Raw genomic sequence first — 72089 nt, 5'->3', positions numbered from 1 at the left:
TTAGCCATTATGAATAAAGCTGCCATAAACATTTGTGTACAGGCTTCTGTGTGGACATAAATATTCCCTATTTGATTTTAATGACTTTTCTTGTTGAAGTATAGTTGATTTACAATATTATATTAGTTTCAGGTGTACAACATAGTGATTCAATATTTTTACAATATATATTATACTCCATTTAAACTTATAGTAAAATATTTGCTATATCCCCTGGGCTGCACAATAATATCCTTATAGCTTATTTAATTTTGCCAAATGCTTTTTCTCCATCTATTGAGATGATCATGTGATTTTTATCCTTCTTTTTGTCAATGTGGTGTATCACATTAATTGATTTGCAGATATTGAACCATCCTTGAATCCCTAGAATAAATCTCACTTGAGTATGGTGTATGATCGTTTTTGTATAATGTTGAATTCAATTTGCTAATACTTTGTTGAGGATTTTTGCATCTATATTCATCAGAGACACTGGCCTGTAATTTTCCTTTTATGTGATGTCTTTGTCTGGTTTTGGTATCAGGGTAATGGTGGCCTCATAGAATGAATTTGAGAGTGTTCCCTTCTCTTCAATTTTTTGGAATAGTTTGAGAAGGATAGGTATTATCATTTCTCTTTATATGTTTGGTAGAATTCCCCTGTGAAGCACTCCAGTCCTGGACTTTCATTTGCTGGGAGCTTTTTTTTTTTTTTTTTTTACAAATTCAATTTCACTTCTAGTGATTGGTCTGTTTATCTTGTCTGTTTCTTCCTGATTAAGGCTTGGAAGATTTATGTTTCTAGGAATTTATCCATCTTCTAGGTTGTCCAATTTGTTGGCGTATAACTGTTTGTAGTATTCTCTTCTGTTTCTTGTATCTCTGTGATATATTGGTTATTATTTCTCCCTTTCATTTCTTATTTTATTTATTTGGGTCCTTTCTATCTTTTCCTTGATGAGACTTAGCCAAAGGCTTATCAATTTTGTTAATTTAAAAAAAAAAAAACAGCTCTTGATTTCATTGATCTTTTCTGGTTTTTTGGGGTTTTTTTTGGTCTCTATTTTATTTATTTCCTCCCTGATCTTTAGTACTTCCTTCTTTCTGCTGACTTTGGTTTTTGTTTGTTCTTCTTTTTCTAATTTCTTTACTTGGTAGGTTAGTTTGCTTATCTGAGATTTTTTTTGTTTCCTGAGGTAGGCCTGTTTTGTTATAAACTTCCCTCTCACAACTGCTTTTGCTGTGTTCCATAAATTTTGGAAAGTTGTGTTTTTATTTTCTTTTGTCTCAAGGTATTTTCTGATTTCCTCTTTGATTTCTTCATTGACCCATTGGTTTTATAAATATTTATTAATTTATTTATTTATTTTTGGCTGTGTCTGGTCTTAGTTGTGGCATGGGGGCTTCTCTCTAGTTGTGGCATGCGGGCTCCAGAGAGCGTGAGCTCAGTAGTTGCGGTTTCTTCCTGTTCTTATTGATGCCTCCTCTAGTTGTGACTCTCTATTTTCTCATTCCCCATTAGTTTATTGTCTGTGCTTGTTATAAACCACCACAAGCCCATTTGGGAATATGAGAGAGGACAGGTGAGAAGATGGAAAGATAAACAAAAACAGGCAAGCAGAAATGACCAGCTCCTGCAAGATCTGTATAGAACACAACACCAGTACCTTACATGGAGCCTGGAATATTGTTAATGCCTAATATTATACTTTTTTAATATTTTGAAGTGAAAAGGTATTCCCAGATAATATTTGCCCCATCAAGATATTCAGGAAGATATGTTTCTCACTGAAAGATATGTCAATGATGCTGAGCATGGGTTAGGCTGCCAGCTCCAACCACTGCTTGGGGATGGGCTGAGAACTAACCCTGGAGTGGCAGTGAGGACACACCAAGAATAAGCCAGAGAACCTGGTAGGTAACATCCAAGGGAGACTCCCCTATGGATCTGCAGAGGGCTTAGAGTTAGTTCATCTCTTCTGCTGAAAACAGGTTGATCTGCCAATAAGAGAAAGTTAGGATAAGGCATGACTTACAGAAGAGTAGACACATACACACACACACAAACATGCAGTGTGTTTGGGTGAGGGGGCATGAATTTAGAGGAGAAACCCCGTATTGTCTATTCAGAATGTATTTTGTAATAAGGAGAAATTGTAGGACAAGCATTTGTGTTCCAAAGGGCTCAAAAACAAGTCAATGTATAGTTGATCAGTCACATCATAGAAACCACATTCGGATATGGCTCCTGAATAGCAATGCCAACTTTATTATCCAATAATAAGCTGAACCAATGGTATTTTAATGTTAAAACTTGGGGTTTAAAAGCCCCCTTTCTCACTCCTGAGAGACTAGTGGGCAAAGAGTAAGAATACCAGAATCTATAGAGTTGGGGAAGCTGTGACAGGAGCATGGATTCTGATTATGGTTTTCCAAAGGCACAATTATGGCCTGGTCTGAAGGGCTGCCTATTTGTGGTACCGTCAGGGGAACCATTCTGAGGAAATTATTGGAGGGAGCAGCACTACTGCTTGTATAGTTTTCCCAGGGGAAACTACACTGATGTATTCATTACAACAAAAACAGAGAGATTTCCACGTCCTGCCACTGCAACTGGGGGTATAAAAAGTCAAATAAAAACATGGACCTTGCCCTAAAGGGTTTAGTTAAGCGTCCCAAAGTTGAGTTTTTTCTTATAAGTTGACCTTTAGTCTCTTTCAAAATCCTTGTCCTTTTGAGGCAGGGAGAAGCTGATGTATGCAGCTGAAAGGAGTGTTATGCTCCTAATGAGTGCACTTGCTTTGGGTTCTTTATTTTTCTCGAGTTTGCTCTGAAACCTGAACTGAAGAACCCTGGCAGCACATCATGCCTTCTTGATATACAGGTTGTATACCACTGTCGATAATTCTGTGCTATTTGGAATTAATCAGAGACTGGAGGTAAGAACAGAAAGGAGAATACTTGCCTTTCTAAATAGGGGTTTTTCAAAGGAACTTCTGGTTCTCTAGGGCATTATGTCTCCTAACCTCTCATTTCCCTCTAATGTCATCCCTATTTCTCTCCTCCCATTTAGAACCAAATTTCATTAAGGTTGTTCTATCGTCATCATCTTTGTCTCTTTATCTCCCATCCAGTCCTCTGCTCATTGCCCTCATCACTCCACCAAAACCACATCACTAACATCCAGAGCACCTCCATGTCAAAAAATCTGAAGGCCAATTTTCAGTCCTGTTACTTGAGCTCTCAATAACATTCAACACATTTGGCCATGTTCTCCTCTTAAAACCCTCTTGTTCCTTGACCTCTGTTAGACTAGGCTCTCCTGGGTTTGTGTGTGTGTGTGTTTTTTTCTCTTCTCTAGCCACTTCTAGAATGTTCTTCTCATTCTCTTCTCATGGAACCTCCTATCTTTACCTGACAATTATACATGGAATTTCCTCAGGAAAGTATTCCAAACACTCTTGTAACCTCACTCTCCATTCTCACACAGGGCCAGGAGTTGAATGGGAATGGCACTCACTAGAGATATGTATCCTGCGTGGATTTACATCGGGATGATTTCACCCACCCTCATAGTTTCAATTAGTACCTCTTTGCCAATAATTCCAACTTTGTATTTCCAGCTGAGAACTCCCTTTTTAATACAGATCCACATGCCTACAGCCTATGCAACATCTCCGTCTGTATATTTTACAGGTACCTCATTACTTAATATATTCAAAACTGAACTCGAGGCCTGCTATTCCTGCAGTGTGCTATCTCACAGACAGAAACCTAGGAGCTTTCTTTGATACCTTTGTCTCCACTGCTTCTCATATCCAATCACCAACTAAAGGCTGTCAAGTCTACCTTCTAAATACATCTTGAACAACATCCACTTCTCTTCACCCAAAAGCCACCACCAAAGGCCAAGTCTCCAAATGAACCCTCACCTGGACTAGGATGACATCTTCTAAATAATCTTCCTGAATCACTTCCCGTGTTCCACCAGTTCATTCTCCACATGACAGCCAGAGTACGTTTTGTGAGTGTGTAACAAGCATCAGTTCCTACAGTCAGAGACCTCAAGTGTGCAGAGATGTAACATCCTTTAGGTCTCTGAAAACCAGCTTGGTTCTAAAACCCCATATGCACTTAGAAGTAGAAAACTGAATCTTGAAAAAGCAAGATTAACTACATCATTGGGTTAAATACTCCAATTCAACCAATCAACCACTTCAAGATTCTCCTCAGGATTCTCCAAGCTGTGTTCCTTTCACTTGAGGATGATCTATGATCCTGTGATGATTACACATTATCCTGGCCTTGGGAGAGTGAGGTATAAGGTAACTTTTCCATAATTATCCTTTATCCTTAGTGACCTCTGTTGAGATTGACCTCATCTTGACTAACCCCCACCAATGATGTCCCCTGTTCTTCCACAGCTTCTGATAGCCAACCTACTGATAATAACAACAACAACTGGCTTTTATTCTAAGTCCTCTACATATATCAACTCATTTAATCCATAACCCTTTGGGTCTGTCTGTCATCTCTTAGCACTTTGTGCCCCCTTCTTCCTCTCAGGAAACTGAGGGCCTTTGCTGTTTTCCACATAGCATTGCATGTGCTTGCTGAACTCTCTCAGTGTGCCCTTAAACCTGTTCAATCCAGCATCTCGCTGAACCACTGCTCTTCTGTCACTCCAGTGCCATGTGGGATGAGGCTTCTCTCTGGCCATTGTAGTCTCCCCACGCTGCTCCCAGGAAAGCAAGATAGGGCTTCCTCTGCTCTCAGATTCACAGAATAGGTTGGACATTCCTATAATTCCCCCAACGCCAACCCCTTCAAGATCTAAAACTGGAAAGAGAGAAGGGTGCCTCAACACTTTCTTAGATATCCACACCAGCTGTTAACTCTCTTGCTCCCTAATCTCAATTCTGAAGCTCCACTCACCTGCCAAAAGTGTAAAAAACAAAAACAAACCAAAAAAAAAACACTTCTCTGTATGTCAGAGGAATCTGGAATCTGGCTTTGAATCTTCTCTCTTATTTATGAATAAATTCTATATACTCTTTCTTCAGGCTCTGACCATCGATGATAAAAATCCCACCTTGGGGAGATTCATAAAAACTTTTCTGGCTCAAGAATTAGGCTTTTCATTGAAAACTTAGGCTTTCAACTATACCTCAATCAAGCTGAAAAAAGAAAACTTAGGCTTTTAAGATTCTTATCACTGGTATGGGTTTCAAATAATCAATGGGCTTCTTTTTCTAGGCTGAATCTGTTCTTCCTCTTAGCTAACGGATGCCACTGCCGGAAATGATAAAGACTGCAGAACACTGAGGGAAAAAAATGTGAGAAAGGAAAAAAACCCTCAGTTTTAAAAAACGTCCTAATTTTATCCTGAGATAAATGCAAATATGATTGATTAAGCATCTATCCCAATACACACATGCCCTCTTGAGATTCTGTTTCTCTTTTTTCAATTGAGAGATAATTGACATACAACATTGTGTAAGTTTAAGATGTACAATGTGTTGATTTGATACCTTTATATATTGCATTATGATTACCATCATAGCATTAGCTAACACCTCCACCACACCACATAATTATTTCATTTTGCGGTGAGAGTATTTAAGATCTAGTCTCTTAGCAATTTTGGAAGTTTATAATACAGTATTGACTATAATCACTGTGCTGTGCATTAGATCTCCAGGACTTATTTATCTACTAGTTCCAAGTTTGTGCCCTTAGACAACATCTCCCCAATTCCCCCAGGCCCCAACCCCTTGTAACCACCATTCTACTCTGTTTTTACAAGTTCCGCTTTTTAAGGAAACTTTTAATTATTGTATAACTTATATACAGAAGAGCAGACAAATCATGAACGTACAGCTTGATGAATTTTCACCAAGAAAACATATACGCTTGAGACAGCCACGGATGAGGAAGTAAAACACAACCAGTATCCCACCTATACCCTCAAAAGAAACTACCACCTTGACTTCCACCACTATCTATTAACTTTTCTAGTTTTTGAACTTTATATTAATGGAATCACACACTGCGTTTGTGTTTGGCTTCCTTCCCTCAAAATTATGTACATGAGATTCATTCTACAGTGTTGCACATGGCAGTAGCTTATTCATTGTCATTGCCTTGTAGGTTTCCATTGCATGACTACATCACAATTTATTTGTCCACTCTACTGTTGATGAACATTTTGGTTGTGCCCAGTTTATAAGGTTATTGTGAACAAGCTGCTAAGAACATTCATATACATGCCTTTTGGTGCACATAATATATGCATTTCTGTTGCTATACACCTAGCAACAGTATTACTAATTCATAGGCTTATGTGTTTAGCTATATAATTGATATTGCCCAGTCTTTGAAATAGTTGTACAAATTTAATTCTCATTAGTAACATCTGAGAATTCCAACTGCTCCACATCACCTACACTTAGAATTAGTGGTCTTTTTCATTATAGCTATTATCATGAGTGTATGGTGGTATCTTATTGTGTTAAAATTTGCCTCTCCCTGAGGACTTAGGCAACTTTTCATGTGACTGCTTTCCATTTGTTTTGTCCACCCAGGTAACTGAAAATTCTAGTAAAATCTCATAGAGTAGAAAAGCGGCAGTTAAAAAAAGAGGAAAAACGGAAGCTAGGCAGACAAAAGAATTTTAAATTGGTCATTGCATATGATCCCCATTTCTCTTGGAATATGGCATAAATACAAACTGTTTAGTCCTGCATGACCTAGCTCCTCCCTACTTTGTCATGTGTGTCACGTACTTCTCTCCCCTCTTGTGTTCTAGATGTTGACATCTCAACTCAAATGCATCAAGTTCTCCCCAGATCCGGGGCCTCTGCTCTTGCTGGACTGCTGTACCCTCTGTCGTACTTTTGTCTCGATTTCTAACCACCTCCCCTCACTTAGTTATCTCTTCATTAGGTCTTAGCTAAAATATGACTTCCTCAGGGAAGCCTTTTCCAAACTAGCTGTAGTCACTATCTTTTGAACTCCAAGAATACGTTCTTTTCATTTATTGATATATCATTCATAACAATAATGTCAATTCTATTTAATTTACAAATTCTCTACATTCTAAGCTCTATGAAGAAAGACTATGTCTGTCATGTTCATGGCAGGATTATTAGCCACAGTACAGTACCTGGTCCATGCGAAGCCCTTAGTAATCCTGTTTTATTTTGTTTGGCTCAATAACCACTCAGTCTAACATTTCTTCCTTGCCTTTAGCAGGTGTTTCTCCCTCAAATGCTGGTGTCAGCAGAGTCTCTACCTTAACTTGGTGTTTCTCTCTGCCTACCCTCTATCCAAAGGCAAACCCATCTATTCACATGGATTTAACTACCTATAAGCTATGACTTAAAATATATATTTCTTCCACCCTGATCACATGCTTCATATTTTTATATCTAATTGCCTACTAAGTATCTCCAACTAGATGTTACACAGACACTTCAAACTCAACATGTTCCAACAGAGCTCATCTTTTTTCCCACTCCCCGACTCCCACCCCAACCTGTTCCTCCTTCTCTTACATTTACAATTTCAATTAATGGTGCCATCATCTACCTAGTTTTCTAAACCATAAATCTTGTAGTCATTCTAAACTCCTTTCTGTAGTCATTCTAAACTCCTTTCTGTCTCCCCACATCTTTTCATTCACTAACTAATTATTCCTCCCACATGATTCTATAATCCTTCTTCCCATCCCTACTACTACTGCCTAATCAGGTTTCCATTCTTTCTTACCTTGACTACTGAAATAGCCTCCTAATAACTCTTTTTATCTCAATTTTGCCCACCTTTGAAGCCTTCCCCACATAGCAGCCAGAATGACATACCTAAAATTCAATTTGACTTTGGAGTTTCCATGCTTAAACCCCTTTCAAGGCTTTCCATAGCCTTGTTATTCAGTTAACAGACTAGGCCCTCTATAACTTGACTCTTTACTTTTTCACATCTACCTTCCATTTTACCTTCGAATAATCACCAACTGCTTTCAATTCCTATTAAACAATGATGTTGCCTTCATCTTTAGCTTCCCTTATGGTGTCCCCAAGCCTGAAATGTCACCCAGCTCTTACCTATCCTTCAAGATTAGATTCTGGGAACATCTCTTCCGGGAAGCCCAAACCTCTGGCTTGGACTGAGTTCACTCTGCTCTCCCACACACCTCCAGCAAACCTCTCATTATTACCACATAACTTGAGAGGAGCTATTTATAGTCTGTCTCCTCCGCTAAACAATCAAATCCTTGAGAACTGGCCCAATATAATATTTGTTTTTGTGCCCCGGGATGTAGTGGACAGCCTAGCACATGTTAGGTATCTAAAAATAGCTACAGCACTGAAATTTCTCTGATGACTTTGAATCTCTGCAACAGAACCCTTTATCTATTTTATCCTTTCTTTCTTGTATTCTGTTGAATTCCAATTTTATTCCTGGTGACAATGTGCCCAGCTCAGTGCTGACATTTCCCAAACTCCCTTGCCATGACAGAAGACCAATGCAGTGTAAGAACTCATTGCTGGCTTTCTGGAAACTGCTTTAAAAGAGGCTGACTCAATTGGGAAAAATATGCTTTTGTCATTTATTCCTCCCCCCCTTTTGCCTGAAACATGTTCACAATGTCTAGAGTTCCAGGAGACATCATGTGACCTTGAAGACGCAAATCCATGCTGTAAAGATGGGAGTCTGGTACCCTAACGACCATGGAGCTTTCATACACGCCTAGGACAGTATTCTTTTAGACTTCTGTTACATAAGAGACTATGACCCATACTTTGTTTAGCCTATCTGTGTCTTTGTTACCAGAAGCTGAATGCAATAATTCTGAATAAAGTTTCTTCTTAAATGATGCAATTGAAAATTAAAATTGATCATAAAAAAATGCTTAATTGGGATTATCTAGGATGAACACACTTCTATTTCTAAATGTACTACCCTATTCAACTTCATCCAGAAACTGGCAGGCTGGGTGACTTTTAGATAGTGAGCTACTTTGTTTTTCCAACTGTTATTTAACTCTGTGACTTGTCACTTCAGTAAAGTTGGAGTTTCTGAGGTAATTACATGAGTAACTTTTATAGTACTCTTATTCACAGCTAGTAACTATTATGGGGGCTTCGTATTGCCTAATTAAGAAATAAGGACAGAGTAGTTAAGAGTTCTTTCAAGGATTTATAACCAAGAAAGTGTTAATAAACCATTATGTATTTACATGGATCTATGTGTATGCACAGATATAAATATTTATGCAGATAGCAAAAATAAATTATTATTCTTTCACTTAGTCGCTCCATTTTATCAAGTATAAAATAAAACAGTTAAAATAAAACACACAGGTTTCAAACATACATTGGATTCTGGGTCTCCAACTTAACAGGTATCATACCTTGTGTTTCTAACGACTTACTCATCTGTTGATTTTGTTCCCCCCCAGGGCAACCACAGGCCATTTTCACACCATATTGACTCAGTTTAAACTCTATTCAGTTGCTACGTAGACACTGGCAGCATGTGGCCTCTCCTCCCGGCATTTAAGGCTAACTTTTCAACAATCATCAGTGCCCACTTTCTGAGTGGCTCTGAACTGCTTAGAGTCTGTACCACCAGCTGTTTCTATGTCACTCTTTAGAGCTCCTCCCTCCCAGGGGATAGTCATTCACTGTGTGCAATGATTTCTACACATACTCATTCCCTTCTGAGCCATTTAAAGTCCATGTAAGACAAAGCCTTGATCCAGCCTTGTTTTGTTTTGTTTTTAAGTATAAATGACAGGATTTGAGATCAGATATTTTCAGACTGTAAATGGCATATCTTGACTCTGATGTTTTACACTTAATAGGTACATGCTTTTAATAACAAGCAGGTTGTCCAAGGTTCATTCATTGACTTACTAGTATTAAGTGTCTGCTATGTGCTTAGCACTGTGCTAGGTCACACATACTACACTGAGCAAAAACAGGTATGGTGTCTAATTCCATGTTGTGGGGAATACAGGTATTATGCAAATTATCACAGAAATGAGTTTACAATTGAAAACTGAGATTAGTGCTAGAAGGAAAGGAATATGGTTCTATGAGTCTGCTAATCACAGATTAGCACCCTAGCAAGTAAACTAGAAAAACGAAATTTTAAAAAATCCGTGTTAATATGTCATAAAGCTACTAAGGATATGAGGACTCATGGGGCTCAAATCCAAGAGAGGAGGGAAGTGCAGGGAGGTGAACCTGACAGTAAGAGTGCCTTTTCCTCTTATGGCCTTTGCTAATTCTCAGTGGAGAATCAAAAGATGAGCAGAGCTTCCTATAGTCTTGTGGGGCTGGGAAACAAAAGTTGAAGTTTAGGGCCCACAAAGAAAGGGAGGCCTTGATAAACTCCATGGCTTTCCTTTAAGAAAGGACAGCACTCATGAACTCCCTTCTGCATGACTCATTCATGGAGCACCTTCAACCAGTACTCCAGACACTCATGGCTCTTCACCTAGTGGATGGCTCGAAATTTCAGTCCTGATGTATCTGAGCCATTGATACTTCTGCTTATAAAGCGTTTGCTTCATTCAGTCTTTTATTAAACTGTACTAGTGGACATGGCAGTACTAAAAGGAAATTCTACTTTCATTCTATCCATGAAGATTACTTTCATTCTATCTATGCTGCTCTCTGGACACACTGTGTAGTGAAACCTTTGACATGATTAATCAATTACTTCCTTTTTGCCCATTTACCCAGCGGCATGAGTAAACTTAAATGGCCAAGAGGCAGTCTAAGCTTCAGGTTTAATGGAATGATTGCTATATCCCAAGTGGAAACAGCCCACTATTAAATACTAAAATATTCAAACTAAATCCAGAAGAATGGGGATGGGAGGTAAAACATTTTCAAGTAGATTATTAGGTACAATTAGGAGAAGTTCCACTCTCACTTCCATTCTATGGTCTCCAAACCCATATATTCAATCTATGGGAGAAATAATACTGTATATTAATCATTGGCTAAAAAAGATATTACAAGATGGTCGGCTATTCACAAGGTGTTGTATCTCAGCTATACTGTATTCAAGACTCCAGTTAGACCACAGATGTTTCTGGGCCCTGATGTACCTTAGACCACTTAACTACCATTTGCCCCACTTCTTTCACTGTAAAATAAACTTCCTTGGTCAGAGGGCAGTTGGCTAGAATACCATAATAGTTCATAAAATAGTTAGTCCATGAGTAGTGATACTAAAAGAAAAAAAAAACTGGGAGGAAAGGCAAATTAAAATTTAAAGTGTCACACACCCCCCCATGATGGAAGGCATCTAGCTGCCCTCCCCAGGGTATGGTACTACACTGCAAGCTCAAAGTTGATAGCTGTTGCTGGAAAGTACAGCCAAGTCAGATTTTTGAGGAGTCCATGTTTTAATACCTGTCACCATATCCACTTTTACCAATACTAAGGAGGCTTGAGAAAGAGGCAGGGCAGCATAAATGGAGTGAGTCATCTTGTCCACACGATCATTAAAAGCCTATCCTTTTGGTGGTCATTCACATAGGATACATTTAGTCACACTTTGGAACCTCACTGAAAGAGGTTCAGTCATATATGTCTCCTCACAAACTCTTTACGATCAGTCTTACAATTCTGTTTCTTTTAGGTCCCTGACAATCTGATTATATCATTAGCCACTGCTCATCAATCAGTATAGATACTTACCTCAGGCTTTCTATTAACAAAGTGAACAAAAAGATAAATGGTTTGAATTTATGTCCACTGGGAGAATTTTCTATGTCCACTGTCCTGCAGGGCCATTCCTAAGGGAGGGAATGAAGTTGCAGCAATCTACTTCTTGTTGGTACAAATGTGTAGAGACCCATTTTTAACCAAACTCAAATGCTTTCCTCTTTAGTCAACGATCTGAAGTAATTCTCCCATGAGAGTGGAGTGCAATAGAGCAGGAGGAGGCAAGGTGAGAGTTAATGAAACTACTCATGAAACTTATTTCTTCCTTTACACCTGGATTGGACCCAGTCCTGGATATATCATTTCCATTTGCTGATGGAGGACTTCAGGCCATGTTTAACATCAATGTTTGTTTCTTATCCTTCACTCCTTACTGTATCATCTTCTGTTCTTCATCTTATTGGTAAAGAAATAATCCAAACTGGCTCAACTTTATACTTCTGATCTCCTACTATTATCACCTTGGCTCACTCCACTCTAGTTACTCTCTTCCTCCATCAAGCCAGTCCTGTTCATGACCTGTGCCCTTCTTGTTCTTTCTGCCTAGAATATTCTTGCCCTGGAAATGCACAAGCTACTTCAACACCTCCTTCAGGCCATGGCTCAAATAATACATTCTCAGTGACACATTCCCTGCAACACTTTTTTAAAGTTAAACCCTTCCCCACCCTGGTAATCTTAATTTATCCTGATTTATTTTTCTCCTTACACAGATCACCTTCTAACATACTATATTTTTCAATTTATTTGTTTATCATCTGTTTTCTTCTACTAGACTACCAATTACATGAGGGAATTTTCATCTGCCTAGTTTATTGCTGTGTCTCCAGTGCCGAGAAAACTGTGTGAACATACTGGATATTCAATAAATATCTTAGTGAACGAACAAGTGAATGAATCTTACCCCTCAAAGTCCTAACAAATTTTAAATTTTGTTTGAGGGTATTCGAATGGATCAAAAACAAACAGTATTGTTAAATGAACATGTCTGGCCTTATTCACTTATATTTATTTATATGTAAGAAACTCAACCCCCTCCCTTTTTCCCCCCTACAGTCTTCCAAACTACATATATTATAAAAATTTTGAGTGAGAAGAAATCAGTTCAGTTTGTTCTTCTTTCCCAACATCCGCTAGTTTGTAGAATAATAATGCCACTGGTTGTTTCTGATTCAAACACAGTGTGAGGCTTTGTTTCTCACAAGTCAACCGAGCAAGCAAACAAGTAGAATTACTCCCAGCTTGAAGAGGCACATTGAATCCAGAATCTCAATGAACGTCCCCATCATGCTAAAATCAGCATGATCTAAAATCATCAGTTCTCCTTTGGCCTTACTCCCTCAGAATACACACACACACACACACACACACACACACACACACACACACACACACACACAAAATTCTGATATAAATTAACAAAGTTTTGCAATTTTTTTGTGGGAATTCTTTCATCTCAGAATTTTGCTTTTAAATTGGTTCCCAGAGTACACTGGGATCTGACAACAGTTAAAGCTTTGGAACAAAGAAAGGCATAAGGGTGGGACAGAAGAAGAACTGGCTTCCTCAGCCAGGTAAATCCCTTAGATGGGCCTATTAAAGTATTTGTTAAGGGTCTTTAAGCAAAGAGGAAAGTGTATCATCAGAGAAGAAAGGAGGGCTGCTTTGCTGGGAGCCTCACAGGCCATTTTAAAGACTTAGAATTTTGCTCTGAATGAGGTGGAAAGCCATTTGAGGGTTTTGAAAAGTTCATCCATGATGCTCTGTTGAGAATAGACTGAAGGGGAACCAAAGCTGGAGCAGGGAGATCAGTTAGGAGGCTATTACTGTTAGGGGAACCGCCGTCCTGGCCAGGCACCATAGTAACCACTTGCATGCGTTATCTTAAACAGGAGGTCCTGGTAAGGAATGGGGAACAAGCTACCACCAACCAGAAGAATTTGGGAAAGGTCAAAAGGAGAGAGGAGACTCCAGTCCAGATGTCCTACCAACTTCCCAGAATCCTTCTCACTGGAATCCATCTTGGCTGAGTGACGCTCACGCCACCAGGAAGTACCTTGGGTCAGAGTGATTGGCCAGAGACAACCCGGAAACGAACCCAATTACCATAAAACCCGAGACTGCAAGCCACGTGGCAGAGCAGTTCTCCTGGGTTCCCTTACCCTGCTGCTCTCCACCCGGGCGCCCCTTCCCAATAAAGTCTCTTGCTTTGTCAGCACGTGTGTCTCCTTGGACAATTCATTTCCGAGTGTTAGACAAGAGCCCACTCTTGGGCCCTGGAAGGGGTCCTCCTTCCTGTAACATTACAATAATGCAGTACAGAAGTGACAGTGATTTGAACTGGGACTGTAGCAGAGGCGCTACTATACAGAAGAAGTGGGGAGAGTATTTTGAAAGTAGAGCCAACAAGATTTGCTGACCAATCAGATGTGGGTTGGGATAGAGAGGAGTCAAGAGTGACTCTTGAGTTTTTGTCCTCAGCAGTTGGAAGAATGGAATCATCACTAACTGAGAAAAAGACAAGAGGAAATGCAAGCTTGAGGTTAGCAGCATGAGGCGAAGGAGAAAATCAGGAGTTCAGTGATAGATGTATTAATGGACAATGAATGGGTCATATGAATCTGGCATTCAGGGGCAAGCTCTACACTGCAGATGTAAATCTCCAAGTTTTCAGTACATAGATGATATTTAAAATCACGGACTGGATGAGATCAATGGAATGAGCACCGATAGAAAAGACTTCCAAGCTGCTTTGGAAAGCAGTCTGGCAATTCCTCAAAGGTTAAACCTAGAGTTATCCTATAATCTAGCAAATCCACTGTTAGGTATATACCCAAGAGAAATGAAAACATGTCCATACAAAATATTGAACAACATGAGGCTTAAGGGCACTGACCCTTCTGCAGTTGAAAATTAGAGTATAACTTTATAATCAGCCTTCCATATCCATGGTTCTACATCCTCAGATTCAACCAAACATGGATTATGTATTACTGTAGTACCCATTTATTGAAAAAAATCCACATATAAGTGAACATGTGCAGTTCAAACCTGTGTTGTTCAAGGGTCAGCTGTGTATCAATGATCACAGCAAGAGTATTCATAAGTCAAAAAGTGGACACAACCCAACTATCAACTGATGAATGGTTAAAGTGTGGTATACTCATACAATGGAATGTAATTTGGAAATCAAAAGGAATGAAATACATACTACAACGTGTATGAACCTTGAAAACATTATGCTAAGAGAAAGAAGCCAGTCACAAAGGACCACATATTGTATGATTCCATTTATATGAAATGTCCAGAATAAGCAAATCTATAGAGGCAGTGGTTGCCTAGGGCTGGGAATGGTGGGAAGGAAAGCTAAGTAGGGGGTAAAAACTAAGGGGAAGGGGGTTTCTTTTGACAGTGATGACAATGTTCTAAAATTGATTATGGTAAACATTGCACAACTCTAAATATACTAAAAACCATTGAATTGTACACTTCAAATGGTTGAATTGTATGCTATGTGAATTATATCTCAATAATACTATCTGAAAAAAATAAAAATAAAGAAGGAAAGGAAAGAAAAAAATAAAGAAGAGTTCCAAGGTTCGAGTCCTGAGGCCATCAGACATTTGGGGATTTATGATGCTTATTAGACATCCAAGAGGAGGTTTTGAGTAGGGGGTTGGGTATGTGAATTTGGAGATGAGGAGAAAGGTCTGGGCTTGAAAAGTAAATCTGAAAGCCCTTAGTATATAGGTAGTATTTAAAACCATTGTATTAAGTGAGATCACCTAGACAGTGAGTGTAGAAAACGTAGAGATCTGAGGCTGAGTCTGGGGCACACCAATGTTAGAGATTGGGAATATACAGAGGGACCAGAGCACAGGGCATGGAGCAAATGATCCTGAAAAGGAGGAACCAGTAAAGTAAGAACAGAACCAAGAGTACAGTATCCTAAAAGTCAAGTGAAGAAAATATTTAAGGGAAGAGTGATCATCTGTCAAATACTGACAACAGCTCAAGTAAGATGAAAACTGAGAGCAAGCACTGGTTTTAGCTACCTGAAAGTCAATGGCAATTTTATAAGAGCTATTTTGTAGGAGTCATGAGAACGAATGCCTGATTAGAAAACAGGAGATGAGCAAACCGCAGATAACAAGGAGATAGAACCATTGAGAAGGTTTGCTTTTCACAGAAGCAGAAAAATGACCCAGTAAATAAAGTGAAATAGACTCTAGAAATTTTTTTCTCCCTAAGATAGGAGAAATAGTAGCATTTTATAAGCTCGTGAAAATGAGCAGGCAGCAGAGAAAACATGATTTTACAGAAGAGAAAAGCCAACTGCTGATGTGCGGTCCTTAAACGTGTGACAGGGGATGGAAATTGGTGAGCCAGTGGAAGGGACTGGCCTTAGCCAAGAGTGTGGCAAGTTCACCTGTAGTAATGAAAGATAGAATATATGGTCACAGAGCATTTGGGTGGGTAGACATGCTGGTAGGGGCATACTATAACTGTTCTGGTGGCTTCTATCATGCCAGTAAAATAGGAAACAAGATCTCAGCAAAGAGTGAGGATGGAGGAGGAAACACTGAGAAGAGAGAAGAAAGAAGAAAACAGTCTTTGGGCAATGGCAAGTGGAGAACTAGAGAAATGCAGTATTGTTGCCAGACAGTTATTAAGTGACCACTTGTGGTTAATACTAATGAGTTAAGAATGAGACCAGGGCTTCGCTGGTGGCGCAGTGGTTGAGAATCTGCCTGCCAATGCAGGGGACACGGGTTCGAGCCCTGGTCTGGGAGGATCCCACGTGCCGCGGAGCAGCTGGGCCCGTGAGCCACAATTACTGAGCCTGCGCGTCTGGAGCCTGTGCTCCGCAACAAGAGAGGCCGCGATAGTGAGAGACCCGCGCACCGCGATGAAGAGTGGCCCCCGCTTGCCACAACTAGAGAAAGCCCTCGCACAGAAACGAAGACCCAACACAGCCATAAATAAATAAATACTTAAAAAAAAAAAAACACTACCCCAACCCTGGGTCTCCTCCTCCAGGACTCCCTCCATGACTAACTGCCATCAACCTCCACCCTTTTAAAAAAAAAAAAAAAAAGAAGAGATCAAAAGGAGATATTAAATATTAAACACTTAGTTTCCCCTTTTTTTGTCAAATATTCCTTCTCTGTTTCAGGTAGGTTTTTCATCATTGTAACATCCAAAAAGTTTCTATTGAGTGCTTATTAGCACAAGGCACCATGTCCTCCACTGCATAGAATGAGTCTGACGGGCATAAAATCATATTTAACAGTAAAATTTAATTTTTGAAGAAAACATTGAGAACCTGGAATGCATCCCTAACTACAAAATGGAACTGTTGATAACATCAAATATTCTGAAGGTTTCCTTCCTTCATCATTATTTTCCTGCAGTTATTAGATTTGAATGTTATACTGGAGGTGAAAATAGCAGAATAAAACTGAAATGTAAGTCTATTTGTGGCATTCTAGCCTAAGGTTATTTTTAGATATTTTTATGCATATTTAGTTATTTTTAGTTGCACAAATTATACACGATACATGTTTGTGTATATAAAATTCAAGTAAATACAGAAGCATATAGAGACAAAGAAAAGGCTTCTTTGTCTTCCCTCTCTCACCCCTGAGTAACCCCAATTCCATAGCCCTTTGCAGAGGAAAACACAGGTAACAGTATTCTTTCAATTGTTTTTCAAGGTTAGTTTTATTACTATTTTGTTATTAAGCCTTTTCTTTTTCATTTTTAAACTTACCTTTCTTTCTTTATGCAGATGACTTCCTGTCAGTATTCCTGGTAAGTTATATACCCCAGTGGCCTTGCATCCAGGTTCTATAAAGACATTTTTAATAATATCCCAATGATCTAATCTTTTAAGGCTCTAATATTTCACCCGTTTTTTTAAAAGCAGACATTTTATGGACTGGTGAAGAGCAGTCATTAGAAACATACATCTCTGAAGCCATAATAGTTTTATAATTTGTTCTGCCTCACAAATAACCACAGCCAGTCTTCCAAGAGCACAATCCTTTAAACCAAATCTCTAACATTACAGCGGCTTATGGCTATTTCAGATAATGGGAGCTGTCCAGTGTGTGATGTGTTCAGTCTCTTCCATTTAGGGAGGATCTGTTGTACTAATAATCAACTTGAAAATGAGCTCTGCACTAGAAATTCAGCAGTGAATAATGGAAATAAGTGAGGTTACAAAATTTATTGGAAATTTCTTTCTGAAGGTCAGAGAACATATCAAGCACAAAAGCAAATGTGCATTTTTAATAGTATATCATATTCTTATGAGACTCTGCTGTAAAGCTTATTGTACTTCCCTTTCAAAAAAACTGGTTAGGGACTTCCCTGGTGGTCCAGTGGGACCTGGGCTCCCAATACAGGGGGCCCAGGTTCGATCCCTGGTCAGGGAACTAGATCCCGCATGCTGCAACTAAAGATCCCACACGCGGCAACAAAGATCCGACATGCCGCAACTAAGACCTGGTTCAGCCAAGATAAATAAATTAATTAAAAAAAAAAAACTGGTTAAAGAGACTTTAATCAACACCTACTTTGTAGATTTGTCTAAATTTCTGGAATAATAAATTAGATGTAATAAAAGAAAAAAAATCTCTGGATTTTTTCCCTAAAAAAAGAAAAATCTCCCAAAATATGTCCTTTGTGGACCTTGTCATGAGTCATATGTGTATAGAAACACACTTTATCATTTAAAAGCTATGTCATCTTGAACAGGAATGAGAATTTGTCTGATTCTCGGTTTCCCCATTTTTAAACTGGAAATAATAATGTCTATTTCGCAAGTATTATATAATGTATGCATAGCAGAGGCTTTGCCATGTGTCTGGTCCATCACTGATTCCAACTGGTGGTAGATAATTCCCATGCTGATGGCAAAACTCTACCCCAAGTGTCTGTCTTATTTCTCAACTTTTCTGCCTCAGGACTTGTTCTGAAGATGTAAAATTTTTCATCCTTCTGAGAACATTCCAGAAACATGGAGCAGTTAACAACCAGAGTGGCAACCCTCAACGAATGAGGAATGGGAGTCAGTGGATAAATGCCTCAGTTCCATTTTTTTGAAGGGACACTTCTGAAGCCCATTCTATACAGTTGTTTGGAGGGTCCGCAGTAGAATTGAACACCAGTTGCCCATAGCAAAACTGGCTCAATAATGTACCCTTAATTAGCTTCTTGGAGTCATCTCTCTAATAGATTACCTTCTCCCAAATGCTTATCTCAGACTCCGCTTTGAGGAAAAAAAAAAAAAAATGAACTAGAGGGCTTTTAACAGTGCAATACATAATATGTGGTTGGTACATGATGGTTCCCTTCCCTGCATCTCTTCTTAAATGCCATTCACTCTACTGATGAATCAGTTTTCCAGTCCTTATCAAGGACTTACTCTTGGCAAAATAATGCTCTAGACACAACTATCCAATATGGTAACCACTAGTGACACATGGCTATGGAGGACTTAAAACGTGGGTAGTCCAAATTAAGAGGTGCTGACAGTGTAAGCTATATAACAGATTTTGAAAACTTAGAATAAAAAAAGAATGTAAACTATCTTATTAATAATTGTATGTTGATTAGTTGAAATCATAGTATTTTATACACACTGAGTTAAATAAACTGTATTATTAACATTAATTTCACGTTTGTTTTTACTTTTTATAATGTAGCCACCTTACTAAAATTTTTTAATTACATTAGTAATTCAGCCTGGCTGAATTAGAAAAAATGCATAGAGGCATGAAACCTATCAAAGTAATAAGCACTCCCACTGTTTCCTTAGTTTCTTGTTGGTCACAGTTCTTATCTTTAAGAATCTTTCAGTCTGAGTGAAATCTTTCACCCATTTCCCAGTGTCCGGAACATAGTAAGTATTCAGTGTTTTCTTCTGTACAAATAAATTAGAGATTTCATTACATGAAGAAATAGGAGGTGAATTTTATAAAATAGGTTGGTGTTGGACTATACAGGATGTCAATGTAATTTATTTCAGAGGCAATATAACATCCTTGAAGGTTTTGGTACTATTTATTAGAAAGATTCATGTGGAATCAGTATGTAGGATGCAAAAGACAGAGTGAGACTAAAGCCTAGCTGGAAGGCTACTGCAAAATGCTGGGGAGGCCACTAGAAGGGAGTAGCCATGGCAATGGAAGAGAATCAGATCATAAGATAAAATTAAGAAAATGCTAGAACCTGATTGGTTCTTGGTGGAGAAAGAAGGGAGGAAGGAATGTTTTCATGTCTTCATTGCAGTATGAAATCCATTAAAAATCCATGCTCTATAATTACTATTGTAAAAAAAAAAAAGTTGCCCCAAGAACTTTCCCTCCCTCTATTCATTCTAAGGCATTTTCTAACTCAGGAAAAGAAAAATTACTGCAGAACAGCAGAAAAGGATGTCATATTCTTTACTTTTAGCTTCAAAAGCAGTGTTCCAGGACAACAAAGACATTGCAAAAGTACTTGCAGAAAGAGACTACATCATTCCTCTCCACTGAAGCTTCCATGCCCAGAAGATAAGAGCCTTCTGATTAGGAAGTCATGAGGGAGAAGCAAAGGGGTTAAACGCACACATGAGGAGCACTGGAACAGGATCTTCTTTCCCAGGTGTGTAGCTTAGGGAGACAGAAGGTTGGAGAAAAGTGTGGTGTTCTAGATCTACCACTTCAATTTGGTACCCCAGGACAGAAGTGATGGTGTGGGTCTCTCTACACCATAATGACATCGAGCCAACAATTACACACGGCTGGGTATGACATAAGGGAACAATGAGGCTCTGATTCTACCTTAAACTCGCCACCGAGAAGTGGACAAATAAACTTTCCCCACTTCCCCAAGAAGGGCTCAGATGTTTGTTGAAGGAGACAGCTGGGGGCCAAAGGAGCTGAAATTTGTAACCTAAATGCCAGTGTGAATCATGGAACTGAGGTTTTTCCAAGCGCAGAGATTTCAGAAGGTGACCTTAGGAAGAGTGACAAATACTATGACCAACAAAGAGCAGATACTCTCTCTCCCTGACTTCCCACCTCAACTTCAATCCTGTCATTATCATAAATATGCCTTGGAACAGGAGTGCCACCCTAAAGAGAAGGAGAGGAAGGTAAAATCCAGAACTGACACAATTTTAAGCTTGACTGAAAAAGTACGACAAAGACTGAGTTCACCTGGAAATGACTAGATATAGTTTTATAGCATCAGGAGAAATCAGGCATATAATAGAAACTAATGTAAAATGGGAAAATAAAATGTTACCTGTTTTGCATATGATTTCAGGGCCCACGAAAATTATACTTACAGCAGGGTATAAAGGAATTAGTGCATTCTTAAGAGGATTAAGAACTCTCTTTGGGGAACTATAACATATTTTATGTTATTTTAACTATAACATATTTTATTTATTGAAATTAACAAAGTGAACTGCTATTTTCCTCATGCCTGGTCTTCCCTCTGAGGCATGGTCTGATTCTAATTTAGTGCTAAGTTTGAATAACTAAGGTGATAAGGGTCACTAACCAGTATTCTTAAGTACAGGGTATTCCAAAGATTTCCAGGCCATTCTTGGATCAAAGTCTAAAGGACTCCAAAAAAAAAAATGCATTAGGTATTGAAGGTAACCTGATAGTTAAGATAAACTCTAGAGAAGTGGTTCTTAATGGAGAAGATGGGGGAGAGGCAGCAGGTAGTTGGAGGGGGAGGGGGGAAGGAGGAAGGGGGTGGCACCCCATGGGACAGTTGGCAATGTCTAGAGATAGTTTTGGTTGTCATAACTGAGGGTGGTGCCACGGGCATCTAGTGGGTAGAGGCCAGAGATGCTGCTAAACATCCTACAATGCATAGACAGTCCCCACAACAATCAATAGTCAAAATGTCAATAATGTCAAGGTTGAGAGACCTGCTCTAGAGGTGAGTGAGAAGCCTAACCACGCTGAGGATCCTGGCAGCTTCATAAAGTTGACCTATCACTTTGAATTGTTAATATAAAAACTTTATTGTTCACCGGATCTTTTGTTCTGGGAAGAGCTTGAACAGAACTTCTAGAATTTTTACAAAAAATACTTTTTCTTTTAAAGGGCTCTTGATGACGATCATGATAAAATTCAGGTGAACTTAGTTCTAGTCATAGTTTAGAGCAAGAAAGACACAGATAACAATCTACTCATCTGTCTATTTTGGATTCTATATTCTGGGCACTTAAATACAGGTATCAGGGGAAGGACAGAAAAGAGGGAAGGAAGAAGTCTGTAAAAGAAAGAAGCTCAATATTATCATTCTATTATACTGGGGAATGAATAACTAGGTCATTAGTAATATTAGCTTTGAAAAATATAAACTTCAAAATTTTAAAACGGTCATTAGATTGTTTTAAGAAATATTTTAAATTCTAAATAAAAATAAAAATAGTCTTTAAATACTTTCCTCCTTTGATTGTAGAATTCAATTAATCAATAAATAAATACATCACCTCCCTCTTAATTTCAGCAATCTGTTCTTGAATAGTTCAGTAAAAAATACTTACTGTGAACCTAATTATCATGATTTTAATGGGAAAAATTATAATGTATATGTCAACCACAAACCCACAGCCAATTTCCTAAAACGCAGTAAAAGACCCCTAAAAAATTAACGAACTATCATGTTAGAACATTAAATGCTTAAAACATTACTTCCCAATAACCAATAAATCAATATAGCTAATAATTTAGCAATATACTGAACATCTTGTCTCTGAAGACTCAAGAGCTTTTGAAATATCAACATGTGGGTCTGATGTTGCGGCTGAAATAACTCAAAAACACTCCTATACATTGTTTCATTGGAAATATTTTGTTGATTTTTCATTTCACTGATAATTAACAGTGCTATGTACTTTTTCATGTACTTACAGGGTATTTGTATATCTTCCTTTGTTAAATTCTGTTCAAGTATTTTAGCTGTTTCTTTTATTTAATTGTATGTATTTTTACTATTGAGATATAAGAGTTGCATATATATTCAAGTCCTTTGTCAAATATATGTAATGTGAATATTTTTCCCCAGTTATAGTTTGCTTTTCATTTTTTAAGTATCTTTCAAAGAGCAGAAGCTTTTAATGAATCCAATTATTTAATTTTTACTTTTATGGTTAGTGGTTTCTATAAGAATTTTTACCCTACCTCTAGGTCACAAAGATATTCTCCTGTTTCTTTCTTCCAGAAGCTTTATACATACTTAGAATGGCTGAAAATAAAGGTTGACAACACCTAATATAGGCAAGGATGTGGAGCAACCAGATCTTTCATAAATTGCTGCTGAGAATGCAAAATGGAACAAGTACTTTGGAAAATTGCTTGGCAGGTTCTTAGGTTGTGAAACTGTTCAACGTATACCTACTCTATGACCCAGCATTCTAGGTATGTACTCAAGAGAAGTAGTGAAAACAAGTCCATCAAAAGTTTATACAAAAATACTTACAGCGACCATATTCATAATAGCTTAGAACTGGAAAGCCACACAATGTCCAACAAGAGGTAGCAGAAAACATATTGCAGTACTGTATATTCATACAATGATAAATGAACTACTGCTACAAACAATAATATAGATGAATCTCAAAATATGATGAGCAAAAGAAGCCAGACACAAAGAGTTCATACTTTATGGTTCCACTTATATGAATTTCAAAACAGGTAAAATTAATTGATATTGATAGAAATTAGAATAGTGATTGCCTTGGGGTAGGGGGAAAGATAGGGGATTGAACAGGAAGGGATACAAGGGAACTTTCTAAGGTAGTGAAAATGTTTTATATTTTGACAGTGGTGTGGATTGCCTGGGTGTATTGATTTATTATTGACTTGTGTACTTGAAATTTGTGTGTGCATTTCACCACATGTAAATTACACCTAAAAAATATAGAGCATATTATATTTTAGAAGCACAAGTATAAATTTTTCTTACAGCTGAGATACGTATACTTTATGACATATTAAAAGTCACAGGCATTCTACTAGAAAAATGTTAAACTAGGAGAAATCCTGTTGGGGTATGCCTGTATTTCCTACATGCCTGGGAAGATCTGTCTTTGTCTATGCCCTTTTAGATGTATTAAGTAGAGAGTCAGATTATGTGCTGAGGTTGTTTCACTCTGGATTACAACATTTTAACTCAGTGGGAATTCCAACAGTGGGGCTGTGTTCTCCCACTACGTTTGATCTGTACTACTGGGCAAGTGCCAAGAGTTAATTCAATCTCTATCGAAAGTTGTAATACAAAACATGGAATAACAGGGTTTTATTTATAAAATAACAAGGTTTGGAAAATATTTTTTGTTAGCTATAAATTACATGTAACCCACTCCAGCTTTTCAAGACCGAGGGTGAGTGTACACTTGATCAGTGACCAAGATCTGCTAACCTAACTCCAACTCAGTCTTAATAGTCCAGAAAGAGACTACATAACTGCAGGTAAAGCATTAACAAAACCTCTTGTCCTTTATGAACAAACTTGACCCTGGTTACTTACAGCACTGTTTCCTGGAAACCTGAAAAAGTTAGAATGGAAGTGGTGCTACTAGGCAATATTTCTTATGATAAAAAAATTATAAATTGCATCTGGCAGGAGAGAAACTATACATGAACTATAAAAACCTGGTGGGAAACCACAGTTTGGGGCTCCCTGCATGTGATGACTCTCATAACTATGCAGGCCCCTTGCAGGGACTCTAGAATTTATGATTGGGAAATTCACTGCTGTTAGACTCATTCTCATCTCTGTCCCACAGATAAGTCATTCTTCAATGCCACAACATAAAGTGGAGATAGCATCTGCTCCTGTACAACAGTAGGAATGTCATGAACATGAAATAATATATGAAATACTTTGACCTCCTCAGAAGAAAATCAAAACATGTTTTGGTACAGGCATAGCTGCTAGCCTTACGTCCCCGGACATTTTTGACAATATTCTATTTTTTGTTTTCCTCTCAGATATATACATAAGCAGTTCCTCTTTTTAAAATACGAAGTTTATGTGTATCAAAGATGAAAATTATAATCTCTCCCCTACATCTGGTTAACTGAACCTAACCATTAAATATCACAAACCAGAAGCAAACAAAGGGAAGAGCCAAATACCATTAGAGAAGTTAGTGACCAGAGAGTAGACAGAAACAAAGAATGAAAATCCCCAAACGATTCTAAAGCAGACAGAAAAAAGTTAAGGATATTTAGACTTAAAGGTACTTGATACAAACTTTAAATAAATAAACTAAGAGTAGCTCCTGAACAGTTTCCCATGAGCATATAAATTAATCTGTTAAGTCTATCAGAAATCAGTATAATACTCTAAGTCACTACCTTTTTTAGAGTTTTGCTATATAAACCTTTTTCCTACAGAAACTTTTAATGAGCCCAACATAAAAAGTAAGCCAATGAACCTAATATTATGATGCACTGTAGAGAGACTGAGACTCATCCTGAGAATACATGAATTTGTCATTTGAACTTTAATTATGAAAAAGAGCTGGATATAGTCTTCTCTTACTGAGTTCCAGATAGAAAGCCCACATTCTCATTTGTCAGCTAAGATTACCATTTGCACATATTGAATGACTTTGCAAAAAAAAAAGTTCAATGTATCAATGACTAGATAGCTACTTTGGGCGGATAAAGCTGCAGGGCTTTTTTTGTTTTGTTTTATTTTTGAAGACAAAAAAACACTACAGTTTTCCAGATGATTAAACTGAAATATTTAACAATCTGAAATTCTAATTTATTTTCTAGGCATACATGCAAATTTTACCAATAGCCTATAGCAAAGTACTTAAGCTGCCACAAATTGATCAACACATTCTAGCCAGAGTCAGTTCCATTCTCCTGGGTGTTTAAGAAGTATCTAGGGGTAGAGATGGAGGAGAAAGAGGAAAACTAACCCACCCAACTCCTTAACCCTATAATCTTCACCACCAATGAGTTTATGTCTGAGTGGATAAGAAATAAACAATATAGCCAAAATTGTCTACACTGGTGTCACTCCCTCTATGGCAATAGAAAAGAGCCTCTCTCAAATGGTGCCTTACAGTAGAATCCATGTGGGCCCATTGCAGAGATGACAGGATAGACTACCTCTATCCAACTAGGAGTGCCTAAAAGACTAACCAGTTCCACTAGTTATACTGAATTTGAATGCTAATAAGCACTTGCTCTGTGATAACAGTGTGCTAGATAGATGACTCTGTGATTATTCATTTGTACCCTTATTGTCAATTCCTCAAGGATATGCATGAACAGAATAGTGGTCAGTTAGTCTCAGCAGCTACTGAAGATACTGCTACTCTATCAATTAGGATGTTTTCAGCTACAATCAACAAGTAACAGAATAGCAGACCAAAAATAGATTAAATGAAGTAGACATTATTATCTTATTTTTAAAAAGGTGAATCCAAGGTTGCTGCAGTGATTCAATTATGTCACATGGGTCCAGGTCCTTTCTATCTCTCCACTCTTCTAACCTCAGTATGTTAGCAATGTCTGCCTTCATGGTCACAAGATGCCAGGTAAAGCTTCAACATCACATCAACACAAGAGTAAAGAATAGCCAAAGCAAAAAGAAGGGGGTGAGCAGAATTTTTTTTTTATTTCCAGAGGTTTTTCCATTCTACCACATTTTTGCTTACCTCTCACTTGCCAAGACCGAAACTTGTCCATTGTTAGACTAGATGAAGAAGAATGGAATTTCCATAACTGGCATAGAAGAGTTCTCTATGGCTAGAGAACAGAGAACAAAGATGGATCCTCCCTGCCCTATTCTACCAATGAACAAAATGAGGATTCTGTTTACATGGAAGAGGAGGAAATGGCTATAACCAGCAGTATCTGCATAGCTCATTAACAAAATAGTATACAGCAGATCCTGAAAAGTCAGCACACTCTCAAATCATTCATTCATTCATTTATTCATTCAACAAATATTTGGCAGGCACTATTCTCCGTCCCTGAGATATATGAGAGAAGAAAATATAACTTCCAAACCTCATGGAATTTACATGCTAGAGGAGGTGCTGGCAGATTCAGTGTCTGGTGAGATCCTACTTCCTGGTTCATAGACAGCCACCTTTTCACTGAGTCCTCATGTGGCAGAAGGGAAAGGGAGCCCTCTAAGGTCTCTTTTAGAAGGGCACTAATCCTATTCATGAGGGCTCCACCCTAATGACCAAATCACCTCCCAAAGGCCTCACCTCCAAATACCATCACACTGGTGGTTAGGATTTCAACATATGAATTTGGGGAGAACATTCAGTCTATTGCAGCTTTCTTTCAAAATAACTAAAATTTTTAAAGTTTTAAAAACTATCATTTTCCAGTTATTTTGGAAAAAAAAAACTGTGGTGGAACCCCTCATTTCCTACAGATTATAGATAAGTGAATCATTACTATACTTAACATGTAAAATTTATCAGAATAATGAAAAAAAAAGCAGAATACAAAAATATATGCCAATGTGGTACTTAGACATCTTTATAGTGCTATGGCAATTAAAATGCAAATATATTTCAATGCCATTAAAAACTCCATTCCAAAAGCAATTACTTAATGCCTGTCCCTTGCATCAGTGGTAAATTTCTCAAGAGTAGGCACTCTGTTGCTCTCTACTGTATAACTAATACCTGGAAAAGTATCTCAAATATAAAGAGCATTTAATAAGAAATTGTTAAATGAACAAATAATGAATGATTAAATGAATGAAAAAAAGTATTTTAAAAATTGAATTAGTTTTAACTTTTGTGAAAAAGTACACGTTTAGTAGAAATTCCAAAAACAAAAAAGTTGTATTCTTTTTCACTTACCATTAATGCTATCATCTCCCATCCACAAACCTCTCTGAATTAAAGAAAATCCTGAAAATTTTAAATTTAAAATTCTGAAATTTAAAATTCTCTATCTAACTCAATAGGTGCACTAATAGTTAACTCAGAAATATGTCGGGATTTCAATTTCTAGCTTGAGTATTCCACACCCAGACATCTGATATTTATACAATGAAACACAAAAATAAACCTCTGGTAAAATATTGTGAAACAGACTGTTTTCTAACTTCAGACATCAATCTCAAACTTTCCTTTTATCACCTTGAATTTAACAGCGGGAATTGTGCACATTACTAAAGACTGGATTTGAACCACAGTGGAAAAAAAAAAAAATCAATAGCTTAGTAGTAGCCCAATCTTCTCCCAGCAATGCCAACAGTGAATTCATCTACAGACTGGAAATAGGTTTGGTTTGTTCTGCTGGCACAACAGGACAATGGATCAACAGACAGCTTACCCATAAAGTCAGCGTTACTGAAACTACAGGTGGTAAATCCCTTTAATGCAAATATTTGTAGCCCAAACTTTCGAAGGGATGCTGGTCTAAGCTTAAGAGGACCCATAATTTTAAGAGAGACATTTTCTTCAGAGTTAAGAATTCCAATAGAGCAGCACTAAACTTTGTCTATAATCCTATAAAACTTAGACTTTTAGAAAATGGATCAACAACACTGAAATAAGCCTACCACACTGTTCAATTTGAGTGTAAAGCAAAAATAATCCTAAAACAGTCAATTTTTGCTTTCTTGCTTGCTAAAAATGAGAAATAGGATAGCTATTTTACCTCAAATAGGTTATTTAAGCCAGCATTGAATCTAAGATTGAAAATTTAGTCTTCAGAGTTTATTGACCAATTTTCATTTTTAATATATGATTCATTCACTTAACACATTCATTCAAGAAATATCTATTGAGTACTGTGCCAGAGATTGCTTGTTGACTATTCTAATATACACTGTCCCTATTTAGAAGCCTTGATTTTTAGCTGGGCACACGGATGCTGGAATAAAGGTCTGATCCCAAGTCTCCCTTTCATCCAGGCTCTTACCACTGGAAGGGTGGGAGGTAACCAGAAATGTTTTGTAGCAGCTTCTCAGAAATATCCTTAAAAAGCAACTGGTATATATTCTTTGCCCTGTCTTCTCATCTTCCTCCACCCTACTGTTTAACATTTGTCTCTAATGAAAGGGGCTATCTCTTGCACAAAAAGATAAGCCCACGTCCTAGGGATGACAGAGTAGAAAACTAGGAGCAGCATGCGTTCCTGAGGACTTTGTGGGTCAGAGCCACCACACCCACCCTAGACTGCACATCTCCAGACTTTAATGTAAGAGAAAAAATAAAGTCCTATCTTTTAAAGTTACTTGTATTCAGGGTTTTTATATTACTGCAGTGAAACCTAATCCTAACTGATACAAGCACAATCTGTAAAGTAGTGTTGAAATACAAGATGACTAAAGCAGGGTTCCTTGCAAACAACCGGCTTAAATTCTAGCAATGAATATTGAAATATAAAGAACACCAGAGTGAATTACAATAGTTTTTGCCTGTTTGTTATATTTTCAAACCAATTCCCTTCTTCTGGTAACAACAACCACTTTTCTTTGGAGAAGTTCTTCTCCCATATTATGAGATCAAATTTTAATCCCTGCAGCCCCATTCCTGAGCCAACCTGTTTTCTGGGGAGGGGTGAGTTGGGAGAGGTGGGAATGTAATCCAAGCCTGGCCAATTAAAATATTGGTTTGGGGTTTCCCTGGTGGCGCAGCGGTTGAGAATCTGCCTGCCAATGCAGGGGACACGGGTTCGAGCCCTGGTCTGGGAAGATCCCACATGCCGCGGAGCAACTAGGCCCGTGAGCCACAACTACTGAGCCTGCGCGTCTGGCGCTTGTGCTCCGCAACAAGAGAGGCCGCGACAGTGAGAGGCCCGCGCACCGCGATGAACAGTGGCCCCCGCTTGCCGCATCTAGAGAAAGTCCTCGCACAGAAACGAAGACCCAACACAGCCAAAAATAAATAGATAAATAAATTAAAAAAAAAAAAGAAATATCACATGTCTTCGTTTTATTTAAATCAAATTGAGCTGCTTAAAGCAGCTATCAACTGGCAGGTCTTCTCCACATCTCTCATCCTCCTTGCACCGGCAACTATCTGGGCGACATTCTCTTAGTGATATATGACAGAGGCACAAGAAGCCAAGCTAAATCACACAGCACATTTAAGGTCTCTGCTCACGTCATGTTCATTAATATTCCAACAGGGTGGGGAAATATATTCTGCCCACTATAGTGAGTTATGAAGTCACATGGCAGAGGGAGGGTATGAAGAAGTGGAAATAATAATGCAATTGATTATGCACACATCTTGAGTTTCTGGGTCCTTTAGGGTCATGGTACTAGAAGGCTCTAAGCCTGGGGCTGCATGCGTCAATCTTCCAGGCTAAATGGATGAAGCACATCTCCAACAGCAGAGAACGAATTAACACATAAAGAGAAGCAAAGACAGCAAAGGTAATAGATGGATGAATAGATACACTAAGTATACTGAATCCTTTACTTTAAAATAGGAACATGCCAGAAAAAATACCAAGAATAGCAGTGGCATGAACAAGAGTTGTGGGGATTCAGAAAAGCGAGAAGATTAGAGAAATTTTTATAGCAGACATTCATTGGAATGATGAGCGAGGGTCATTTGCACCAGAGCAGACATAAAAATGATATTCAGAAAAGAAAATTATGTAAACTTTCTAGCAGTCATTGTTGGTTTATATACCTAACCTCTTTTCCTTGCCTTCTGTTATAGAGGTTGAAAAAACTAAATACTCACTTCCCTAGAATCCATTGTTGTCATATAATTTCTAGTGATTAGATATAAGCAGAAATCTACTGGGGTCTCTCAGGAAAGCTTTTCCTTCCTCACAAAAATGAAAGAGGCAGCTTTCCCTCCCACTTCTCCCTACATCTTCCATTTCTATCCTCTTGCCTGGAAGACAATATGTTGCTTAACTGCAGGGCAGCCATTCTGCTCCTGAAAGGGAAAGCCAGAATAGATGCAGAGAGGGTAGTCCTGATATAATGAGCCAGTGAACCACTGCCGGGAGATGGTTCCTCAGATCTTGTTCGGTGAAACAAATAAAACCTTACCTGAGGGGCTTCCCTGGTGGCGCAGTGGTTGAGAGTCCGCCTGCCAATGCAGGGGACGCGGGTTCGAGCCCTGGTCTGGGAAGATCCCACATGCCACGGAGCAACTAAGCCCGTGAGCCACAACTGCTGAGCTTGCGCGTCTGGAGCCTGTGCTCCGCAACGAGAGGCTGCGATAGTGAGAGGCCCGCGCACCGCGATGAAGAGTGGCCCCCGCTTGCCGCAACTAGAGAAAGCCCTCGCACAGAAACGAAGACCCAACACAGCCAAAAAATAAATAAATAAATAAATAAAGTGAAATTCTTAAAAAAAAAAAAAAAAAAAAACCTTACCTGATTCAGACACTGTTAATCAGGTTTTCTGTTACTTTCATCTGAAAGGATTCCTAACTGATTTAAGCCTAAAGTCAAGGTAATGTCTGTTTTAGGTCAAGAACAAATTATACAACTAATCTTTGTATAGCCCCTTACAGTTTGTAACACATTTTTGCACACTTTACTCAGTTACTAAATTAGAAAGGATTGCAGTTAATTAAAAATAAAATCCTTGGGCTTCCCTGGCGGCGCAGTGGTTGAGAATCTGCCTGCCAATGCAGGGGACATGGGTTCGAGCCCTGGTCTGGGAGGATCCCACATGCCGCGGAGCAACTCGGCCCGTGAGCCACAATTACTGAGCCTGCGCGTCTGGAGCCTGTGCTCCGCAACAAGAGAGGCCGCGATAGTGAGAGGCCCGTGCACCGCGATGAAGAGTGGCCCCCACTTGCCGCAACTAGAGAAAGCCCTCGCCCAGAAACGAAGACCCAACACAGCCATAAATAAAAATAAATAAATAAATAAATAATTTTTTTAAAAAAATAAATACATAAAAATAAAATCCTTGACTATCCAAGTAAATGTTAGGTTTTATCAAATGAGACAGTAAACTGGAAATCCCATTGTAACTGTCTAAATGCTGAATAGATTCATGTATTACTGTTATGAGAAAGGCAAGATGCCATGACAAGTTTTTGAGAAGGGGAGTTCACCTGTGTTTATTTCTTTTTTTTTTTTTTAAACATCTTTACTGAAGTATAATTGCCTTACAATGGTGTGTTAACTTCTGCTTTATAACAAAGTGAATCAGTTATACATATACAATATGTTCCCATTTTTCTTCCCTCTTGCATCTCCCTCCCTCCCACCCTCCCCATCCCACCCCTCTAGGTGGTCACAAAGCACCGAGCTGATCTCCCTGTGCTATGCGGCTGCTTCCCACTAGCTATCTATTTTACTTTTGGTAGTGTATATATGTCCATGGCACTCTCTTACCCTGTCACATCTCACCCCACTCCCTCCCCATATCCTCAAGTCCATTCTCTAGTAGGTCTGTGTCTTTATTCCCGTCTTGCCACTAGGTTCTTCATGGCCTTTTTTTTTTTTTTCCTTAGATTCCGTATATATGTGTTAGCATACTGTATTTGTTTTTCTCTTTCTGACTTACTTCACTCTGTATGACAGACTCTAACTCCATCCACCTCATTACAAATACCTCCATTTCATTTCTTTTTATGGCTGAGTAATATTCCATTGTATATATGTGCCACACCTGTGTTTATTTCTTAACGGACTGTGAAAGATGGAGTGAAAAAAACTAGATCAGAAGCAAAGAGACCTGGGAAGAAGCTCTTATTTGATGAATGAAGGATCCACCGACAAAATAACAAGGGATTCTAGCCAGGATGGAGTAAGGAGTACCAGAATAGCTCTTCAAAGTTAGAAAACAGGGCAAAATTTATGAAATATCTATTTTCAGACACTGAAACACACGCAGAGCAAACATGTCATCCCAGAAAGAAAGGAAACAAATGAGGTGAGCCCTACAATTGCCCTGGTTTTATGCCTGGAGGTACTTTCAAACCATGGTCCACAGGAGGAGATCCAAGCAAAGCTGGGATGAGGAGACAAAGATTGAGTCTGGGGAGTACAAGATGTCTGGAATTTGTAATCAGGAATGCTAGAAAGGAAGAGCTATACACAGAAAGAGTTTCAGAATACGCTTTAAGTCTTCGCCTGAATACTAAGCTGTGCATGTACAGGGTGAAGCTCCAGGAGGCTGGGCAAAAATTAATTACCAGGGAAAAAAGAATTACTTGGGAACTACAATATGAACAACTACTGGAACTCATAGGGAAAGTAATAATTTGAGTTTTCTCCAAGTAGAGTACAGAAACTTTATTAAAGACCTGTGACATACAATAGAAAGCCTAAGCCACTCCTTAAGAGAGAACTAGAAATTCTTATAGCAAAAGGAGAGTCTAGAGTCTCACAAAGTTTAATATGCTACTATAGTAACAGACTCCCAAATAAAGCCCAACACTCTTTAAAAATCTAGACACTCAATGTATTAGTTTTATAATGCTGCCATAACAAATTAACACAAATTTAATGGCTTAAGACAATACCATTTACTATCTCACAGTTCTGTAGGTAAGAAGTCCAGGTACAATGGATTTCTAATCCTCCATTTAGAATTTCACAAGGCTAAAATCAAGAGGTCAGCCAGGTACTGGATGAACTTCCAAATCCATTCAGTTTTTTGGCTGAATTCAGTTTCTCCAAGTTTTAGGACTGAAGTCCCCATTTCCTTGCTGGCTGTCAGCTGGGATCCAGTCTTTGCTCCTACAGCAATGCTAACTCGAAGTTTCCAATCACTTTGACTTCCTCTTCTGCTGCATCTCTCTGACTTTAGTTGGAGAAAGTTCTCTGCTTTTAAGGGTTCATGTGATTAAACTGGGATCACCCCCCAATAATCTAGGATAATCTCCCTTGTAAAGTCCACAACCTTAATTATATCTGCAAAATCTCTTTTGCTATGTTACATACATATTCAAAGGATGCAGGGATTAGGGTGTGAACATCTTTGGGGAGCTATTCTGCCTACTACACTCAACAATATCACTTTTACATTGTTCAGCAACCAATCAATGCATATCATATAAGAAGCAAGAAAATATGACGTACCCAGCAGGGGAAAAAATAGTCTGTTAATAGAAACAGGCAGCACATTAATATAAAGACATCGAGGGGTTAAAAATAAAAAGAGAAGAAAAGAAACACATGGAAACACTAATCATAAGAGAGCAGGAGTGGCTATATTGATATCGGATAAAGTAGATTTCAGGAGAAGAAATACCACCAGAGATAAAAATACCACCAGTGATAAAAGGGTCAAATCATCAAGAAAACAAAACAGTCCTAACTATGTAAAATGGCATAACCACATGGGAAAGCAGTTTGGCAATTTCTTTTAAAATTAAAAGTAAGTGTACACTTACCATACGACTCAGCAATTCCACTCCTAGTTATTTACCTAAGAGAAAGAAAACATAAACACACAAAGAGACTTTTACATTAATACTTATAGCAGCTTTATAATAGTCTCCAAACTAGAAACAATTCAAGTATTCATAAATATGTGAATGGATAAACAAGTTGTGGAATATTATTCAGCAATAAAAAGGAACTACTATTACAAAACATTGTGAATCTCAAAAACATGCTGAATGAGAGCAATCACAAAAGAATACATACCATTTATTCCAATGTACATAAAGTCCTAGAGCAGGTAAAACGTGTCTTTAGTGATATAAATTATATCAGATGTTGGTGGGAGGCTTGACTGAGAAGGGGCATAGGGAATTCTGGGGTCGTGGAAATGTTCTGTATCTTAACTGGGGTGGTGGACACACTATTGTATACATTTGACAAAACTCAGCAACTGTACTTTTAAAACGGGAACATTTTATTTCTGTAAGTTAAACCCCAATGTGTAGACTTTTAAAAACAATTTAAAAATAAAAAACAAGGTGAAAGTTTTAAGGAGAGTTAAAAAGGCAAAATGCCACAGAAAGAGAGATAACCCTGAGAAATTAAAAGAACTTGTTCGAAACAAGAAAATCGTTAAGCCGCAGCACACAGACAGGATCTTCGTTGTGGCATGCATGTGGGATCTAGTCCCCTGACCAGGGGTCGAACCCAGGCCCCCTGCTTTGGGAGCCCAGAGTCTTACCCACTGGACCACCGGGGAAGCCCCTCGTTAGCGATTTTAGAAAGCACTTTCATTGAAAAGATAGGTAGACTCCAAGATGTAAGACATTTTAGTCATATTTACTTAGAATGTGAAATTCAAGTAGAAAACGCATAGACTTTTCAATTTCAATTAGTGCTTCTCAAACTTTCATCTGCATAGGAATCACCTGGGGGGTCTTGTTAAAATGCAGGTTCTGATTCAGGAAGTCTTGGGTGAGACTCGATAGTCTACATTTCTGACAAGATACCAGGCAGGTGAGGCCGATGTTGCTGGTTCATCTCCTACACTTCAAGTAGCAAAAACACAGACCACTTGTCTGGGGCACTGATGGTTTATATCAAGTGCCAATTCGGTCTATAAGTTCCCAAGATCTATGGAATCCATTCCTACCACCGGTTACATGTAGACTGACAACCTAGTCCCCTTTCTCTTTGTTGGTGTAAGCAGGACAGCTGTTTATGATCCTCTGGAAAATAGCAGCGATTTTACGTCAGCAGCCTTGGGTTCAAGTCCCAGCTCTGTTTCTAACCAATAGATAATCTGGGTTAGTCATTTTTCGAATGCAAAAGAAGAGAACTCTTTTCGTTTCTCTTCTCTGGCTGTTTTGAGGATTACAATAGAAAATGTAAGTGAAAGTGTTACATGAATTATAACCTTAAAAAAAATGGTTTAAAATGTCAAGCAAAGTGGGCAAAAAGAGATCATCTTTTTAAAGAGGCAGGACCTAAAGTAAGAGGTGGGGCTCCGGGATTAGACTCGTGGGCGTGTAAGGAATGCGCCATATTACAGGGGAGGGGCGCCCCATTTCTAAGACAATCTGTAAAAAATAAGCTTCTGTATTTAAGATTATCCCTAAATTATGAAACTTAAAAACGAACTTTTCCCTCATTAAATACTTCAACTGGCACCTAACTCAAAGTTCAATGATACTATTTTGCTTCAGTCTACCGATTTCACACGAAGTTCCACCCACGCATCTCTGGCCCTCTCACCCATCCACTCGTCACTTTTCTGCCCCCGCCCCCTGCGGCCCCCGCCCGGGGGCAGTAGTTTCCACTACGCTGAAGGGGGAGGTGGTAACGGACTCCTCTATCTACTTGCCTAGAGGAGGGGGCGTGTGAGGAGCTACCTTCCACAGAACAGCAAAAGACCCCGGCCAAGAGGCGCGGAATCAAGAGAAAATCCGAGTTGAGGCCGCGGCGTCGGTGCAGCAGGGGAGCGGCGGTGCCCGCGGCCGCCGAGCGAGCGCGCGGCTTCGCTATCAGCCGCGCCGTCCCCCAGCCCCCCCAGAGCCTCCGAGGGATGGCACCGGCGGGAGGGGGCGGGGCCGGCGCACAGCAGCCTTCTCCACGGCGGCCGCCTGCGCTGCGGCCGGAAACAATAGTGGAGGACCCTGGGCCGCGCGGATCGGCTGCGGCGGCGCACGAAGCGGACGGTAAAGCCCCAGCTCCCCTGCCCACGACTGCTTGCGCCCCGGTCCCCACCCCCTCGGTCCCGCCGCCTTTGCACTCTGAGCCCCGCGGCCCCTGGCGCTGTTCCGCGCGGGCTGCCCCGACGGACGGTCGGAGAGAATGACACGGGTCCGCGGCACCCTGAGGGGCAAGCGCGCGCCCCCAACGCCGGGGACCCGGCTCCCAGAGGCGCTGAGTCCAGATGGACCAGCTGCCGTGGCCCTCGAACGCCTTCTTCCTGGGTGGGAGGAAGCCCGGGGCGAGGGGACGCGGCGCTCTCGCCGGCCGGGCTCCGGGATCCCCAGCCTGCCTTGGCCACCCCGCCTCCGGCCGTGCCCGGGCCGCACAGCGGAGCCGCTGCCCGACCTTCCATGAGGATGCTTTGTAAACGGCCGGGCCCCCATTCCTAGTGTTCACTTTTCCATGTGCATTTTCCTGCCCCGGATCTCGAATAGGAAACCTCGCTACGCGGAGCTAGCGAAACGCATCTAAGGTTCCCACAATGAAGTTAGCAAAGCAGTGTCCCGAGCAGATCGTTCGTCCTACCTTTAACAGCGTTAAGTAGGTTGACAGACCCCGGTAGCTGAATAGGTGTCGCTGCTAAGCTCCTTCTACACCTGGTCGGGGATGGGGGTGGGCTAGAATACCCGAAAACTGCTTTCCGTCAGAGCCCCTCCACTAAATAAAACACAGGACCAAAAAAGGCGCTTAGGCGTAGTGTCACTTACGGCTAGGCTTTAAGTTTTACTAGCTTTGTGTCTTTGCACAATAAAAGTATAATATTGAAGTACAAGTGTGGCAGTGCTTGTTTGATGGGGCTGTTGCATTAGATAACCTGAACAGCATCCTTCTGTCTTCCTAGAAGTTCCTAATATTGCCGTAATGGCAAGTTCTTGAAATTGTGTAACTTTCTTTTTCTGTTTCTTAATAGGGGCACTATGAACGAAGAGGAGCAATTTGTAAGCATTGATTTGAATGATGACAACATCTGCAGTGTTTGTAAACTGGGAACAGACAAAGAAACACTCTCCTTCTGCCACGTTTGTTTTGAGCTAAATATTGATGGTAAGGACACAGTGTAGATTAATTTTTATGGCGTGAACTTTACAGAACTACTTTATGCTGAACTAGTTACAAGGTAAAACTAAATTTTCTTGAATGATTGTAAATTGTGTCAAGTATGAAGTGGAGATCTGTTAAAGATAAGGGTTTCTGGAAATGAAACTGAAGGTAGCACAGCTATGAATTTAAGAGAAACTTTTTTTTTTTTTAACTCCCACGGCATTAATCCCAATTTTACTAATATAAAAATGAGGAATGAGTATTGACTAGTAAACTTTGCTGGTTTGAGAGCTTATTAGGTTGTAAGATTTTAACACATGTGTGTGTGTTTTGTTTTGTTTTAACATTATGAAATAACATAACCAAACATTTACATTGATAGGCGAATGTAATTTTATTCTTTTGGCCTACCGTGCTAGTACCTAACTGAGGTGAGCTATAACTTTTTTCCCCAGTGCTATCTTATTATCTGCAACACATTTTAAAATTTTTAGATAACCTCTTTTCAATGATCACACACACCTTTAATAATTTTTTTAAACTAAAAAGGCTTTTAAAATTTCTCAGTAGTATCTTTAAGAGTATACGAAAAAGAGTTCTCCAAATACTTAAAAAAAAATCTCTATTAAAGTATTTGGGTTGGTGCACAGTTAATGTGTCTGTGGGTATCAGTAGTTTGTCCCTGAGAAACATGTGGGATATGTTTCCTTAATCTTGATGTTACCATGATAAATTCTGATTTTTTTTTAATATTTGAGTCACACTAAAAAAGAATCTTAATATTCTGGCAGTAAAAAAAGTTGGCCTGCCATTTGAATTTTGAATTGTAACATTTCAGTAGAGAGATTTTGTTAGATCTTTAGATTAATTTGTATTATCTCTACTTGTTCTATTTATTAAATAGGAAATATCAAATGTTCGTGCCATTAAAAAAAAATAGGATTATCTACCTTGAGATTCCTATTAAGACTTGTTTTTCAGAAATTGTTGTAGGCACCAAATTAATATATTTAGATACTCTGTAGTAAAAGTCAAAATTATAACCATAAGTAGACTACTAAAAACATGTAGAGTTAATTATATGACATTCATTTTCCATTTAAGATCATATTGGTTTTGACAGTTTTGCCATTGTACTCTCAGAACTGTAGTTGCTAAACATGATAATAGATGGAAGATCATGGATTTCCTGTGGGTTGCATAGAACGCATAAAACTGTGGCTTTAGTAAATGTAGCATTATAACTAATTTCAAAGGGATGACTTAAAAACATGATTCTTCTGTAGCTGTGATTCTTCTGTAGCACTTAAATTACCATGTCCTTAATCATGCTAGAGTGAAAGATATAAATGTATGTTCTTTAGAAATAGAGTTGGCCCTATATATTCTTTTACATTGTAGATTTTAGTTTTAGATGGGCAAAGGCATTACAAATGACTCAGCCAAACCTGTATTTACATTGAGGAAAACTGACAACCAGGTAGTTGGACTGTTCAAGGTTGCTCTAGCAGTGATGGCAAGCTGTTGTTATGTGCCAGGCATTGTACTAAGCACCTTACATGGATTATCTTATTCAGCTCAAAATAGCTCTGGGATGGCTACTATTATCCATTTTAAAGTTGATGGAGTCTAACCTTCAAGACCTAAAAAATGCACTTTGAAGTTGCTCAGCAATGAATGACAGTGCTGGGCTTTGAAGCCTGCCAATCTAGTTCTAGTATATGTGATTTTAATTCCATTGATCTACTGTCAGTAGTTATTTTAGTTGATAGGGCTAATATTAGAAACCTGTTTTCCTGAGTCCTAATTGCTCTCCTTGATATTCTGTCAGCCAGCTTTTCCTTATCAGTGCTTCCTGCTAAATCATTAGTGTTGTTCATGCTGTGATAGGATTTTTCTACCAAAATGTAAACTTTCATATTTGCTTTTCTAGCCTGTTTTTAATGCCTTTTAACTGGTTCTTCATCATTGTATAGAGAATATACAAGTATTCCTCAGGTACTATCTTATAAATATTTCATCTCTGATAATATTTATCTCAGTATATAAGCTTGTCATAAGCCCTACGTGTTGAAATAAGAGTTGTCTTTAACTTAAAAGACGAAAATAATTCTCAATTTGTATTAGAACTGTTTCCCTCTATATTCTTTGTACACTCAAGGTTTTATATTTTTAAATGCCAATTAAATCTTCGTAAGAAAAATTACTTTAGAATTTTCTTCTCAATTTATCTGAAGTCAATTCCTGGATCTCACAAATACATTTTATATTCACTACAGTGATGAGCTTGTGCGTATAACCATTTTAATATCATGAGATTTTTTTCTAAGTATTAGGAATTTTAGGGGAAAAGGAGGGAAATGAGAACCCTGAATTTCTCAAAATTTCGATTTTTATATCAGTATACAGGTTTTTAAAAAATCAGTGGAAAAAAGTGATAATAAAGTAATCACATACCTGAAAAATAACAAAGTATATTCTTTGTCTATGTCAGTAAACCTTTTAAAATGTTTTTGAAGTTTTCTTTCCCCTACCAAATTCTCAGCACAGTGCCAGTCAATAAATAGATAAGTAAGAGGGACTTTAAAAAAATATGACATTTAACTTTACTGTTTTTGGTGTAACTTTTTTGTAGTATGGTAATGTTTCTGTTACTTGGTTTCTTAGCTTTCTAATTGCTGAGTTTGCTCTAAAGCCTTCTATTCTTTTTTCAGCTAAGAGGCTAGATAAACAAAAGACAGTCTAATCTTGTAGGAGAGATTTCATATTCTGAGCTTGGCTCTAAGTTGCCTTTTTTTCTGTCACTTTACAGTACTTAAAAGTAAACGAGTACCTACATTTCATATACTTTCAACCCATAGGTGATATACTTCAAGGACCTAAGAAATGCACTTTAAGGAGATTGATTGGGGGGCACTTATAATTCACCATTAGAATTACTTGTCTACTTCTAGGATTAGGAGATAGATGCTTAAACTTCTTAATACTGATGGCCTGTCCTTGACACTAAGACGCTATATGCATGTATGATCAAATGCATTAATATGCCTCATGGTTCATGGTGCTAAAATCTCTAAAGTTATTTACTGACTACCAATCCCTAGGCTATTAAGTCTGGGAGGAAGGTAGCCCAGAGTGGTCAGGAGCCAGTAATGAAACTCAACTGTAATATAAGAAAGTCAGAAATGAAACTACAGGTGGGGGATGGGAGAGAGATCCAGGGCTCCAGTCTATTACTTCATACTGTCAGTTTTCATTTTGTACCAAAATACTGTGCAAATAATTAGTATTTTTACCTTCCTTTAATAATTGACTTCCTTTCTATTCTACAGAGAGAAACTTTTTTATAAGACAAGATCAGTTCCTCTTATGCCAAAGTTTTCAGTGTGAGTTGATCTTGCTAGTTGATTAGGAAGCATTTTTAATGCTTACTAGTCCATCTTGCACTGTAAAATCCATCTCAGACTTCATTCTCCTCTAATTTGTTGAACTTCCCAGGAACTTTTCTAGAAACAGACCCTAATGCAGATCCTTAGTAATCTTTCCAGCCAGAAAAGTCTATAGGTATTTTCTGTTGGTTAAGGCACCGGTGAACCCAATGCTCACTTTTTTTTTTTTTTTTAATTATTTATTTATTTATTTATTTATGGCTGTGTTGGGTCTTAATTTCTGTGCGAGGGCTTTCTCTAGTTGCGGCAAGTGGGGGCCTCTCTTCATCGTGGTGCGCGGGCCTCTCACCATCGCGGCCTCTCTTGTTGCGGAGCACAGGCTCCAGACGCGCAGGCTCAGTAATTGTGGCTCACGGGCCCAGCCGCTCCGCGGCATGTGGGATCTTCCCAGACCAGGGCTCGAACCCGTGTCCCCTGCATTGGCAGGCAGATTCTCAACCACTGCGCCACCAGGGAAGCCCCCAATGCTCACTTTTAATCTCATTCTTCCTTGTTTCTCTGTGTCTTTGACCAAAACATGGTTCACATGGTCAGTAGTCAGGAAGCAGTTTGAATCTCAATATTAAATCTTGACTTAGCTTGGAAGTCAAGACTGATTATTAACTACTCAAAGCCTGTCAACAGCTCTTCCTTTGACTTGCTTCTGGCACATCAGCATCTTTCCACTTAAGTAAAAGCCCACCACTTTACTTGTGATAAGGAGACTGTATATTGCTAACTCAATCTGGCATTAACCTCTTTCTCTTGTTTCCCGTAATGACAAACATCATGCCTTGCTATTAATGAAAAGAGCACTTTTAAATATAAAGCCTAATATACCTTTTGAACTTTAGCTTGGCTATCTTTGATATACTTAGAAATACAGATGAAAGGTTAATTTTTTTTTTCTTTAACTGCCTTTTAATTCCATTTTAAATAAATCTGAACACTTTTTAAATGGCTCTGATAGTAAAATCTCATTATTTGGACAGGAGTAGGGAGGGATAGAAGTGAAATGTAGGTTTAATTGGTGATAACTTTAAATTATAGAATATTTTTAAAAAATAAAACTAGGCTAACAACATCTGGTAAAGACTTGTGACTTAACTCACAACCCACATCTGAGGAGCCAGGTTCCAGATTTTTATCCCAGTCCTAATAATGGTGGCCTCTTTTTAGTTACTCCCAACTTATTCTCCTTTTAACTTTAAGCTTTCTAATTTTAAAGTCTAGGATGAATTTAAAATTGAGATCGTACATGAATTTCAGTTGGAATGGTATATTCCATTAGGAGTTAGGTCTGGCTGTATGTAATAGAAAATCCAAATAATAATGATGAAATAAAATGGAATGGATATTTATATGTCTTGTATTAAAAGAAGTTGAATCTGGAGTTGGTATGGTAGCTCCATGATCAGAAAGACTCAAGCTGCTTCTGTTTTTCTAATCCACTTTCCTTAACACATATTTGCCATTGTCAGTCATCTCATGAGCCAGGGTGGATGCTAGAACTCCAGCCATTGCTTCCTTATTCTCAGACAGAAAAGAAAGGACATCTGACAGAAGATACATGTTAGCATTCTCTCCTGCATCTAAAAAGGAGCTTTTCCTAAAGTCCCCCCTAACAATTTCTTATACATTCCACTGCCCTTTCAAGAGAAGCTGCTCCAAATAAAATCAGTGTTTTCCAAAGAAAGGGACAAAGGACATTGAGTATGCACCTAGCAAAATCGGCCATAGAGAGGCCTTTCTAGTAATTAAAGGTTACCACATTGAAGACAAACTATTTGAGCTAAAACTAAGACCAACAAGGAATGCTCTGGTGATTCTTCTAACCCAGGAGTTTGAACTAGAAGGGATTTTTACAGAATGAGGCATTGTATTCTGAGGATAGGCATGCAGCCAGATCTCATGTGAACTTGTTGCCAAAAAGCTTACAAGAATTTTCAAGTTTCTGACCCATCTCGGTACATAAAATGTGATGATTAATGCTACTGCTCATTATAGGTATGTTAGATATTATAAACTTAGGAAAACTACTTCCTGCTTTCTCCCAGCCTCTGTTCATGATAGACTAACGTGGTAATTCCACCTTCCTCATACCTTTACAGGGAAGATTGCTTTTCTACAGCTGGATACATCTGCTACTGCTTCACTTCTGCTCTAGTGATTAAGCATGTAGGCCTTGGACTCAGACCTTGAATCTTGACCCTGCCACTTACTAGTTGGGTTTTCTTGGCAAGATACCTAAGTTTATTGTGTCATACTGGTTCTCAAATGTTACCAGTAAGAGCAGTTTTATATTTTTATTTCTTAATCTTGAAATTATTGTGCCAGAATCTAATTCAAAAGGCTGAACTCCAGTTGCTGACATTTGTTCCAAGAATACTTGGCAGTATAAGCAGTGGAGCTCAGATTTATTTGTTTGCCCTTGATGCTCACAATGAAGCTGCAGAGCAATTGTAGCGTGGTGATTAGGAGCACAGGTTCCTAATTCTGTGCCACTGAGGTCCAAAAACTCCTGGTGGGGGCACTCACTCCAGAGCCTGACTCTCTGGATTTGAATCCACATTTAGTAGCTGTGAGACCATAGACAAGTTACTTCTGGTTTTGTTTTTTTGGGGGGGTAGGGGCGCGCACGCCACTCAGCACGCGGGATCTTAGTTCCCTGACCAGGGATCGACCTGTGCCCCCTTCAGTGGAAACGCGGAGCCCTAACCACTGGACCTCCAGGGAATTCCCACTGTGTATATTACTATTCTGTCAGTTCAGCTACAGGTATATGCCCATGTATGTTTTAAATAGGAAATGATTAATATTTATTTTCTCCTATTTAGTGATACAGTATATGGCTAAAATGCTTGTAGAAGTGACTAGGATGGTTGTAAACCCTTACTTTACCAACTGATTTTTAAGCATAATGGAGCATTTATTGCAGCTAATGTTTATAGAGGTCTCTCATCAGGACTAAGAGGTAAATAGTAGTACCCTCAATTATATGTGGCAAAATGAAGGTTCTGAGGTCAAATAAAGTTACCCTAAAATCATATAGATAGTAATTGACACAGAAGGGATTCAGATCAGGTCTCTGGTGTCAGAGCAGTTGTAACCACTGTGAGAAATGGACATTGACCTTTGCCATATTTTAAGTTTTAAATTGCAGACCAGCCCTGCTATGTTGATGGCATTCACTTATTGGTTTTCCTAATGCCTCTGATTAGTCCTGATAATCTTTGTAGTGTCTTTTTTGTTGTTGTTGTTTTTTATGTTGGCATGCTCTGTCCTAGACCTTCCATGGTCGCTCTGTCTGGGCTTTCATGGCCTTTTATGTGTTGATAACTAGCAGATCTCCTCCTACCTCTTTCTCCCACCCCCAAGCTACACATCTATATATGCAACTAGTTTGTAGACATCTTCACTTGTATAGCCTGTAAGTACTTCCGACTACATGTCTAAAGTTAAACTATTATTCCTGTACCACATGTATCTCCTTTCGAAATGAATGAGTAAATTAAATAAGTGAATTCCCCTCCACCCCTGCAATCAGAAGCGTTGGGGTTGGAAGCGCACTGTGGAGAAGGTACAGACTTACATGCCTGGCAAAAATGCGTGCGAGGCAGCACCACAGGAAAGAACCTGCCTGCCGTGGCGCTTGGAAAGGTGCTTCTCAAAGCGGCCTTCCCTGCCCTAGCACTTCTTCCCGCCCCTGCCACCGCTGTCAGCCCCAACCTGCTTGTCCTCATAGCGCCCTTTCCTTCATGGCACTTGCTATAATTTGTTGCTGTAACTATTTGCTTGTGTGTTTGTTTAATGCGCCACCCCTCCCCCATTTCTAATTGCATAAAGACATGGATTAGAGTCTTTTATTTACTAGTATATTATCAGCAGTAGTACAAGGACTGACAAGAAGTTATGAATGAGTATGTGATTGATGAGTGAATCAGTCTAAAGGAGACTTGAGAGAACTGTCTTTTTTTATATTTTTCCCTTAAACTGGCCCACAGTGAAACTCTTCTGCTATTTTTCTGCTCTTTCACAGAATTGGCCTGAGATCTTTCTGGAGTCTCCTAAAAGTTTTACAAATCTTACTAATAGAAGAACTTTGTATCATATTCAGAAGAAAAATGTAGCGAATAATACTAAGAGTGATATCTGGTTATCTTTTTCAATCAGGAAGATAGAAAACAGACATAGTATTTTTCTCCAAACACAGAGCAAGAAGTCTTAAACAGAGCTGTGTTTAGAGTGGGAGTTTCTGCATTCATTTACACACTGCAACTCTTGTTATTCAGAACACCTCAGCATAGTGATGTTTGCTCATTATGATGACCCCCAAGGCATTTGATGATCCAGAGTGCTTTTTAAATCAGTAATAATAAAAGTATGTTCTTTAAATCAGTGATTTAAAGTTGAAAACAAAGAAACAATATACAACCCAGAATATCTTATTAATAGAAACATCATAATTATAAATAAAGCATTTGTTAGATAAAAATGACATTCTGATTCAAATTCATAATTCATTCCTTCCAGTGTGTTGACAAAGATGAAAAGAAATGTTTTATGAGTTATACGGAAACAAATTAAATCTAGATTGAAAATCTTTTAATACTTAGGTCAAAAATATTAATATCTATTCTCAGAAAAGGGATACACTTTTCATGACTGAAATAATTTGAATAACTGTTACTGGAGAGTTAATAAAGAGAAATTAGCTTCCCAGAAATAAAGAGTAATTTTTCTGTTGCATGCAAAATAATGCCTGTGAAGAAAGAAGACAAAGATAAGTTTCTCTCTCTACTCTGGAAGAAGTGAAATAATCACTCTCTACTTGGGAGAAGCTAGTCCAACTGTCAGATACTTCTGACAGTTGATTTACACTTTTAGGTAAGTGACTTACCTAAATAATAGTCAGGTATTGTTTGTCAGGTATTCTGTGTTACATGCATTATTTCGTTCTTAATACAACTATATGAGCTAGGTGCTAGGTTATCCCAATTTGATGAATGAGGGAAATGAGTAGAGAGTCTGGGAAACTAGTCCAAAATCACACAGCGTGGAAGTCCAAACCTAAGGTATCTGATTCCAAAAAGTCCAAGTGCCTAAATCATTTCTCCTTCCAAAAAAAATTACGTGAACTCTTAAGAATCTAGGAGATATTAAGTAACTTTCAGGCAAAGTTACAGATGAATTACACAAATGTGAATGTTCAAGCAAGGAACAAAATTTGGGTCCCAAGAAATGCTTGCTTTTTAAAAGTTATTTCTACCTATGATATTATTTGATTAATACACATTTGGTGGAATATCCAAAAACAGACATTTCTCATGACCTAATAGAGTGGGATGATGCAATCTCCATATAGATTACAATCTAAATAGTATGTCAAGAAAATGTGGTCTTTTAGAACTCTTGGCTTAGATTGATGATTATCAGAGAGGAGGAAAGAACTAGGAAGAAGAGGCACACACATGACAGTCTTGCTAGTCCCTGCCTAGAAGGGACAAGGAAGTTGAGCTGTACACTGACATTTGCTACAGAATCATACAGGTGTCAGCTGGTGATGAGGCAGTTCTTCTAACACTGCTCTCCGTCCTTCCAACCATTCAAGTAATAGAGGCTAACATACTTATCCTGATTAGTCTTCCTCTGAAGAGGGAATAGGGTTCTAAGTAAGTGGAGGCAGACAGTGCAAACAACAGTGAAAAGATTAGCACCAATCCTGGAATTAGCACGCTATCTCCCTTTTGCTCATCTGCCCCGGTAGTCGCCTGGAACACTTTTCCAGAAAGAGAGGGAAGAAACAGGTGGTAAGACAACATAACTTTATAAGGCACTGTAGATGTTCAAAGGTGCTTTTACAGCATCTTAAATTTAATCTCCATATTATAAAGGATATTAACATTGTGAATTTCAGATAAGGTGTTACATGCAAAATATATAAATGATTGAAATCAAAGTGGCTAAGTAACATTGCAGAATTATCAAAATGTTATCAACTATAGTTCTAGTTAGAGTGGATTTAAATTATTCTAATCCAGTTTGGCACACATTAGGATTTAGAAAAGGGGAATAAACCCATTAAACACTGAGGCTTGGATTTATAGTTTGTAATAAAGGGGAACAGTGTCTGTTTATTTACAAAAAATTTTAAACTAGTGTATCTATTTCTGTTAGCTTTTTGGCATTACTGTCTCAACTGTATAACAGTAAGGCAAAATAATGGCTTGTGTGTACCCATCAAAATCTGAATCTCAGAGTTAAAGCTATGTTCATAGCAATTTTTATACACATTGATTAAGTAAATATTAATTGAGCAACTGCTGTGTGCCAGAAATTGTTCTGGTAGCTAAGGATAAGGCAGTTAACAAAACAAACATAAACTTGTGAAGCTTACATGAGAGGACGGCAAAGACATTAGAATAAGTTATATGGTACACTGGAAGGCGATATAGGATTATTTGCCTTTTATGAAGAATAAATTCAATCGCTGATACATTTTTCCATGTATTACCTTATTTAAAATTCACACTTAGTGTTTATTTCCTATATAATGTGGAGATTAAATTTAATAGACAGTAAAAACGCCTTCCAACCTCTAAAGTGTTATACAGATATACTTAAATGACATCTTTAATATCTAAAACTCATGATAACTGGTGGAATAATATCTACAATGAATTTAGTGAATGATAATTCCTAGTCTGTTTTGAAAACAGAGTTCACATGTTGAAGTTTGTTGTTATTGGAGGGGAAGTGTTTCAAAATTAACATGAAGTCCTCTTTTATTCATACTTCTATATTTTTATCTTCAAATATTAAAGAGGATCTTTAGTATCTTTAAGTGTTGGGAAAGATTTTAAAGGTTTTGTATTCTTACTACTTCCTCACTAACACTGTTCCTAGTATTTGCCCTGAGCACATTTCTGTTATTTAGTATTAAAGTATCCTTCATAATCTTGACCAAATTTCAATATATCAACAATCAAGTTTCAATTCAATGTCAATCAACAATTTGGCTATATTTCTACTACAAAGTAGAATAAATACAATATAATAAAATATAATTCCTATATAGTAAATCAGACAGTTCTCCAGAAAACTCAGCCTTAGATTACCAGTGTATTTACTAACCAAATGAAGCAGTAGTCATAAGTATCTGCGGAAAGAAAATATCACAATTCTCAGTAGAGACTAATTACAGAACAATTTAATTTCATGCTTCTTACATTCTGTCTCTCTTTTCTACCACCCACTCTTCATTCATTTATCCTCTCCTTCATTTGTTTTATCGTATACTGACACATCATCTTGCCTACCTACAGTTATCTTCTCTGTCGTAACCTGGCAGATTGACCAAAAAGATGATTAGAATGGCAGAAATGCTCATGTCGCCCATGTTTAAAAAAAAGAAAAAATCAAGGGAAAAAGCTTTCCTCTCTTTCCCTTAAGCCATAGTTCTTGAAAGAGCGGTGTTCATGCATTGTCTCCCTCTGTCTCTCCTCCCAAATTAATCTTCCGTGCCCCTGTAACGGGCATACCTCCTTTGCTTTCACCAGTGACTTCCTAGTTATCAACACAATAAATAGGTTCATGTTCCTGCCGTTTTCAAAATCTGACATTTAACATTTCCCTCTTTTTTGAAACACTCAGCTCCCTGGGTTCTGTGATAAAATATCTCGGGCCTCTTATTTCTGCCCTCTTTTCTTCCTAGGGTCACTGCTTATTACAGGTCCCTGAAATACTAGTGTTTCATTGAATTCTGTCCTTGTCTTTCTTTTTTTCTCATATTGCACTCATCTGTTTCTTTCACTGCATTGGCTTCAGCTATACCTCTGTAAGCTAATGGAACTCCACAAACATATCACAGGCCAAATCTGTCTTTTAAGCACCAGACCTATCAATATATATCCAACCACCTGCTGGACCTCTCCATTTAGATAGATATTCTACAGCTGTCTTGAATTTAAGTTTCTCAAACTAAATTTCTCTCCTTATTTCCATATACACATGCATTTTTATTTCCTTCATCTTTGGTTCACATGGAATTCCAGGCCCTACACCCCAGAAATTTTGTTTCAGTAGGTCTACAGTTGAGTCTAGGAATTTGCATTTTAATAAGAATCCCAGCCAACTCTTATGCAGGTGGTTTCAGGACCAAACTTTGAAAAACTGCCCTTAGCGAATGAATGGTTCCAGTTTCTTCAGGACTGTCCATATAAAGTTGTGTAGATGCAGTGGTGAATTACGGCTGAAATCTTAGCTAAGCTCTGCTTTTCAAGCCATGCACCCTGGCAGGGATGGTTTTTCAGTTCTCAAAGGCAAATTGGCCTGTGGCCTTGCAGCAACCCTACCCTGTTCCCTCACTGCTTCCCTCCCACCCACCCTCTCCATGCAGTCTGTCCCTGAGTCCTGTTGATTGTCCCCAATCTGTTCCTGACTTTTCATTCCCACTGCTACACCTTTGACCAGGCCTTTATTCCTTCTCACCAATACTACTTCAAGACCCACTTAATCAGTTTCATAGACTTTATCCCCCTTTCCCCATCACTACCGCACACCCCTAGTTCTCTCTCAGTATCACCAGAAAGGTCTTTAAAATGCAAATCTGATCATGCTGTTCATTTTCCTAGAACTCTTCGATTCCTTACTATTTTCTTCTGGTTAGGCTGTTAACTCCCTAACATGACACGTAGGACATTTCATGACCAGGTATCTGCTTAACTGTCTACCTTGATCTTTCGTTACCCTTCAAAGGCACTCTACAAGCCAATCATTTGTGCATGCTCTCTCTCCCTTCCTCTCTTTTCCTCCATTTCTTTCTCACTTGCACACTTTTGTTTATCTAGTTCCCTCTGTCTTGAACCATTGACTTCTTCCTCCTAGTATGCAACTGCTTAACTTTTGGAGTACATGTATTAAATAGAGGTGATGATAAATTACACTGTTGCCTATGTTCACAGTGCTGCTGCGAGGATCACAGAAAGACGATGAATGTAGGAGCTCTTTGGTAAATATAGTATGTGATGCAAATGTTCGTGTTGATTTAAATTGAAATATAGAAGGGTTTTGTTTTCATCTCATCTGAAAAGATGAAATTCTACTGAAAAGATTACTATGATTTGTTTGTATATTGAACAACTCCTCCATTGCCAAAATAATTCATTTCTTTATGTACATTGAGGAGGTTTGACTTTATCCTGAGTTTACCTTTTTATGATTTGGCTTTCAGTAGATTTTTCTGCTCTAGCTGCCATAATTTCATTCACATAGGAGCTGCCCAGCCAATCCTTTCCCCACAGTGTCTTTCAACAGTATGAATTCTGTTCATGTATCAGTGTCTTTTTCCCTCACTCCCTTTGAAGCCTTCCGGGCCTCCAACAAGGATTGCCAGATAAAACTGTACTGTCGTTATAATCTTACTTTGGGGGAGGGGGACTTCTTTCATTTGAAGGTTATCCTTTGATAGATACATTGTTAGCCTAAGGAAACTCTCAGTTTAAAAAAAAAAATTCAGAATATTGGTATATTTTAGGTATGTGTATTTTACCATTTCAGTTGTAAATATTTTGTTTTACTTAGTTCATTGAAACATACAGTACAAAACCTAATTTGTCTCGGACTAAGGAACACTATTTCCTTTCCCAAACCAAAATGTTTCTTTATGGGCATTTTTTTTAATGTTTTAAATTTTCACTATTTAAAATGAGAAAAGATTTTCTTTCTCCCATAATAAAATCTTTTTTCCCATTAAAAAAGCAAACTATGCCTATTACAGAAAAATCAAAATACAGGAAGCAAGAAGAATTTTAAGATTTATAATCCCACCCATCTACCAATAATCTCTTAATATTTTTGGTACATTGTTTTTCTGAATTATTTTCTGCAGTAGAGTATGCATGTGTGCGTGGTAAATTGTGTTTAAAAAATGAAATCAGGCTATATATACTATTTATAACCAGTCTTTTAATTTAATATATCAGAAACATCTTTTTCGTGTCAATAGGTAAAATTCTACTATGCTGATATTTTTGTAAAAGGTTGCATTGCATTGGACCATAGTTTTTAAAACTTTGTTTCATCATGGAATGATTTTATTGTACACTAGTTCTCCAAACCCTTTGTTCTAATCAAAGTTCTTTTTACTCTAGAATTGCTATGATTCAATTATAATACATAGTCACAATTTTTTTTTAATATTTTGCAGTATGATTCATCAGGTATCACCTTTTTTTAATCTTTAGTTTTTCTAATCAAATGGTTGGTGAATAGTAGTGATTGTTTCCCATCAGTCTTAATTTTTACCATTTACTACCTATAGTAGTAATTGAATTATAAATGCCTTCAAATTCACTTGCTAGTAAATCTCTAATTAATAGATACTGCTATAAAGCATTTATATAAGGAATAGTCAACTAGAATTTCAGGAACAGTGATTCAAATATAAGCAGAGAAGTTGAGATGCAAAACAGATGTTTTATAAATAGCTGCAGGACAGCTTTTCATTTTGTTTTTCTTATTTGTAAGAAAATAAATCAGTCAAAACCTTAACTGGGCAGATGGCAGGCAGTTCAGGAGATAAAGGGCAGAGTGCATATGGCTATCACATTTCTTGCTTTTGAACCCATAAATTTCCTTTGTCTTAATGGTTTATCCTCTTTCATCCGGTGTTACTATGAAAGCCTTTTTTCCAGACTGTCTTTTGTTTAGGTAATGTGTATCTTTTTAACCTTGCCTATTTTTAGGGAAGTTTTATTTAGGAGAAAAATGGAACAAGTAGAGGGCTACTTGGGTCAACTGGATTATTGACTTATAATTTTTTATAATATAACTTTTAATTCTTTGTGCCACTTAAAAATTATAGTCTAAATATAATATATTTTAATGTGCTAGAAAAACAATTTTAGCTTTTTATATTCTGTGCTGCTGTGAGCTTAGTATCCTGACCATGGATAGCTTCCATTCATATTTTTTTCCAGTACCCTTTTACTTCATCAATTACCTATGGACAAGCTGCCCTGTCCAATATGGTAACCTAACCACAATTTGGTTATTTAAATTTAAGTTAATTAAAGTTAAAACTTTAGTTCCTGGGTCATACTAGCTACATATCAAAGGCTCAGTAGCCACATGTAACTAGTGGCTATCGTATTGTATAGCACAGATGGAGAACGTGTCCATCTTCACAGAGAGTTCTATTGGACCTTTCTCGTTAAAACAGGTAGCTAAGTTTGAAACCAGAATTGAGTGTGGATTGTTATTTTTTTGTACCCTGTTAGTAATAAACAGTTGTCATGTAGGTGTGTTTCCCCAATTTCCCAACCATTATAATGAAAAAGTAAAATTCACTGAGAAAGGTTTTCTTTTTGACAAATCATTTGCAGTTTATACATCCATCAATACAAGAACTCAGTTCTACTGTGGCTACCTTGGTTATTTGAGGTTGAGATTTATCTTTTAACATCATCTCTCTGAACACTTTGCTGATTGAAATTTGCCCTTATAATTCCTTTATTGGATTAAGCTGCTTTGACCAACTGCTTAATCCTCTTAGCACACACAAAAATTTTAAAATGGCATAAACATCTCCTAAGCAGAAATATGCTGTCTAAAGACCACCTGTTGGTATGTCTTTCTTTAAGGCAGTGATTCTCAAAATGTGGAAGAAGCAAGTTGCTGAACCCATCTGTATATCGGCTTAGTACGGTTGCCAGTAATTCCATCTGCTTCCAATGCGGACATAAGCAATTACCTATTACTTTTAAACACTATGTTGGGTATTTGAATACGGCAGACTGTAAGTGGCATGAGGGGGTGGGGAAAGGAGCACTGTTTATCATAGTACTCACTAAGGCACATAGGACAACTGGTAAAATTTTCCAAGAGGTAGAAGCCTGTCCTATTGTGGGTTTCAGGAAGGAAGTAGGTGCTCCAACTATCCATCCTCGCCTTCCCACCTTCGGGCTGATCTGCCTTTTGTCAGTGACGGGATAGACAGCCTGAGCATCCTCCCACTGCGTGTGTGACTGGCGGTAGATATAATCGTAATAACTCTTCTTGAATCATGGCTTGGCTGCTGCTTGATCATCAGATGCAGAGTAGCCTGGTCGCTTTGAGTGTCAAAGCATCATTGGGACAGCCATTATTTACACAGAAGCAATCCAGGCCTTTGTCATCACAGAGTCTGAGTATAGTATGAGAGTCACTAACCAACATGGCCACGGAGCTTGCTAGGTCACAAGTACCTGCACACTCACGAAAGGAAGGATAAGGACTGTTTGAACTGGAGAGCACTTACCCAGTTTTCAGGCAGTAGCTGCTTCTCATTACTAGCCAGTTGCTGTCAGATCTTCTGATTTTGTTTTTAAGAGAAACCAAGAAATTGAAAATTGTAAGTGAATCTTTTTTTTAAAAAAAACACTTGTAGGCTAAACTTAACTTGCTGCAGTACGGATCCAGACTGCAGGCTGTGGGTGTGCCACCTCTACTTACAGAACTTTTCCTCTAGTCCTTTTATCAGAAATGGGAACCTGATCCTCAAAAACAAAGGCGTAGCAGCTCAGTCCTTCCATTCGTAGTACAACAAAGTTTAGCTCTCCCTCCATCTTTACAATTAACACTTACTTAAAGAAGCACATAAACATGGCTTAATATGGGCAACACGTAAACATGCAGGTGCTTGTTCTCCCTTTCCTAGCAACCAAGATAAGATCATCATAAAAAGAAAACACCTTAACTCTTGGAAAAGTCTTTACTCTGGGCAAAATGTGAGCCTCCATAAAAAAGATTTTGAAGCAGTACTGCGTGAATGGTTGCACAAACGTTGGTCATGTCTAAAGGCAGTGTGCTTAAAATTTCTTCACAGCCTGTTAACAACCTGGAACTTAAATCATAACTAAATTATCTTGTCTTATTTAAAAATTAAGAAAGAACACACAAACCCACCATTTGGAAAACGAATACTGCCAGTTCTCTAATTCTGGTTCTTTTAAGTTTGTAGTAAAAGTCGAAGTGCTTACTCCCTTAGAGCTTTCCAGTCTCCTACTGATATGGTAACATGTATTACAGCTTTACATCCAAATATTGGTTGTATTTTATTTGCTCTACCTATGGAATACCAAATTATATGAAGCCAGTCCTTTGAGAAATGAAATATAGTAGTCAAATTCAGAAGGAAGGCTAACTGACAGAGAGTAAACATGCATGAGGCAGTCAGTCAGATGATATGACATTTGAGAACGTGTGAAATAAAAGGCATGTAGCATCAGTGTAGTCGGCTGAGAGATGGTACCGTTTGACAGGACCAGCTAGGGAACCATCAGGGAAAGATTGCTTAGCTTACCTAATTACCACCAAATCATAAATAAGATCTTCTTCAAGAGGCTGGGGGTAAAAGCAGAAGGTAATGGGACATGTCATAGAACTCTTAAGTGTTTTGGGTTTTGTGGCTATTTTTTAGTGCCATTTGGAGTATCATCCTGTGAGAGGAAAAATTATGTTACTACAATAGGCATATTAAATATATGCATGGAAATATCTTTATTTTAAAAGGGTGACAGTGATAGGTAGACAGGAAGATCTACATTTGAGTGGCTCTTGCTCTTTTATGAGTTTAACCGAGTTTTCTTAAAGCAAATTGATCCTAAAGAAGAATTTAAAGAATAAAAATGGGGATAGCATGCCAGATGGGTTAGTGGGAGGGTTTTCAAAGTATGTGAGAATGGTGTAACAAAATCAGAAATGAAAGTGGGAAGACTTTAAAAAGAAAACTATTGAATAGAAACAGCTTAACTTTTTAAAATACCACTGTTCATACAGAAACTACTGCCTAGGGGCTTCCCTGGTGGCGCAGTGGTTAAGAATCTGCCTGCCAATGCAGGGGACACGGGTTCGAGCCCTGGTACAGGAAGATCCCACATGCTGCGGAGCAACTAAGACCGTGTGCCACAACTACTGAGCCCACGTGCCTAGAGCCCGTGCTCAGCAACGAGAGAAGCCACTGCAATGAGAAGACTTCGCACCACAACAAAGAGTAGCCCCCGCTCGCCGCAACTAGAGAAAGCCCACGCGCACCAACAAAGACCCAACAGAGCCAAAAATAAATAAATAAATAAAAAAGAAATGCACTGCCTATATAAATTTCTAAACAGCCTCTATCCAGAAGAAACTAGTACATACTTTTTAAAAATATTAGCAATTATAGTTGCCAAGTAAGGTCTTGGTTCTCTAATAATCATGAACTCAAGACACAGAGTTACATGGACATCTTTGTGATATGTTTTAAAGATTTTATGATAGTTAAGATGTCAATTATATTGGCCCTCAGAATTTTTATTAGTAAGGAAGTTTTAGTGCAATTTTTGTTAACTGGTTTGGAAATTACTTATAACTCAGTTTCTCAAAAGTATCAACTTATTTAATTGCATTTAGATTCATTCCCTTTCAAAAGCTGCTGAAGAAATAAATGGTGCTCAGAGCTGTTTACACTTGTAAATGCAATTAAAATTGTAAGGTCAGTTGGGAAACTCACTGGGATCTCTGATAATAGCAGTGGTTGTTTCTCTTATATTCTAACTGATAAAGTGGAAAAAACAAAATCACTTCAGGAGTTCATACAATTACACCTATATTGCTGATACAAATTAAGTGGGCTACTCACATTCTTTTCTAGATTAAAAAGTAATTTGTTCAAGTATACGAAGTAGTCCGTGTATTAAATTTTTTGTTTCTTCTGCTACTGCATGGGATATTTTAAACTATGTTTATAAGACAAACATTTTCAAATTGAACTTTAAAACTGATTCAAGTTTTAAATGTTTAGTGAGCTAAAGAACTTACAGGTACAGATCTGATGAATGAGCTACAGTTTACATAAAATAGCCTTCTTGTATATTCACTATATGTACATTTCTAATAAAAATATGTAATTGAGTAGAAGTTCCTGATTTTGTTTGGCAGATTGAATGATGCCACAGGAATGCCATTTCTGTATCAGTGCCACCCATTAGTTCTTGGGACTAATGGCACGTTAAACTATAAACATAGGAGTAACTTCACTGGAAGATGCCTTTAACTTCTGAGAGCCTGGCCTATCTGCACATCCTAGTTACCTTGCTAGGATGGGCAAAACTTCATGGCAGTAGACCTCAAATAATAACTGGTAATAAGTTTTAGGTTTGTTTTTTAATATAATTTTAATTTTCCTTTATTCATTTCATTTTTCTTGAGTGTTCGCTACGTGCCAGGCACTAGGACAATAAGGATGCATATAAAACAGATGGTCCCCTTTCTCACAGAACTGACCTTCTAGCAGGAGGTAAAGGCCAGTGAAGAAGCAATTGTAAAATCTGCTGTGATCAACTCAGACGTTACTGGTTAGAAAAGCCTTCTTTACCGGAAGTGAGAACTAGACGGGATGGTGAGGAAGACCCAGATAATGTAGTGGGAGTAGTAATGGAGTGAAGGAGGCTTTAATATGCTGTACTGCTAGACTTCAGGGGGAACAAAATCTGTTAAGATGGACAGTGAAACATCTGGGATGGGGGTGCAGGGAAGAACTGTCAAAGAGGACACCCAGGTTTCTTCCTTGAGCAGGTGGTGGTACCAGACTCAGGAAGAGGATTGGGTTTGAGCCTATGGGACATCTAAGTAGAAATATTTCCCACATTCAGAACTCTTCCTGCCATGACTTTTTTTATGTCTTTTATAGGGGATTTTTCACCTGAGTGTCTGAATCGGAAATTTATTTTACATTTATGTATTTTCACAGTAAATTGAATATTGTAGTTTTCTGACTTGCTGTTTATCTCAGCAGATTACCAATATGCATATAATCATGTGCTTACTGGGTTCCAAGCATTCATTTGGGGATTTAAGTAAAAGTTAAAAAATTATTTCTGGAGGACAAAAAGTTATATTACATGAATTACTAAGAAGCAACGTTGGGTAAAAATATCTTTAAAAGCCCACATTATTCTTCAAATAAACATCTATTATATTGATTTGTTGTTGAAGCTCTGGGGTACATCAGGAAATTTGTTGTTTCATATAATTTTTTATCTTTTTTTAATACAATTTCTGAACATTCCAAATAGAATTTTAAAAACCCAAAAAAAACAAAATATAACAGCAAAAAATAATGCCTTTCTGTAGCCTAGTTTAGAACCCTTTTTATATGCTGAAGGATTTCCTTTCATACATAGTAAAGGAGAAACAATTTACAGTGTTCAGATTCAGCTAAATCATTGCTACATGATTGGTGCTGTGGCGGTGGACCGAGTGAGAATGAGACTGTTTACTGTTTCAGGGATTGGCTAGCCGTCTGCCTCATCTTAGGGCAGTGAGCCCTAGGAGAGTTTATAAAGAGTAAGGAAGCTCTTTGATGAATCTTCCAAAGTTAGTAAAGTAAGCAAGCTATCAGGTTCTCTCTGCCTAGCAGTAAGTATTAGAATCAAACAGCAGAATGGAGGTATTTCTTATTTTGTTTATAATTGATACTAACTACCTTTTTGTCTTATTTATGATAAGAAACATGCATAATAACAATACATTTAATATTTTCATTCTAATCAAGGTTTGTGAACTTCCTTTTTATGTTAATTTACCAGGTTTTGAAATACAGCTGTGAGGTTTTGCGCTTAAATATTTTAATTCTGCTGGAAATTGGACCCAACCAGACAATAACTGGTAAAAAATATATACACACACAGTTGCAGTACAAGTACCAAAGGGGTAAATAAAACGTGTATGAAATTCTGTTTAAGTTTTTATACTCAGTGGAAGAAACAAGGCTGAGATAGTTGAATTTACCTGGTGAGAGTCGTTGGCTCTCGTCTGCTTAAACTGTTAGTGTTTAGGAGGTGCGCCCCATAGCTTACTTGTGAGGGAACTGACAGCCCAGTTAGCACTGGTTTTGGCAGTCTTAGCAGGACCCACCATTGGCTGATGTTATGTCATTTTGGAACAAATTAGTATTCACAAGCACTTTTATACCTGATTTAATGCCGTTAAAGTACAAATACTTCGGGGCTTCCCTGGTGGCGCAGTGGTTGAGAGTCTGCCTGCCAATGCAGGGTTCACGGGTTCGAGCCCTGGTCTGGGAGGATCCCACATGCCACGGAGCAACTAGGCCCGTGAGCCACAACTGCTGAGCCTGTGCGTCTGGAGCCTGTGCTCCGCAACAAGAGAGGCCGCGACAGTGAGAGGCCCGCGCACCGCGATGAAGAGTGGCCCCCACTTGCCGCAACTAGAGAAAGCCCTCGCACAGAAACGAAGACCCAACACAGCCAATAAATAAATAAATAAATTTTTTAAAAAAAAGTACAAATACTTCATTATCTTAGTATTAGCCAGCGTTTGCAGTTCAGTTAATAAAATTGTTACGACTTCAATTTTTAAAACAAGGGGTGAATACAGAATGTAATTTTTTCTGACGAGTCGGCTAAAACATTTTTTTTAACCTAGCACCTGAGTGGCTCTCCACTTACTGTTTTCAAAGCTAAGCAGATTTAGACTGCTTAATTATGGCAGGCATTAATTTTCAGTTCCAGTTTTCAGTTTCAGTATAAAAGCACTGCTGTTTGACCTTAAATGGTTTGAACTTATGAAAACGTATGAATGTATTCTATATTTCGAAGTGTGCTGTGTATTTGAAAAGGTATTCTGTATTTTAAAAAGCAATTGAGATAGTATGCTTAAGCCGTACTAAAAAGTTGGGAAATATAAACATGTAATACGAATATTTCCATTATTTATGGTGCCTAATGAACACTTGTGAGTTGAAGAATTATACTGGCTATTGTATTTTGGTAGACTGAATGTGTTGCTATATGAGTAATAATTGTGTGTAATGCATTTCTTCTAGAGATAAAATTATCTTGATAAAGTTTTAATAAGTATCAAACATGTGAAAACATTTTAGATGCTTTTCTTACTCAAAAAATTAAACAGTTCCATCGACTTTTTGAGGCTTTTATTAATGTGTATTTTTCTGGTTCTGGTTTATCTTTCCCCAGTAAAAACATAACTAATAACTTAAGTTCATGATTTACTGTGTTTTTTTGTTGGGAAAAAAATTGTCAAGCATTTCTGTTACTGAGCCTATAACAGAAATTTTTTGCAAGTGTGTACTTCAGGAGGATTAGTGAAGAAAGCACTATAATATCAAGGCCAAGATTCTGTAAATGTAAACTGCTGGTTCAGTAGAATTTTTAAATATTATGCAACAACATGCCTCTGGGCTGAGGTTGAAATTGAATCATTAAGCCCTTAGAAAGTCTTTACTATTCATAAGAATTTAATATTTCTGCTAGTCAGAATTTACTGAATAGTTAAATTGAAGCATAAATTATTAGGCTGTATTTTATATTGATACCAATATTCTTCAGCATTTTTCCTCTGATTTACAAATTATCAGTGACTGTGTTTTACTAAGATTTGTATTTCTTAATGCACCTTATAAAAAACAAAACTGTCTCAAGTCTTCTGTTTCTTTTTTTTCTTTAGGAATACCAAAATCTAATCTCTTGCACACCAAATCATTAAGGGGCCATAAAGACTGCTTTGAAAAATACCATTTGATTGCAAACCAGGATTGTCCTCGATCTAAGCTTTCAAAAAGTACTTACGAAGAAGTTAAAACCATTTTGAGTAAGAAGATAAACTGGATTGTACAATATGCACAAAATAAGGATCTGGATTCAGATTCCGAATGTTCTAAAAATCCCCAGCATCACCTGTTTAATTTCAGGCATAAGCCAGATAAAAAGTTACTCCCACAGTTTGACTCCCAAGTACCAAAGTATTCTGCAAAGTGGATAGATGGAAATGCAGGTGGCCTCTCAAACTGTACACAAAGAATATTGGAACAGAGGGAAAATACGGACTTTGGGCTTGCTGTGTTACAAGATTCAGGTGCCACTTTATGCCACAATAGTGAATTGTGGCCTCAGAGTCACAACCAGGAACAGAAGAAAGAAGAGACAGTCTCTAATCCAGAGGCTAATGTCCATACCCAGCATCCACATTACAGCAGAGAAGAATGTAAGTAAAAATAGGAAGAAAAGGTAAAGGTTGGAGTTCTGTTGGGTTTTTTTATGTTTTATAGATGTGATGTGTCAAGAATTTTGCTGTGATATTATAGATTTGGTAAATACAGTATTTAAATGACAGGTTCACCCTAGCAAAAATGAGATGTCTTAAAACTCTTCGTCATTTCTTTGGAATATTCCTTAGTATGTCCTAAACCATTGGAATTCTGCAGTCCCATCATTTGTATTGCCATTTTAAATTATTAACGGAATGGAATCAACAACTGTGAATTGGAAAGTTCAGGGTTCATATAGTTTAGAAGTACAGCCTCAACCATTGACAAACACACACTGCCACATTGCTAATCCCTACAAGACTAATTGGGGGTGGCATTTCAAAAGCAGAAATCTGACATTTCACTAAAGGCCAAAGGTAATGTGTGCACTTGGAAAAAGTGACTGATTCAGTCTGCATATATTTCTTCAAAAACTCATAGGAGCTAAGATAATTTTAATTGACTTAAAATCAAGTGATCTTAGGCTAGAAGGGCCCTTGGGTATATTTTTATAAAACTCCATGATTCTACACATGAATTATCTAAGGTTATATAGCTAGGTAGACAAATTGATTTTTCAAACTATTTCCACAGCACTTTAGTGTTTTTCAAGCTACACATCATGAAGCATGTAGTGCTTAAGCAAAATCAACTTGATGGGTAGTAACTAGCACTTTTTAAAAACTGAAACAGAATGAGAAATATCAGAATCCACTGGACCTAATGCTAAGAATTTTTCAGTGAACCTTTTATTACAGGTGGAGGTAGACTGGGAGTGAAATGTTTCTAACTGTGGGTTGTGGTCAGAACTTGAAAACTCAACACTTCAGGAGTTAATGAATGAATCTTGGGGCCCTGCCGAATGTTATGTGGGAAGATAAGTGCAAATATTTCTTTTAAATAGGATATTGTGTTGGTGGTGTAGATAACTTCTTTTCCCAGGTTGTCATGGTAATAATGAATATATTTTCATGTTTCAGTGAATTTGATGACTCTTGGTGAGGTAAAGCAACTGAATGCAGAGCTCCGACAACAAATACAGGGTAAAGACTCAGTGTCAGTGCTTTTTACATGTGCAAATTTTGATACAGAAAAATCCCGTTAGCTTCATCTGCATTTAAATTATGGGATTAGAACCTGTTAGAGTTTCCAGAGCAAAAAGAATTCTTCTTATTCTTCTTTATGAACTGCAGGTGAAATAGGTTCTTTTTTAGGTGAAAACGGAGACAACAACTTAATCTCTACCTCTTACTAACATGTTTTTGACTACCTACTATTGTGCCAGGCACTGTGCAGGTGTGCTCCTTAGCAGTTCTTTTAGGCAGGTGGTATTGGCCCTGTTTTTTTTAATTATTATTAAATTTTCCAAACACAAAAGTAATCAGAATAGTATAGTGGAACCGTTGACCCATCTCTCCCAGTTTCAACTATAATCAAAAGCGTAGCTAATTTTCCTTCATCTCTGCGTGCACCCATTCCCCTCGACCCATCCCTACCTCCAGCATGGATTATTTTAAAACAAATCCCAGACAACATTTTGTTTTGTCCGTAAATAGTGTAGGATTTTCTCAAAAAAATAACATCATTTTTTAGGCAATCACAACCTCATCACATCTTTAAAAGAAAATGGCTAGTAATTTGTTAACATCATCAAATAGGATGCTGAAACAGTGTTCACATTCCCCAACTGTTTTTTGTTTTTTTTTCTTCCTACAATTGATTGCCATTTAGGCGAGGAAACTAACTGCGCTTCAGAGACATTAAGTTGCTTACAGTTGCTTTAGTTGCTTACAGAGATCATGCATTCAGTCAGTAACAGATTAAGGATTCTAACCCCTGTCTTTTTAACTCCAAAACTAGTAGTCTTTCTTGACCACACACCCTCTCAGAATAATAAGATAATAATAATAGCACCTTATATTTATCAAGTACTTACTCTGCGGTAAGTACTTTACAAGTATGATCTTATTTAATACTCACAATAACCCTGTGAGGTGCTTACTTTCATTATCGAGGTTATGTATAAGAAATTAAAACATAGTTTAGGACTTCCCTGGTGGCGCAGTGGTTAAGAATCCGCCTGCCATTGCAGGGGACATGGGTTCGAGCCCTGGTCCGGGAAGATCCCACATGCCGCGGAGCAGCTAAGCCCATGTGCCACAACTACTGAAGCCCGTGCGCCTAGAGCCGCACTCTGCAACAAGAGAAGCCACTGCAATGAGAAGCCTGAGCACTGCAACGAAGCGCTCACCGAACCTAGAGAAAGCCCGCGCGCAGCAACGAAGACCCAAAAACAAATAAATAAATAAATAAAATTTTTTTTTTAAAAAAAACATAGTTTAAGTTACTTGCCTGAGACTCATGAGAGTCGGAACAAGGATTCAAAACTCCGGTAGTCTGATTCCAAAGCCTCTTAGGGGGGTTCCAGACCTGGGTACTAATGGGCACTTTACTGTCCATAAGTCATATTAGAAATTGATTGAACCTGTTGATCTGTTCAGATTGAGAAAAGTGTCTCAGAGGTAGTTGTAACTGCCATTTCTGCTATGCATCTCTAAGTCATTGCTTGACTCTCAAATTTCATTTGATGGAGAAAAGGAAAACAGTAGTCCAGTTGGCTATGCAAAGCATACAACTTCCTAGGATGATCAAAACACAACCATTTCCTTGATTTCAAACTACTTTCATTGCAAACATTTGCCCAGTGCATTCATTTTAAAGTACTTGAAATATAAATCATAGATTAGCTTTCTGTGTACTAAAAATGGAACTACTTTTTAAATCTTTTCAGAAGTTTTTGAAGAGTTAGCCCACCAAGTGCAAGAAAAAGATTCTTTGGCCTCAGAGCTCCATGTCCGCCACATTGCCATCGAACAGCTTCTCAAGAACTATTCCAAGTTACCGTGTCTGCAAATGGGACGAACAGGAATGAAGTCACACCTACCCATAAACAACTGAACTCTAAACTTACACATCCTTCCTATGGCCTGCCGTTTTTTTGGCCTGCCGGGCATGCACACTTTGAAGAAGCTGAAGAAAGTTATGGTCAATTATTTTATGGTCATTAAATTTGCAAAACTTAAGGCAGTGTTTATCATCTTTGTCAAATAAAGCAGATCATTACACTTTAGTCTTCTAGGGTTAATCATTTTGGTTCATTTGGGAAATCTTTTTTCCCATAATTACTAAACAGCCCTCCCTAACTTTTACCACATGTGACTACTTAAATATACCGTTAGAGTGTGACTTTGTTAAACATGGTTTAATGTAATTCACCTGTCAGAACAACAGAAGGTTAACAAAGTTCTTAGGTTAGTCTAAACTACTAAAGATAACATTTAAGAGGTAAATGGAATTCATAATATCACCTCTTATTTATTGAGCAATATTTTAATATGAAAATTTTATATATAAAAATAGTATTTTAGGTACCTTTTCATTCTGTTTATAAATGTGTATTTGAATGGCTCTGTTTATTATATTTACACTTTCATGTGTGAATGTTACCCATATTTCAGATCACTGCATTTTATTCTCTTAATAATGTTTTTACAGCTGTTATCTTATTTTCCAAAGATAAATGTATTTTGGCATAGAAATCTATCTAGTTGAATTGTTTTGACTTCTAATAACTCTTATGAAAGAGGAATTAATAACTTTTTAAAGCAAGTATACAGGAAAATAAAAGACATTATTTTTTTCTAACAAAAACAGTTACGAGTTCAAGAAGAAAATGCTAATCTAGTTTCTGTATGTCAGCTTGTCTCCATAGAAGTAAAAGCCTATTCTACGTCATTATTACTTTCATTGTAATGACTTTGATGTGTTAGATTTGGACAGAATTTAAGTCAAGTCTCACTTCCAAGTCAAATGTAATGTCTATCTTCAAATATAATATGCCATGAAATTGTTGTGCTATCTTTGAAAAAAATTAAAATCATTTTGTGTGCCACTTCAGATAAAAGTTCAAGAATCCTTCAACTGTCCAAATTCTGTTATCAACATCACTGAAAGTAGTGCCCAAAGAAAGCATTTTCTAAACTTTAGAATCTAAAGGAAAAGAGAAGATTGCTAGTCACAGAAAAACAGAACTCTAATTCAAAAAAAGTCCGTTTTTGAGAGGATACTCTTTTTGCCTATCATGTTTCCAAAGAGTTCCAAACTAACAGTTTGTCTCAAACAGCTAGATAAGTTTTCAAATAATATAGTAAAAGCTAAAACCAATGCAGAATTAAAATGGGCTCTAAATTCTGTTTTCAACTGGTACTTAGAATGTATTTATGAGGTAGGATCCTTTGCTTGAAAGAATCCACAGAAAAGCCCATTAACTTGGCAGTTTCACGCATAAAGCTATGAATAACTTCTGCCTTAAATTTGGCAGCCTGCCCTGGTTTGGGTCAGATTTTAGTCTTGAACACAAAGAGTATTTGACTAAGCAAAGAAACACCTCAATCTAGTAGAAAACAACTTTTTGTAATGCTAAAATGTGTTAAATTTGCCTGAGGATATCAATTGATATCTCACTGATTTTGTTTTCATTGAAGTATGACATAACTGCTTTTCGGAGGGAGCTTTTGAAAGATGTTTTCAATTTCTCTCAATCCGTTGAGTCACCCAGAATGAATTTAAAATCCAGGGAGTGGGGATGCATTGCCTTAGTTTTGATAAGCTTTAATTGAATGGGTGCAATATCAAAATCTCTATAAATTATAAGCTGGATAAAGACATTTCCTGATGAAGCTGATAAGTATCTCAGTGCTTCGTTGTTATGGTCAGATTTTCAAATTTGACTTTACTCTTTTTTGGCATAATTCATTAAGAATCTTCCCAGCCAGGGTGCTTGTACACATTTGTGGTTCTATTTAGATCACTTAGGGACAGTCGTAAAAGTTTGGGATGTGTTGCCTTTGATGTAAGTAGTAGCTTGTTGCCAGAACATGAGCCATATGGTGCAGTCCCAAATACAACAGTGTTATCCAAAGAAAGTGTTTGCTTATTTCTTAGAGTTTCTGGCAAATTTACAGCGTTACTAATGAGTTTGGCACAATTGGATGGGAGCGTATATACAAAGGTCTTAATTGAGGACTCTAATTTATTCCATTTAGATATTTCTACTTAAGCCCTTCAAAGGCAAGGTGCTCTTAAAAAATACCTGCGGTGCTGGTACTCGCACTAGTACTTAATTTGGAAGGGTATCCTAGTTAAAAAAAATTTTTGACAAAAGTATTTTGCACAGCAGTTTATCCAAATATTTGGTCAACTTATTTTATATTCCTATGTTAGTTTTCTTGAATATGCAATTATTGTATATGCTAAAATAAGGATAAGGGATAGAGTTGAGTTTTCAGAGAACATGAAATACCGCAAATATTGGTTACCATACTAGGCTATTTTTCTGCAAAGTTGTTAGTACTTTTTGAGGAAGTTTAGAAGAAAACCTCACATATACCTTTAGTTTCAAAAATGGTAAAAAAGAGACTGCTAATCAGCCATTATTGACATTTTCACAGCTTATATAATTAAAGGGAGTGAAATAAGACTAATATTTTTTCACTTTAGATTTCATAATTAGACAAGTTGAATTAAGTTTAAAAAATCAGTTTGAAGTTTAAAGTTATTTTGACCACACAAGATTGTTCTCTTTAAAGATTTAAAATGCTTACAGCCTTTTATTTAAGCTAAAAACCTATTTACTTTGCAATTATTATCCTTTGATCCTAGTATTTAGTATCCAAATTAGTCTTTTTTTTTTTTTTTCTTAAAGGCATGCACTTAAGAGACCAATAATAGATGATGCATGCAGGCAGCAGGATAGTGTTTCTTTCCATTATGTAGTTGCTTACACACAGTGTTGGAGCAGAGAAATGTTATTAGTTTTTCAAATTATATGTTCATTTCACCACAAAGTGCCCATTTTTATATGCATTTGAGGATTATTTTTAAAATAAATTCATGTTGGAAAGTGATTTCAGTAATATAGTCAAAATATATTGTTTTGTTGGCATCTTGACAAGCATCTTGAGATTTCTCGGGTTTTTTATTTTACTGTATTCTTTACCACTGAAAATGGTTTAAAGTTCATTCTTTTTTGTTTATATATTTTTTTACCTAGGTGTTTACAATGTTGAGGCTTTCGGTCAGTTTTTGCTGCGTTTTTTTTTTTTTTTAATATTTTGGGATGGATGTCTGTGTGTTAATGTTTACCAGTTTTGGCTTTATTTTGTTTTGTTTTGGAAGAAATCTGCTAGTGTTATTAATGTTGTAAAATGTAATAGAAAATGTATATGCTCAAAACTTCAGTAGGAACTTTTAAAGAAATTATTTGTGTAGCTTAGTAGGAGGTTCAGGTTAGTGACCATAAAATTAAGTTACGTGACATAAAAAACTTTCAAATGGTACAGTGTAAAGTTCTTGTAGCGTTATTTTTATGCTAAAGTAAGATATGTGAGTAATTTTAAGTACTTAATAAAAAGTTTAGTACTCTACAAATAGATTTTTTTAAATATCTTTTGTTCAGATGTGGCTGTAAAGCAAAGATAATTGATTTCATTTCAGTGTTCAATTGCATTTTTAACTTTAGGTTGGTGGAAATAATTATTTGAGGACTGTGGTGGTGGGGTGGGAGAGAGTTTATTTACCAAAATAATAAGGTAATAAGGCTCTGGCACAAGTAAAGGTATCTTGGAGGAGGGCTGTAATACTGTGCTTGGAATAACAACATTCCGTCCAGCGTCTTAAATATTTTCATTCACTTCATCCTTTCATAACTGCCCTTATGATAATGTAGTCTAACCTATTAAGCAGCTTGGTCACCTTGCTATGAACCATATCATAGCAAGTCTCTAGCGTTGAGATTTCTTGAGCACCTAGTTTGTAACATATGCTTTTCCTATTCTCTTTAGTTTAAAATAATCCAGATTACTTATGCATTTCAGTGATGTTGAATTAGTCCACAATTTTAACCTTGCCAAATTAAAAACAAATTTAAAAATCATGAAGATGAGTATTGCCCTCCACCCTCCCTTCAGAAAAAGTGTTAGCTGAACTTCCCTCAACTGCACAGAAAGCAAAGGGAATTTTAGTAAATGTGTGTTTCTTCTTTCAAACGTGTAGAATGTTTATTTCCATTCTACTGCCTCCAAAAGAGGCATTTTAGAAAGTGTTCAGTAGTGACTTCTGTTAAATGCCATTCATACTTTTACAATTTGTGTGTGTGTTAATCTTGCTTTAAACTTGAGTAGAAATTTGTACAAAATTGTCTAAGACCTTTGAGAAAAGAAAATGAAGCTGCAGTGATGAAAACCAAGTTGGTTTCAAAAAAGTTTATTTAGACATTACTTGGCTGTTATATTTTCCTTTTAAAACTGCAATAATTTATATATTTGTATTGCTCTGCTCTGCTTTGGAACTGTAACTACATATGCTTGTCTACTATTTTTAATTTTACAACAATAAAATAAATATTTTATTATCTGCTAGCTTCAGTGGATATTTTTGTGTCCGTATATTTTCTTTAAATTATTGACCTAAATGAAAAGTTTTGTTTTTCACGATTAGGGAGTCTATACTTAGAATTGTTATCTAACAATTTCTTAATTTTTTTGTGAGAATCTTTCTTTGATACTTAATATTCCCTCTGTCCCAAGAGTTCAGAAGCAGAAAATAAGATTCCTGTGGCTTTCTAGATGTCTATACAACTTTTTAATTTGGAGTGTACTTTACATACAATAAATACACAGATTTTAAGTGGGTTGTTTGAGTTTTAATAAGTGTATACAACTGTGTAACCATCCCCTCTTTGGGCCCCTTTCTAATCTCTTCACTCGCCATTTCCTTTCCACTGTTCTGATCTCTATCACCGTAATTTGCATTTGCCTGCCTTAGAACTTGACATAAATGTTATTCCACAGGATGTGCTCATTTGCTTCTGGCTTTTTTCACTCAGCCGGCTGCTCTGAAATTCATCTATATTAATGCAAGCTTCAGTAGTTCATTCCCTCTTTTCTAGCTGACTAGTCTTTTGTGTGTATTATAATTTGTTTATCCATTCATCCTGTTGATGGACTTTTGAGTTGTTTCCAGTTTAAGGTTATATGAATAAAGCTGTTGTGAATATTTTTAAGTTGGCTTTTAAAAGGGTATTAAAATAATAAAGTATTCAAAATTACTCATGGTTAGCACTATGAATCTGAATTTTTTTTAATTATCATTTTTCCCACAAATGATTTTTAAAGTAATTTATATACCTTGTGGTAATAATTTGAAACTAGGAAACAGTTGTTCAAGAGATAAGAGGGAGATTACAAAATAAGGGATGTTTGAGAATGGAAACATTTAATGGGTTGCAAAGAATATTGATCGTCCTTGAAGGTCTCTTCAAAGTCTAACAGTCTGAGACCACTTTGTTCTCCAGAAGAGGCAATGAAGATCAAGAGAGTCTGGTTTGGAGAAAGTACTGGAAAGAGCACCAGACCACAAATGAAGCTGTTCTCCTATTTAGCTTTAACTGCTTTGTGACGTTAAGGGAAATTAATCACTTAAACTTTTCTAAGCCTGAATTCACTAAGCTAGAGCCAACAGTTGGTAAAATGTAAGTCTTCTGCTTCATCATCTTTGTTCCTGCACAGGTTCTGAGCCTCCTTAAGAATTTTCAAAGTATTTGTAAAATGATTGGTTCGCCCTCATTTTTAAATGTCATTATAGGACCCAGAATTCTCTGTAGGTGTCTTAGAGACTGGTAAGTAGGTGTGAGTATGATGAATAGAAAGGAGGGGGAGCTGCAGGCAGAACGCCTTTTAAATCATTTATATATTGGTGTTCTAAATTATTAATTAAAAGGTTTTAAAAGGTTTTATCTTTGGAATCTGATCTAGATGATGTCTTAGATCCCTTCTAAAGTTCCACATGACTTGCAAGTTTACATCAGTGGATTTTTCTTTGGGGGGGAGGGGCGGCATGTGCTCTGCATCTGAATCCCATTCCAGTGTTCAAATGGCACAGACCACTTTTACCTGTGGAAGCAAAAACTTCACCCAACCTCCCTTGCAACTGGGACACTGCACCCTAATTGGCGAAGCAAAGAAACTGGGTAGGAGAGGATCCACGCTGAGAGCAGCAGCGTCTCACTATCACTAGGGGAAACATCTGGTATATCCAATGGGGACAACAGGTAAGCTCCTAGCATCTGGTGTTGAGTAGCCATTGCTCTGAGAATTTGGCCATGAACCTAGTAGCTGAAGAATCACCTTTGTCGCTGCCTGGTTTCCAAGCTTCCTGGGCAATCTCTACCCATTGAATAAATTCCTTTTCCGCCTAAATCAACCAGTTGCCTTCTCTGGCTTGCAACTGAGAACCCTGTGACACCTCATTTCAGTGCTCTCCCGCTCTGAGATCTTAACAGAACTGGTTTCTAAAAGTGAACTGCTGAGAGCCACCACATAGCGGAACTATCCCTCAGGACTACATGGTCTGCCTTGGGTCAGCTGAAACTGATGCAAAGGTTCTAAAGAGAAATTAAATCGTTTGGTAATGTAGATGTCTGTTTTCCTGTTAAAAGTGTTCATTGTTCATAGGTGGGGTGACTTTGGAGCACCTTTCTCTGTCCTCCACGAATTAACTGTTAAGTGCTCACAGTTTGTATCTACCAGCATCTTGCAGGAAGTGATCTAATACAAACCAGTGATGGTCATAACTTTAGCTCTGAGCTTGGCCTGTGTTCTCCCTGGTCATACTAAATGACCCCAACACAGTAAGCATATGTTGAATGAAGGAGTGAATAAGACTTCAGAGGCAGCACCAGGACTGCATGTTCTCTCTGTCAGTAGCTACAAAAAAAAAAAAATGCCTAAGGCCCTCATCCAGTGACTGAATACTGCACATTCTCTTCACATACCCCACTCTCCATAACATTTCTGTGACTCTATTTTAGGCCTTTGATGACTAGTACTTATTCTGTCTCTGTTTCTCCTCCAAACCAGTAGTTCTCTAACTTTGAGCTTCATGACACATACGTCACATGGCTGCACATCCAAAGCCTCTGAATCAGTAGATCAGGGTGGGACCCAAGAATTTCATCTAACGAACGCCCAGGTGATGCTGGCCCTGCTGCCCTGCACAGCACTTTGCAAACCGCTGCTCCAAACCATCCACTGCCCCAGCGTTTACTTCCCAAAAGATGTGATATTACTATTGTACTTCCTTCCTCAGACTCTTACAGATTACCACTGCCTAGAGAATAAAAATCAATCCTCACAGCTCAGCATTAAAAGCCTTCACCATTTGGTTCCCACCTATTTTCCATTTTAATTATTTCATCAAATTGAGATTGTGTTCCAGGAACTCTTAACAAACCCTGTAGGCTTTGGGTCTAAGAGATATAAAAGCCAACAGAGCTATATTGGCCAACTGAAAAGGATTCTGCCCAGCAATTAAAGGAGGATTGAAAAAGGTCCACTGGATTTAGCAACTAGGAATTCAATGAGAATAGTTTTACTGGACCTATGGGAGCAAAAGTAGATCATAATGATTTGAAGTGTGTGTGGGCAAGTAGGATAGTGGATTTGGGGTATGGGCTCTAAAAAGTCTAACCGTAAAACAAAGTTGAGGAAGTCAGGATTGTGGGTCCAAGGTTTTTGTTTTGTTTCAAGTTGGGGAGTATCAATACTTAAACATGAGTAAATTCTGAGAAGACAGATCTAGTGGAAAGGCTAAAGATGGAGAGGCAGCAATAATCAAAGGAGTAAAGTACTGAAGAGGCAGAACAATGTGGCACACCTAGAATGAATTGTCTTTGAAGAGGTCCAGGATCATCTCAGGCTTTGATATTGGAGAGAAGGTAAAACCGCAGATGAAAGTATTTGAAGGAGATTCATTGGAGGGTAAGTTGAGAAAGTGCCTACCTGGCTGTTTCTGTTCTCCATGAAAGAAAAGGAAAAGATGATGGGGTCAGAAGCTCAAGCGAAGGGGTGAATGAATAGCTGCTTCTTGAGAAATGAGAAAAGTCCTGGGTACAAGTGGAAGGGTTGCCGGACTGTTTAGATGAGGTGGAGATTGGCACCCATGACTCACCATTGATTGAATTTCTCTGAATTTGCATTCAGAGTTTGTTACTGTAAATACCTACAGAGAAGGAGTATTTTTGCAATTGGAGTAAACTAAACTGAGAGCACTACTGAAAATAAATCAGAATCTGAAACTCAGATAAATTTGTGGCTCAAAAATTCACAAAACCCTACCCACCAGATAAAATTTCAAGTGTGTGGAAAATGAGAAATTTGAAAAGTTCCTATAAATAGTATGTAGGAAACATAATGAATTCTGTAGCTTTAATTTAAGCAATAATTTCCAAGCAATTATTTTCACTTGTCCTCTCAGTAATTGGTCCTACAGGCAAGAGTGGACTAAAGCTGTTTTGAAGGACAAGCCCTTATAGGTCAGTTGGTATCAAGCTTCAGCAGAGGAAAGTGGGGAAATGTGAAACCTAGATAAAAGGAGGTTTATGAGAGGCCATCCGTACACAGAATGTGGAAGAAAGCCAAGGCATAGCTAAACACTGAGTGTCAGATCTGTAACTTCAAAGCAAAGAAAAGGAGAGGTAAAGGGAGAAGGGCTCTTCTGGGGGAAAGAGTCAACTGAAATGAAAGTGATGAAGGCAGAAGAGGAAGTTTTTTTTTTTTCACACACACACACTGTATTTTATTTTTACAAGAGATAAATAGACTGACACCAAGCATTGTACATGGATGACCACAACAAAAGCTACAATGATTGCAATTACCAAACATGAAACACGCTCATACTATGTCATAATATTGACATTCAGTCCAGTAATCCTCCACTGTAACAGCTCCTTTACTTTGCAGTGAAAATTGATTTGTATATTCTTTGCCTAGAAGAGGAAGTTTTAATGAGCAAGGCCATTGCTATACTGAAATTCGAGAACTTGGGGTCTAACCCTCCTCTGCCACTCCTGGGCTCCACTCCACCTCTCTTAGCCTCTGTTATCTCGCCTGTCAAAAGTAGACTTGAACATTGTGATCTTTAGGGGAACTTCCAGCTCTTACACTCTGTAAGGATAATGAATTTTAAGAAACTTGCAATGGAAAATTTCCTCCGCCTCTGCATGAACAGCAGAACTGAGCTGAAAGGACATAAAGGAAGTGTGGTTTCATTAAGAAGAAACAGTGAGGTGCTTTTTCAACAAGATATTTCTATGACCATCTGAAAACAAAGAGAAGAGA

At 37.8% G+C, this 72089-nt stretch overlaps 2 protein-coding genes across 2 annotated transcripts; one reads left to right on the top strand and one right to left on the bottom strand.

Moving 5' to 3' along the window:
* Nucleotides 1-34082: 34082 nt before the first annotated feature.
* Nucleotides 34083-36649, bottom strand: LOC118894055 (elastin-like). The gene is made up of 3 exons (XM_036849712.1): nt 36506-36649; nt 35955-36417; nt 34083-34105 (listed from the first exon to the last, which is right to left on the bottom strand). The coding sequence occupies exons 1-3, from the start codon at nt 36647-36649 to the stop codon at nt 34098-34100; spliced, it is 615 nt and encodes a 204-aa protein (XP_036705607.1). The 3' UTR covers nt 34083-34097.
* On the top strand, nt 36119-64588 carry C4H21orf91 (chromosome 4 C21orf91 homolog). The gene is made up of 5 exons (XM_036851503.1): nt 36119-36260; nt 37208-37341; nt 59271-59807; nt 60831-60893; nt 62642-64588. The coding sequence occupies exons 2-5, from the start codon at nt 37215-37217 to the stop codon at nt 62806-62808; spliced, it is 894 nt and encodes a 297-aa protein (XP_036707398.1). The 5' UTR covers nt 36119-36260; nt 37208-37214; the 3' UTR covers nt 62809-64588.
* Nucleotides 64589-72089: the final 7501 nt, after the last annotated feature.

Source organism: Balaenoptera musculus, chromosome 4 (assembly GCF_009873245.2).
Source record: "Balaenoptera musculus isolate JJ_BM4_2016_0621 chromosome 4, mBalMus1.pri.v3, whole genome shotgun sequence".
In the NCBI taxonomy this organism is placed as follows: Eukaryota; Metazoa; Chordata; class Mammalia; order Artiodactyla; family Balaenopteridae; genus Balaenoptera; species Balaenoptera musculus.
The sequence above is the reverse complement of the archived record's forward strand: the minus strand, read 5'-3'. Positions and strand labels throughout refer to the sequence as shown.

Coding starts and splice junctions, on each gene's coding strand:
- C4H21orf91 (XM_036851503.1), top strand. CDS start 37,215: ATGAACGAAGAGGAGCAATTTGTAAGCATTGATTTGAATGATGACAAC. Junction 59,808..60,830: donor ACATTACAGCAGAGAAGAAT/GTAAGTAAAAAT, acceptor TTCATGTTTCAG/TGAATTTGATGACTCTTGGT. Junction 60,894..62,641: donor GCTCCGACAACAAATACAGG/GTAAAGACTCAG, acceptor AAATCTTTTCAG/AAGTTTTTGAAGAGTTAGCC.
- LOC118894055 (XM_036849712.1), bottom strand. CDS start 36,649: ATGGAAGGTCGGGCAGCGGCTCCGCTGTGCGGCCCGGGCACGGCCGGA. Junction 36,418..36,505: donor CTCCCACCCAGGAAGAAGGC/GTTCGAGGGCCA, acceptor CTTGCCCCTCAG/GGTGCCGCGGACCCGTGTCA.